This window comes from Humulus lupulus, chromosome 7 (assembly GCF_963169125.1).
Source record: "Humulus lupulus chromosome 7, drHumLupu1.1, whole genome shotgun sequence".
Classification (NCBI taxonomy): domain Eukaryota; kingdom Viridiplantae; phylum Streptophyta; class Magnoliopsida; order Rosales; family Cannabaceae; genus Humulus; species Humulus lupulus.
Genome location: NC_084799.1, coordinates 9,662,764 through 9,734,852, shown reverse-complemented (window position 1 = coordinate 9,734,852; position 72,089 = coordinate 9,662,764). Strand labels below are relative to the sequence as shown.

Below are 72,089 nucleotides of genomic sequence, written 5' to 3'. Positions count from 1 at the left end.
AATTCTATAAGGTGGATCTTGGATCTGGTTAGGACTAGTTAGAGATCAGAGAGAGGGAATTATATAAAGGATTGTGTTGGTGTCAGATTAGAGCACTGCGAGTGCTGAATATGTCTTGAGAATTAGTTAAATGCTAAGTGTTTGTGAATCAGATGAACGGTGCATTCAAAGGTTTATTTGAATGGGATTTGTAATTGTCTTTGACGATGATATTGTGGTATTTTCTCTGCGGAGAATTACCAAGGTTGAAGAGTGCCTTAGGGACAGGAGTGTCCATGGGTGGTAAAAATATTTGAGGTGCCTTGGGAAGTGTTCTGGGTCTTTTATAGACCAGGATCAGTTAGTGGATTGTTATGACATCCCAGTAATACAGGAAAGTGATTGCCTATGCAACATGTTGATTAAAGGATCTAACCACAACTAGAGTAGAGTTTCTGGTGGGCCAGGTGGCCAATTTATTGTTTGAGATTATTATCTCAAGGAAGATAAAAAGGGAAAGATGGTTAAGTGAGCAACAGATAAAAAAAATTGAATAGAAAGCTTTAGCTGGACTAGCTAAGAGTTGTACAGTAACAGATATGAATTTATGGTGGTAAAGAGATCAGATTTGGAATCCAATGGATATCGAGATTAATTGGGAAATTCTAGATGAATCCCATGTTACTCTTTTGTTCGCTTCATTCAGGCATCGTGGAAAGGTAACAGGATATGAAAGCTTTATAATGATGGCCTGAGATGAAGAGGAATATAATGAGACACGTGTAAAGTTCTTAACCTATTAGCAGGTCAAGACAGAGTATCAGGAATCAACAAGTCCATTACAGCCTTTGGGTATTTCATAATGGGAATAAGATAGCATCGCGATGAGTTTCGCGGTGGGATTCCCAGGTTGATGGATCAGCGTGAGTTGGCATTGAGTCATTGTGGACTGGTAGTCCAAGTGAGTTCATTTTATCAGTAAGGATAAATGAATGGTACAGCTGATTGGTATTCAAATCTCGTGTGAAAGGGATAAAGTGCCTTCATGAAATCCAAGGTCTATCTTATTAGATGAAGACTTTATCGTGACTTCCAAGTTTTGGAAGGGTTAGAAGGCCATGAGAATAGAGATAAAATTCAGTACAGATTATTACTCTCAGACTGGTGGTAAATCAGAGAGAGAGAGAGGGTTATCCAAGTATTATTGGAGGAACATCTTATAAGATGAATGCGTTAAGGTATATCTGGATCCTGAGGTGGTTCAGGGGATTAATGAGATTGCTGGAGATTGAAGCTTGGTTGCTTACTTCTAAGAATAAATGGAAAAGTTTTACTGAATTGAAAAAAAAAATGTGGAATTCCAGGTAAGAGAATGTATCTTCTTTAAAGTATCACCATGAAAAGGGGTGAGGAATTAAGGCAAGCTAAGCCCTAGTTCATTTTGGCAGTTGAATCCTGGATAGGTCTGGATAGGTTGATTCTGGATCAGCTATATCTTAGCACTGGCAGTTGTATACGGTAAGTTATGTACTTCCATGCACTGAACATGGGTTAAAGGAACTTATGGGCTGAGTTATGCGAATCTGAAAGTTGAGGTTAAGCATTCCGGTAAGGAATAGCCAGTTCAGATTGTGACATAAGTAATAAGGTTCCATTGAACAGAGTGTACTTTGGGTTAAGGTAATACTGTAGAGATAGTGAGGTCGAGGAAATGACCCGAGGAATTGGAATCAATTGTGCAGAATTGTTATTCCGAGTTGTTTGAGTAAATTTCGAGGACGAAATTTCTGTAAGGAGGGGATAGTTGTAATGCCCCGAATTTTCTAATAAAGGTGAGGACCATGATTAGGAGGCCGGGAGGGCCATAATTAAATTATGATGCTATTTAATGTTCATATGCATGTTTGTATGAATTATATTATTATATGATGGTAAATGCATGCATATGGGAGTATTTATAATTATAAGGGTATTTTGGTAATCTGACCGCTGTGGGCGTAATTTTGTATTTTGGGTGCATGTTTGTGATTAATTAATTCAGCCACATTGCAAGGTGGATTGGTTTGAGCTAGTCGGCATGAGACGATCATGGAATGCAAGTGCTCGGTTTAGTCATAATGGGTTTAAGTCCGGGGCTCGGGGTGAGTCTCGGGGTGTATTTAAAGATTAGAGCGTTACCAGGAATTATAGGGTAACGGGATATGAATTATTGGTGTTTGATAGTTTTGAGATTAGCGGGAATTGGAGAGCGTTAATTATAATTAACAGTATAGGTTGAAAAGGACAATTTTTCCCTTAGGAAGGCTTTAGAAACTTTTAATGACCTAGGGGCATTTAGGTCATTTGGTTTGGATTTATATTGACTTTGAAGGCAGTAGAAAATACAGTACAAAAGAAGAGCCCTTATATTTTTCTCACCCGTGCATCATCTCCTCTTCTTACCCTTGGAGGTTTTTTGCCCCAAATTGAATAAACAAGCTAGGGAATCAAAGGTTAGGGATTATAGACTTAGTTCAACCATTGGGAAGGATTCAAACCAGCTTAAGGTAAGGAATTGAACTTGAATTTTGAGCCATACCTTGTTTTTTTTTTAATTTTCAGCTTGTGATTGTGTTGAGGATAGTTTGGATTAATGGAAGTTTTGATTGATGTTCAACTTGGGTTTTGATGAGGGTTTGATATAGATGAAGTTTAGGGGTTCGATTGAGTGTTTGGATGAGGTTTGGGACTGGTTTGAATGTTTAGTTTCAAGGAAAAACGCAGGGCAAGAAAGCTTGTGGATTGCTGGTTTGTGTAAAGGGCCGCGGCATGGCTATGGTGAGCCGCGGCCTATGTTGGTTTCTGGGGTGGAAATGCCTCTGTTAGAGAGGTGAGCCACGGCATGGGTGTGGTGAGCCGTGGCCCATAGAGGCATTTTTTGCCATAAATGGGTTTTTAACTTAGGGATGCTAGCCTTAGGCCTCGGGGTTGATCCTACTACTCGACTTAGTTTGGATTGATGTCCCGGAGGCTAGATATTGGTTTAGGAACCTATGTTAATCATTTTTATTAATGGTGTCCCGTATTTGGTTATGACTAGGTGACCACTAAAGGACTAAAAGTTGATTGTTCTCAAGGGTCGCTCTTTTAATCATTCTAGCTCGAATCTGAGGTAAGAAAACTGCACCCTGTGTATATGTGACATGCATGGCCGCTCTTGATGCATGTTGGTTGACTATTAAAGGTGACATGTATGGCTATTATCGATGCATGTTGGATTGTAAATATAATGCATATGATGCACGAGAAACATGTGATTAGGACATGCTTTGTATACTGAGTATGATATCGTTCAGAGCTTGAGCCTCTGTATTCGTGCATGGTCCTAATTGTACTTGTACTAGTTGAGTAAGCATGCTGAATACCTTGTATATGAATATTGGACATGTGATATATGTTTGGTGGCATGGCTTACTTGTGTATGGCACTGGCTTATTAGTTAGAATCGGCAATGGTGTTAGATCCATCTGTGAAGCTGTGATTTATTAGTCAAGTTCATAATGAGTTGAACACTAGTCGTGTTTTACTGACCTAAGAGTCAGAAATGGCATAGCATTATGAACACCGAGCCAAATGAAGATTAGATCTAATCGATATCAGCGTTGAATGACTCATATGGGGTATTAATGTTGGACCGACCGGAAGGTTGATGAAAAGTATAAGCGCTTGGCTAGTCTGAGACTAGTTATTCAGAGCCAGGACATACGGCCTCGGTGACTGTTTGTCACATGGCTAGGGAACGATGTTCCAGAGTTATGACTCTAGAGTCAGGAGGAAGGTTATGTTGGTGATTAATCACCATGCACCTAACCTGTTAAAGCTAGTGAGATGCTCACTTATTTGTTAAGCCCTGGTGATCCTATCGTCACATGGATAAAGGGTGTTGTTCCCATATTAGTGACTTTTGATATCTGTTAAGCCCTGGTGATCCTATCATCACATGGCTAAAGGCTGCTGTCCCCATATTTGTGACTTTTGTGATAGTCACCTATTTGTTTGGACTGTTGATCCTGAGTAATTAATACAATCACTCACTACAACAAAATAGGCATTTAATGGCTATATGGGGGAGACATTGTAGACATTTGATGTCTCTCCCCAGGGGAGACGTTGTTGCAGGGGCCATCTAAAGTGGCCCTATGACGTCTCCCATGGGGAGACTTTGTAGACTTTCAACATCTCCCCATGGGAGACGTCATATGTTTTTGTATTTTTTTTTTAAAAAATTAAATAATTATTTTTAGTATATTAATTAATAGAATTAAATATATTAATTAAAAAATCTAAATTATATACAAAATTAAATTTTGAATTTTCATTAATAAAACCGAAATGTGTATATCTAATATGTTTTTGCTAGCTAAATATACAAAATTGTAATATTTGTTGTTAAACATACAAAATTAACAAATATTACACTAGCTAGCTAAACATATAATAAGAAAGAAAAAGTAAAAGTAAATGACAAAAACCTAATATGTTGGACGATGACTTTGAATTATCGGTAGCATATGGTTCGCCCAGTGTTGTCGCATTTCATTAATCTGTGCTTGTGTATATGGCGTAGTGTTTAGCTACAAAAAATACAAATTAAAATATATTAGTTAATCAATTATTTGATTATATATAATTTAATAATAAATAAATTGTTAATTTTGTATAAATTTATATACAATCCTCTTTCTTCAAGTAACGTCCAGGTCGTGAATGTTCAATGTAATCCTTGAACATTCTCATCACATAATATCCACATGCCACATTGTCTGGTTGGTGCAGACACTAATATTTAAATAAAATATCAAGCAATTAATATAAAAAATATCAGTAAAATTCAAGTATAATTAAAGTCGTAGTTACTTACTTTCGGTTGCACAATTTCTATATTATTTGGAATCTCGGGAGGTTTTGGTAGACTGGTCAGAAAAAGGTTGAAAGCATTGACTATTACTGCCACAATTTCTTCACGGTTTTCCAGTTCTGAGTTCACCGGATCACAACAACAAACGTAATATGCATATGGGGCCAATATAATCAACATCCAATGATCACTGCACAAGAAAAACAATATTTGGTATAAGTCTCCAACGCAAATGTTATAAGGACTAAGTATTTGGCAGTAACAAATTTTTGAACTTACCCATGGTTCCAGGGGACAATCATAAGTTGCTCACTTGATCTTAATTGACGACAGCGCTTGAACAGACCTTGAACACGCTCTTCAAATGAACTTCCTTTAGTGGCTACAACATTAGGATTGACAAATAAAAACTTATTTTGGCGCCCTTGTTCTACCAAAAAATTGTATAACAACCTATTAAAAAAAGAGTTGTAGTCAAAAATATAATTTAGGAAATTTGTTGTTAAAATAAATCAAATAAGAAATGTTAAGTAAAAAAATTGTGAGATACCTCATGTAGCAAACGACAACTCCTTGTCCAATCTTTTCCATTCGAATAAATTGAAGTATGTCCTCTTTGCATATGTAAAGACTTGAAATATCCTGACCGAATACATCCTCATCTATGCCTGGATTGACACAGTCATCGTCATTCCAGCGAGATATAATATTGTATATCTGTTCCAAAGGACTGGTGTCTTGTGTCAGAGGATCACTCAAACGTTGTATTCTTTCTCGGGGTCGTTGTGTTGAAGGAGCAATTGGTCGTTCTGATATGTTATTACTTCTAGAACAAGTCTGTAAAATAATATTAATAATTAGAAAATTTACAAACAAATTGAAATATATAATAACAAATATGATTATATGAACATGATACATCACCTGTTCATGTATATCATCAGATACGATGACCAATTCCTTAGGCCATGATATAGGATGCCCAATAGCCTGAATGACTATGTACATATGCTGATCAGGTTTTGCATAAGGAAGAGGTGTCGCCGGCTTAATAGCGTCAGTAATCACCACTTGGTAGTTGTTACCCAACTCTTTGTCAATGAGCTTGCCTGATGCAACAATATTGGATAGAGAACCAATGGCTAACTGACAACTAGGTACCTGCACATTATAATAAGTAGCATTATGTATATATGTGTGTATGCATGTACATACATAGTCATTTTCAACTATCAAATTGAAATAACCTCAGTCACAAATGGTACTGGTGGTTCAGGCTGATAGTAAGATGGTGCTGGTGGGTCGGGCACATAGCAAGATGGCCCTGGAGGGTCGGGCACATAGTAAGATGGTGCTTGTGGGTCGGGCACATAGTAAGATGGTCCCGGTGGGGTTGGAACTACTGGTGGGACTCCAATATTGGATCCTGAACCACTCTGTTGGGCCATGAAAGATCTCAACATTTCCTCTTGTTTACGAAAACGTTCTTCTAGACGCGCTTCTTGTTGACGATGTCGTTCTTCTTGTTGACGAAGTCTTTCCTCAAACTCATTTCTCATAGCGCTAGCCGAAACCGTGTCTTTCGATTTCCCTTTCATTTTGGTAGGTTTCGGAGTATCCCAAAATAATGCAGGGGACACACCGAAACCTTTAGCCCGAACACGCCCTCGTGGCTCGGGGGTGCCCAATGCCCTCGCCAACACATCATCAGGGCCTTGGGGTTCCCATTGACCCTCCTCAATGAGTTTTCGATAAGAGGCGACAAATATACGTCGATGTCATTGCCAGGTTGTTTAGGTCCAGATATCAACAATGTCAACAAGGTAAATTTTCTCTTCATGCACAACCATGGGGGTAGATTGTAAATGACAAGCATAACAGGCCAACAACTATACTTACTACTAAGAGAAGTGTGTGGATTAATCCCGTCAGTCGAAAGACCCAGACGAATATTACGAGATTCATTTCCAAAACAAGGCCACTTCAAATCAACCCTCTTCCAAGCTAGGGTGTCAGCTGGATGCCTTAATTTACCATCATTTATTCTCTCATTAGCATGCCACGATAAATTTTTAGCATGTTCAGCATTTCTAAACAACCGGATGAAATGAGGAATAGGAGGAAGGTACCACAAGACCTTGGCGGGTACTCCTTCCTTGACATCCTCACCATTTCTTTTCTTTTGCCATCGTGACTCACCACAAGTAGGACACATTTTTGCATCTGCAAAGTCATTCCGATATAACATGCAATCATTAGGACATGCATGAATTTTTTCATATTGCATGCCTAATGAGCATAATGTTTTCTTTGCTTCATAAAATGAAGTTGGCATTTCATTACACTCCGGCAACAAATCATTCAAAAAACAAAGTAGATCAGTCATTCCTTTATCACTCCAACCGTGTTTAGCTTTCAAATTGTACAACCTAAGGAGTGCGGATAACTTTGTAAATTTTTTACAACCGGGGTAAATCGGTTTCTCAGCATCACTAAGTAGTATCTCAAACTTATCTGGGTCTACTCCGGATCCATAATGTGCGTCATCAATCATATCATCTAATGCATCGCAATTCTCCTCTACTGTATTCCTCCTTACTTCATTGGGTCTACTTGGTGGAGTTGGCGCGACATGCATTCTCTCCCCATGCATATACCAAACCGTGTAACTTTTGTCGATTCCATTGAAAAATAAGTGTTGTTTGATCTTACTAAGATCCATTTTCCTTACATTTCCACACTTAATACATGGGCAACGAGTAAATTTTAGGTCTTTCACATTCTCCGAACAAAATCTTAAGAATAAATCGACCCCGTTTTTATATTCCACGGATAACCTATTCGCTGACATCCATTTTCTATCCATATCTTCTCCTATGTCTATGAAAAATTAAACAATAAAAACTACATAAGCACATGGTCGAGTGTATGAAAAATTGGGCAGCATTTCTTCTATATTAGCAACCTAGCCATCAGTCAATCTTATCAAATCCAATCAAATAAGCACAACACAATTCAAATATAATATTAGAATACATAATTCTAGACAAAATCGGACAGCATTTCCCCTATAATATTGATCTAACCATCTGTTAACAACAAGTCAAACAATTCAAACAGCACACAATAAGTTTCTTCCTTATAGCTCCACAGCACACAAACAAATTTTCCAGAACCTACTTCACTAAAACACACAGTTCTCAACCTTCTGTTATCACCGCAACACACAATTTTAATCTCAGAACCTACTTCACTATGGATGAATATTTAAGATATTCAAACTCCTCTAACAAAAATTTAATAATACTAAAACGAGAGATAAGATAATGTACGTACCTCTTGCAATTAATAGTCCTAGCTAGAAAATTTACTTCACTTTGCAATGCACTTTACTATTAAATTCACAACCAACAAAATTGAATTAATTAATAAATAAGAAATTACTAAAAAAATATCACTAAATAATTGGATTAACAATAACTTATTCTTGCAATTTTAGAAACTTAAAAACCTCAAATGTGTTATTGAAATAGAAATTTTGAGGCAAAAATCTCTCTAGTTAAAACCACAACCTACAAAATTAAATTAATTAATAAATAGAATATTACTAAATAAATAAAAAAACATAATATATATAATCAACCTACTTCAATGTTAATAAAATATTTAAAATATATTTATACAAATATATATAATTTTTTAATTAAATAATAATATAAATTAAAAAAATCATAAACATAAATATTTGAATTACTTATATCTATACATGCAATTTAGTATGTAAATTAAAATTAAATTATTTTCCTTATTTTAGATATATATATATATATTAATACTTAATCAACCTAAAAAATTAATTAAAAAATCTACAATTTTCGGATTAAATAGTAAAAAAAATTAAAAAACAGTAAATAATGTGGTATAATATCAATATCACAATTCTTAATGTCAAATTTTCACTAAAATTATTTTTCAAACTTTAAATAAATATTTCTAATATCCTAAAATTACCCAAAACCGCACTATTCACAAATACCCTAAAATCCCATCATTAACCCACTATATTTAAAGAAAATAAATAAAAAAAATTATTCTTACTATTATACAGTAATTAAATCTTAAAAACATACCTAAAAGTAATTTTTGTTGATGAAAATCAACCAAAAACGGAAGCCAAAATCGCCCAAAATCGCCTTGAAATCGCCTCTTTCTGCCTCTGGTTCGTGTGCTCGGGGAAGAAGAAGAGTGAAGAGGTTATATAAAAGGGAAGCCTCGAACGTCTCCCCTGGGAAGACGTGCACACTTCCAACGTCTCCCCTGGGAAGACGTGCCACATCGGACGTCTTCCCAGGGGAGACGTTGGAAGTGTGCACGTCTTCCCAGGGGAGACGTTAGAAGCCTAAAATTGTCAGATTTAATTATTTTATTTCGATTTTTAATTAATTATAAATAACGTCTCCCACTACTTTTAATGACTTACACACTTAGTCATAAACAATAACTTTTGATGACTTGCACACTTAGACTTTAAATATCCCTGATTAATTTTAATGTCTTACAAATTGGTGTAAGTCATCATAGATAGTCATTAAAAGTGAAAATTGTTGTAGTGAATGTTGATATTATATCATGTTATTTTGTGTTTTCTTACTGGGCTTCAGCTCACGGGTGCTATGTGGTGCAGGTAAAGGCAAAAGAAAGCTGGACCATCCTTGAGTTGGAGAGCTTAGGTGATGACGTGTACATATGTAGCTGCTCGTCCGCCACGGCCGAGGTTTAAAGGGGAACTAGGGTTAAACCCTGTTTTACCACATAGAACGGCCTGTTGTAAATATTTTCTTGTAATAGACTCTGAAATTATAATTTTGGGATCCCAGCATATATATTAAACGTGCTAATGAAACGTTACATCTTAACCAAAAATTTTAATCCCTAAATCGCTAATCATACTTAGTTACACGATTTTGGCCAAATGACTCGATTAGCGAGTTTAGCACTATTTACAAGGCACACCGTAATGGTCCCTGGAGCTAGGGCGTTACACACTCCTACTTTGAGATGAAGTGTTATTCTTCTTAGTCATGGAGGAGGCAGTCTTGGACTGTGCCCCTTCATCCTGTCTCTGAGAAAGTGGCTCTGAGAGCGTCCTTGGGGTTCATCTCCTCCCCTAGGACTCCCTGTTACTATTGTCTCGCATTCCTGCTGCTTTGGCCTGAGCCTCCCTCACCGCCTGAGCAACAGCTGCAGTGTTAACTCGGGCTAACTGAGTAGCCACCTCTGGGGCCACAGTAGCCTCCTAGTGACTTCGGTCAGCTTCTTGCTCCCTCTGGATCATCCTCTAGACCTACTCATCTATCTCATGTCGTTTCTGTTCCATAGTCGCCCTCTGGAGGGCAATTTCTACAGCAACGACCTCCTACCTCGCCAGAAATTGCGCCATCTCCTCCTGGTGAGCATCCTGTGGATCTTCTGCATCAAGTTGGTCTTCAACCTCCACCTGAGGTTCCTTAACGAGATCGATTTGGAATCCCTGGGAGTCGTCTTCTTTGTCTGACTGCGTTTCGGAGGCATCGTAAAACTGATGAAAGTGTGTTTCTTCATTTTGTGCTCTCAATGAAAGCACCAAAATGTTGACCTGTGAAATTGGCCAACAGTCGTATGTACAGTATACGACACCTTTTGAACAAAAAATATAAAATAAAAGATAGAGTAAGAATATCTTAAACAAACACACATAAATTTTATAGTGGTTCAGCCCTGTTCTGATGAACAGTAATAACTTAATCCACTTAACTTTTAGTATTGAATCACTCGACGATTACACTGATGAACAAAAGTATTCACTCGTTTCTAATTTGCCCAGAGTTTCTCCCCAAATGTTCTTCAGATTTCAAAAGTTCCAGAAAAAGTGATTCCCTAAAATGACGCCCCAGGTCCTTTATTTATAGTACTCAAGGGCTGTTACTTGATCAGTAATACTGGGATCGTGGTTTGGTACACGATTATTAGGTAGTGGAGTATTATGAGATCGTGGATTTCTCGTTGATTCTCTAAATCGTGGTAGATAATGCACAATTGAAACCTCTGGGAAAATGTTAAGTCTTGGTTGGTCTATGAGACCTAGGTGTTAGGCCCGATGACCCTCTGGCTGCTGGACATGTGATCTTCTGGGTGTTGGACCTATGTGACCTCAGTTTGAACGAGTGGGAGTATTTCTTAGTAGAGTGTACTTGGGAGTTTAGGCCGACCACCCTATGAAGGATAGGATAGGCCGGCCACCCAAGTGGTTCTTGAGCATGTCAGGTCGACCACTCCTGGGGTAGAGGTCAGGCCGACCACCCCTAGGGGCTCTTGGGCATACTGGGGCCGACCACCCCTGAGGTAGGGGTCAGGCCGACCACCCCTAGGAGCTTTTGGGCCTGCTTAAGTCGACCACCCCTACGGGGTCTTGGCCTAGTCGACTTCCCCATAGGTCCTGGACCTATCTTTTCTGCTCGTTGCTCTTTTCTTAATATTTCGTCGTTTTTCCCTGGTTTGTGATGTCATGTGCCACTTTCTCATTCACCATTCCATCCTCGTATTTTTTAGGGATAACACAGAGCATTGGGATTTGCTTAATGTTACTTTAACCTGAAGTAACATGAAAGATTAAAAAAATAAGAGAACATTCAGTTTTCTCTCTCTTTCTCTCTGTTGAACATTCAAATACGCTTGATGTGGACAAATATATTGAATTGAATGTGATGACGAAAACAATAAAAACACAGGAATTTATAGTGGTTCGGCCCCAAAGTATGGTAATGACCTACGTCCACTTGAATTGTTATTGATGTGAGATTCAAAGGAGTGATCAAAGAACTAGGGTCCAATGAGTTTCACTAACTTTTGAAGAAGAAAATACAATTATTCTAATGTAATCTCTCTAATCTCAAATAATTCGCTAGCCAAAAGAAAAAGGGTCCACCTCCCGTGAGCTCTCTTCCTCTATTTATAAGCTCAGGGAAGATTTACATTAATTTGTTATAGATATTCTTTCCTAAATAATCGGATACTCAGAAAATCATGGGAGATAATTTCGGATTCAATCATAATTGCCTAAAATTTCCTCCGTGTATAGCGTGTATATGACCAGACTGGTCGTATGTAGTGATTGATCGTTGCGTCAATAGATATATTCTTGGTCGATGGTCGATCATGAATTTTGCCAGATGTCAGCCACGTGTATTTAATGTCTGCCATGTCATCCATGTCTGATTTTTGGGATAACACTCTCCCATTCTCTTTTTGGCGTTCGTGAGCAAGGTTAGAATCATAAAGATTCTAGGGAAGATTATAAGCTTGATAGCCGGAGGATTTAGCTGTGAAACGACTTAATTAGAGGTATTCTAAGCTTTGATTGGATTTTACGTTTTGATGAGTTTTTTGAATTGTTTGGAAGTTGGGTTTTATTGGTTTTGGGCCATTTGGAGTTGATTGAGAACTTTGTTTTGGGGATTTGGATATGTTTGGATAGGTTTATGAAGGGTTTTGAAATGAGAAAAACAGAGGAAATGGATGGGTTCCAGGTCGGGTCTCGACCCTGTTCTTGGCCACCGCGGCTCAAGCTTGACGAAGGAGAAGCACCTGGCTGTTGGGAAATTTGGGCTGCGATGCCTTGTAGGTGCGTCGCGGTGCGGGGTGCAGGTAGAAAAGAGGGTGGGCCTCTATCTTGGGCGGATCGCAGCTTAGAGACTTAGGGTCGCGACGCTTAAGGGTATTTTTGGTCAAAATGGTTTTTTTGTGATGAGAATTTAAACCTAAGGGCTCGGGATCGATCCTACTACTCAATTTAGTAGGATTCGATGTCCCGAAGGCTAGGACTCGATCTAGAAGCCTGTGTTTACTCATAATTGACGGGATTCTATATTATGGTTGTGACTAGGTTATCGCTAGGGGCTCGGAATCGGGATCATGCTCGAGGTTCGATCATTGGTAACCTGTGCTTGGACTAAAGGTAAGAAAACTGCACCCAGTACGTGATGTACGTGATTAGGGCTTGGCCTGAATGTGGAATATAGAATTGATCAGAGCTTGGGTCTCTTTAAATGTGCATGATTATGATTATACTTGTGATTCCCGAATTATTGAACAGGAATATGAATAGGGCATGAATGCTTGAGAATGTGCATGATTATAATTATGCTTGGGATTGTTGATTAAGCTTGCTGAATGCTTTATATTTGGATATTTAACATATGGTATGTGTCTGTTTGCATTATCTTATTGAGAAAGGCTTGACTTATCAGTCAACGATGACAATTACGCTGAGCGTTGGTCATGAAGCATTGACTTATCAGTCAAGGGCGGCAATAATGCGCTGAGTGCTGGTCGATATGGTTATGCTTAACTAGGAGTGCATCATACGTTTGACCGACCTATTGGTAGGGAAAAACTCAACGCCGGGTACGGTGGGCCAACTCCATGGCTGGTTATATAGAGGATAGGGAAGTTGGCCCCGGGGTGATTATTAGTCCCATATCCTAGGGCTGGGCCCCAGTATTGGCTTATTAGTCAAGGACAGCCTTAGCACGCTGGGTGCTGGTCGTAAAGCACTGACTTATTACTCAAGGATGGCCTTAGCACACTGAGTGCTGGTCGTAAAGCATTGAATTATTAGTCAAGGATGGCAATAGTACGCTAAGCACTGATCCATATGGTTATTCCTAACCACGAGTGTGATATACGCTTGACAAACCTATTGGTCGTGGAAAACTCAGCACCAGGTACGTTGGGCCAGCTCCAAGGCTAGTTACATAGAAGATAGGGCAAAGGGCCCGGGGTGACTTATCAGTCCCTTATCCTAGGGCGTAGAACCTCAATATGATTTATTAATCATGTATTTTGGGCATTAGGCCCCAATATGATTCATTGATTGTTTATCTTGGGCTATTGGCCCATATGACACTATAGTAATTTATATGAATGGTATGCATGCATGAGTAGGGTTATTACTGGTAGGCATGCTTATTATGATTTGGATATATGTTATTAACTGCTTATGAGCATGTTTAAGTTTTCTTGATGAGCCTTGGCTCATAGGTGCTATATGGTGCAGGTAAGAGGAAAAGAAAATTAGACCATCCTTGAGTTGGAGAGCTTAGGTGACGATGTGTACATATGCGGCTGCTCGACCACTACGACCGAGGGTTTAAAGAGGAACTAGGGTCAAACCTTATTTTGTCGCTTAGGTCGGCAGGGTGTATATGAGGTAAACGTTTTAATGAAACGATGGTACCTTTGACCAAAGAATTTAACCCTAAACTGTTAATAACATTTAGTTACACGATTATGGCCAAATGACTCCTTTAGCGAGTTTATCACTATATAAAATATATGGTGTCACGGTCCTTGAGTAGTAGGGCGTTGCATTTATGGTTATGTTTTTTTTTGGTTTAATTTTTTTTTAAATACACTCAGTCGGGTTACCCGTGTATGTTAAAATTTAGAACCTGAACCCGACTTTATATCGGGTTAGGCTCGAAATGAAAGGGTTTTATTCGAAAATATAGGTTCTTGGGGTTCAGGTCGAGCGGGTTATGTACGTTTTCAGGTTTTGCGGGTCAAATGTTCACCCCTAATATAGATGACTTTTAATATAAATATGACTCTTTAAATGAAAAGAAAGAAAAATTAAAAAGATAAGAAGGACAATATTTATGAATATATATATATACTAGTGAATGGCTCGTGCCTAAGGCACGAGCAATCCGTTAACATTGTTATTCTTTCTCTAGTATTTTTCCTATTGTCAGAAGACTAAAAGTGATTTAAAAATAAATAAGTAGATAAATATATTTTTGTTTTGAATTCTTGTAAGTGAAGAAAGTAAATAATAATATAAACAAATAGTTCATAATTAATAAATTTATTCTCTTGGGTTTGAAAATTGAATTGACTGTGTTACTTATTGAATTTAAGATATTATTATTATTATGTATTTTTCCACTCCTCTGATTTTATAATACACATACAATAACATGTATATCCAGCAAAAGTTAATACACATACATAGTTTTAATAATATAAAAATAATTAAATTAAAAAGAAAAAGAAAACAATAACAGGTACATAAAATGAATGATCACATTTGTCTTAAAAAAATAATCATAAAATACTATTTCTTCTTTATTATTTTCAAAATAATTCTATAAAGTTGTAATATATTTGTTTATAATTAATATGAAACTAATATAATTTTTTTACAAATAGTATGATTTTAATTAAAATTACGCTTTATGATATCTTTTTATAACTTTGCTAGATATTGTAATATGATATTTTAAAAAATATAAAATATTATAGTAAATAATTAAATAATATATATCATTTCATAATGTTAATTTAAAAAAAAATTATGACATATAGAGTACAAATTTTATTTATTAAATTTAAAAAGAAAATATTATAAAAACATAATATGATATTTTTTAAAATATATAATATGATATTAAATAATATATATCATATTATAATAATCTTAATATTTATTTAAATGATGAAAATAGAACACATTTTAATTACTTAATTTTAAAAAAATACTATTAAAAAATAAATCTCAATACAAAATAATAGAAGAAAGGGAATAAAAATAATAATGAAAAATAGAAATATTCGAATAAATTTTACTGAGTAATTAATTTAAGAAAAATCAAAGTATACAATGATAGTATAAAAAATTTACATGATGGATGATGGTTCTCTAGAAAAAAAAAACTTAGACAAAACAAAAAAAGGTAACAAAAAATATAACAAGTAAATAATATTAATAATAAAATATAAGTGTCAAATTTTTATTTATTTATTTTGATCAAGAAGAATATTACTTCAATTTTTATTTATTTAGTAAAAGATAAAATAATGTAATACATAGTGTCTATGCGTGTGATAATTTTATGATTAAAGAAATATAAAAAGAAATTGAAAGGAAAAAAGAAAATAAGAAAATAAGAAAAAAATAAATAAGAAGGATGACCGTATATGTTATCCACACACCAGCATAGTATGACTCGAGCAACAAGCCTATCAATACGTGTAACTTTCACATGCATTAAACCACGTTGCCTTCATATATATTAATATTTAATAAATGATGATAGCCTTTTATTATATTACTATATAAATGCAATGGACTTAATACAATATAAGCATACATATTAAATTTATATATATATATAGATACTATATTGTGTATTGTGCATATAGAACTACCAATGAACATCATATAATTAGTGTATATTATATATATTGTTTAATAGAAAAAATAAATTAAGAAAAAAACAAAAAAGAAAAATGACCCCGTATACTTAATACAATATAATGTATATTGTGCATATACAATTACGAATAACATGATATATAATCAATTTATATTTTATATATATATACTATTTAACAGAAAAAACAAATTAAGAAAAAAAAAAAAAAAAAGAATGACTCAATACAGGATTCACGCATATATATAGTATAGATATATAAAGGCAATGGACTTAATACAATATAATCATATATATTAAATTTATATATATAGATATTGTATTGTATATTGTGCATATACAACTACGAATGAACATCATATAATTAGTGTATATTATATATATTGTTTAATAAAAAAAATTAAGAAAAAAACAAAAAAGAAAAATAACCCCATATACTTAATACAATATAATGTATATTGTGCATATACAATTACGAAAAACATGATATATATTTTATATATATATACTATTTAACAGAAAAAACAAATTAAAAAAAAAACAAAATAGAAGAATGACTCGATACTAGATCTATGCATATATATATATATATATATAGATATATATGAATATGTATGTGAGTACAGTATATATATATATATTTAATATATTTTTTTATAAATTTGTCTTCCATATATTTAGATATCAAAATCTGTGCAAGTGGGGGTTTTTTTTTTTCTAGAACCGTAAATTAAGGTGACGAATTTCATCACAAATGTGTAATTGTTGAGATTAGCTGTATTTTGAATACTTTTTTAGAAATGTCGTTTGTTTTGCAATTTTTCCAAAAAAAAGTATTGATGATAAAAGGCTAATTATACAAAGACTTAAAAGAAAGGATCACAAAACGACATTACCCTTAAATGAGACAGAAAAGTGAAAACGCAACATTAAATGGAAAAACGACATTAAAGTGAAATAACATATTAAAATATAAAAATGGCATTAAATACATAAAATGCCAATTAGGTGGACAACAAAGGACATCACCAGGAAAACAACATTAAATATATAAAACAATAATAAATAAACGACATCATTCAAAAACAGTAATGAAAATAAATGAATGATTCAAAATGTATAATTATGTTATTTTAAATTCTTGAACCAAAATTTCATTTTTACTCCTAAAATTTAGTGTCTCGAACTTCAACCCTGGGTTATATAATTGTATCAGGTTTTAGTCACTAAAACTAAATTAATTATTACACTATTACATTGAACTTGATTATTTTTCCTTAATTCAAAATTATTTCTTCTATCACATGCACCCAAAATATCAAGAGATTGGAGGAGGAGGAGAGATAGATTGATCAGTAAATAATTAGAGAGAAACCTCATTTATATTTCATTTGTTATGAACCATATAACTAATAACGTTCAATTGAATTTTGGTGCATTAATAATTATATAACATAAAGTAATAATTTGAACGTATACGTACTTAAGTTGAATAACTCTAGTCTTGGTTCCCATCAGAGACTATAATTAGAGAGAAACCTCATTTATATTTCATTTGTTATGAACCATATAACTAATAACGTTCAATTGAATTTTGGTGCATTAATAATTATATAACATAAAGTAATAATTTGAACGTATACGTACTTAAGTTGAATAACTCTAGTCTTGGTTCCCATCAGAGACTATGTCTTGGGTTTCATCATTTGAAAATATCGATCAGGCCTTTAATAATAATAAATCCTTCTGATTTAACAATCCCCAGATAAATCACCCAAAGCCAAGTCTATATGAGTGGTTGAAGTATATACCCAAAGCATATATATATAACTTTATCAATATTATCATATTATTATAAAAAGAATATTAGGTTGAACCAAAATTTACCAAGTCTTTTATCAGGCAAAAGCGCCCTAAGAAAACAACCAAGTCTTTTGTCCATTTCTTGTAATATGATTGACTAAATCAGACTCCTATCTGTATATAAATAGATATGTGATCTAGTGCTAAATCCTCAACTCTAGCTTACTCAAATAACAATCTGAAGAACATTTAGCATATATACTACTCAAGCATATTCATCAAACATGAAAGCTGTCTATTTTCTTCTCCCACTAGCTGTTTTGGCTTTGGCAACTTCCATTGCCACTGCCTATGACCCAAGCCCTCTCCAGGACTTTTGTGTGGCTGTTGATGAACCCCACAAAGCTTGTAAGTTTTTATATATTTTTCCTATTTTTATTTGATTCTTTATTATTCTGTACTTGTATTGGCACTAACAAAAACATTATTTTGATCATCAGTGTTTGTGAATGGAAAGTTTTGCAAGGATCCCAAACTTGTCAAAGCCAAAGATTTCTTCTTTTCTGGCCTCAACACTCCAAGAGACACAAATAACCCAGTTGGATCTAATGTGACACAATTGAACGTGGACAAGATTCCAGGACTCAACACTCTTGGAATATCATTGGCTCGCATTGACTATGCTCCATATGGCCAAAACCCACCTCACATTCACCCTCGCGGCTCTGAAATCCTAGTGGTCGTTAAGGGAACTCTCTACGTGGGTTTTGTTTCATCCAACCAAGATGGAAACCGTCTGTTTACAAAGGTTCTAAAAGAGGGAGATGTGTTTGTATTCCCGATAGGTATGATTCACTTCCAATTCAATCCAGAACACACTCCAGCAGTTGCTTTTGCTGGTCTCAGTAGCCAAAACGCAGGAGTAATCACGATTGCAAATGCTGTATTTGGATCAAATCCTAGCATCAACCCTGATATTCTTGCTAGAGCCTTCCAAGTGGACAAGAATGTCATCAACTATCTCCAGAAGCAATTCTGGTATGACAACAACTAATGATTGATAATGTGATAGCGAAGAAGTCAAGATCAACTTATTATAGCCTATTTGTTTCAACTACAATATTTTATATTATTTGTTTTCACCATGTAATAAACTTACAGATTGGTTTTGCATTAATGTTACCATTCTGTCGTTGACATCATTGCGATATAGAGTTGCTGAAATAAAAGAATTACGTTTGTGCTCATTCTTTCCCATAAATTGTATAATTATATATGTTTTTTTTCTGGTTCCATCAGTCCATTAGAAACGACAACATATCTGAAAAAAAATATATGATACATATTTTCATTTTAATTCTTATCTAATTCAAGTTAATTCACTAACTAATAAAAATTTATATTTATGTAGTACATGGCATACAATTATTAGATGCCGGATATGATTAGATTTCAAATATTAAATGAATTTAGTTTATTATGATTGTTTACAGAACTCCAAAACTCTATAACTGTTTGCATTATGAGTGATTGGATCTTATTATTAAGGTAATGTGCGTTCAAATAAAAGTTAAATCAAATAAATATTGATCAAATGTCCAATATGGTAGCCTTCCCCATTTACCAAGAGTTAAATCTCCTGAATAAATAATAATTAGATCACCATTAAATCAACTAAACATTTTTATATTTTCCGGAAGATCATCTTGCTACTCACTACATAAAAGAAGGGTTTAAGCACAATTGTAATTGCTATAGCCAAAAATGAAGATCATCTCTTCATTTTTATAGCAACAATTCCTTTTTCTATTTTTATATTTTAACTCCTTACGAGTTCTTTAAAAAATAAAACTTAATTAAGATTTGGTGTACGTTTGTTAGATTAAACCGTGCCTTTGTCTTGCACAAACCAAGATTGTCTATTTTTGAAAAAAAGAAAACATTTGCAATGTACAATAATTAGAAGGGACATTAAACTAGAAAACGACAACATTATATAGAAACGACATAAAAGCTTACGAAGGGATTAAAAACGACAATATCCTTCAAAGAAAAAAATATGAAAGCAAAAAAAAACTGAGAAATTTACAAAAATGCACTAAAAGTTAAAAAAATATGAAAAATGGGTAAGGTGAATTACAAAATATAATACCATACATAATAATAATAATAATAAACATAAAAAAATTCATATTATACTAAAATAACTTAGGGGTGTACACGGGTCAGATTTTCGGGTGTATCAGGTTCAGATTTTGTGGGTTTCAGGGTAAGAAAAGTGGTACCGAATTCGATCTGAATTTTTCGGATTTTTGTTCAAATTCGAGTTTCGGGTTTGGTCAGGTCTAGTTTTGGGTTGGGCTGGGCCAATTGGGCTTTGGGCCAAAAATGGGCATTGGTAGCAAATTTTTCAAAAATACCATTGTTTTACACTTTTTCATTTTTAAAGTTTGTTGTTAGTTTGGTTTGATTAATTATTTTACAAATTGGACCTTGGTAAAAATTTTGAAAAAAAATATAATCATGAAACATAAGTTTATAGAAAATTAGAAATTAATTAGAAAAGAAATGTGATTTTAATGCATTTCAAGAAACAAACTACAAAAGTAATATACTCAAACACTTAAACATAAAGCTAGGGATGCCAATTTAACCCGCGGGGAAGGATCCTCGTGGGAACCCGCCCCTAATGGGGCGGGGAACATGACCCCCGTCCCGAACCTGTCCCGTTTTCATTGTAATTTATATTTTTAATATAAATATTATTAAAAATATATAATATAATAATATATATAAAAATATAGGGAGCGACTACAATGCATCCCTTTTTTTGCAACACTGGTGCATCCTTTTTCTATTTCGGCACCTGAATAGTTATAATCCAAAAAAAAAAAATTATATGATGGTGTACATTATAGCTATCTAGAATATCGTACAAATTTTCAAGAAATTCTGAATAAATTATGGTACTGAAACAGAGTCTAAACTGTCTGTTGCACACGTGCCCGATTTTTTGTGTACGCGTGTAAAATTTGACAGTTTGAACTCTGTTTTTGGCTTCGTAAACTATTCATAATTTCTTGAAAATTTGCAAGATATTCTAAATATCTACAATGTACACCGTCATATAAAAAAATTTAGGATTATATCTATCCAGGCACCGAAATAGAAAAAGAATACACTGGTGTTGCAAAAAAAAAAAGGAATGCGTTGTAGTCGTTCCCTAAAAATATATATTTATTAATGGTATAATTTATTTTATCAATTTTAGAAATAAAAATTAAACATTTTTATTAAACGGGTACCCGATGGGGCCCCGACCGCGAGACGGGGCGGGGACGGGGGAGCCATCCCCGACCCTGCCCCGCCCCGTTAGGATGATAGTCAAAATCATCACTCTCAAAATCATCTACACGTTGCCTACCTAATTGATATGGGTCGTCATTTAATAATTCTCCATGCCAATACCGTCTACTATAACTTATACCAAATCCCTGACAAAATACATGATCATTTATCATGGTAATATTCCCTTTACTCCATTATAACAATCGATACAGAGACAACGAATTTTTTGTGGATCACTACAATTCTTTAGGAAAAACTCTAGAAATTTGTTGAACCCATCTTGAAATTGTGATGTTTCTCTCCTCTCAAGTATCCATGATTTATCCATACTAATAACAATATTAAATTCCTAATAAATTAGAAAAAAACTTATATTAGGTTCTAGTCTTATAAATTTTTTAAAAAAATCGACAGAGTTTCCTCTATTTCTACAGCATACCCAATTTTATAATTACCTATAAAATCAATACAAACAAACACAATAATCAACCATAGATGAATCCATCAATATTAGGTTCTAGTCTTATAAAATTTATAAAAAATTCGACAGAGTATCATCTGTTTTTATAGCATACCGCAATTCCATAATTTCCTATAAAAACAACATAAACAAACACAATAATCAAGCATAAATGAATCCATCCTTATATCACCACAACACGCAAATTTCTCAGAGCCTATTTCACTAATTTTCAAACATAACTTTCACTAATTAAATCCAATATGCATGATTTAATTAACCTCATCTTTATACATAAATCTTGTAGTAATATAAATAAAAATAAAAAATAACTAACCTTCAATATTACTCTTCAATTCACCCGAAATGAACAACAAAGTCACCACTCAATCGACGACCCTACTAAAACATTACTTACATAATTAGTAAACTACATAATTAATCATCAAACCAATAAATAGAAAGAAAAAAAAACAAATCAAACTAGTTATAAAAACTAATGAACAACACTTTGATCATCTTCAAGCTATTTATTTTTTCAAATATTTAAAAAGCAAATTCATCTTGTCACAATTTCTAAAATTTACTAATATACATATATATATATATTTATAATAAACCAAATTTTATCACATTATTTAAAATAACAAAATAAACAAATAATTAGAAAATTTAACAAAATATTAATAAATCTAATTATAAAATTTGGAATAATATAAAAAAACATAGAAAAAAAAAAATTATCATCAAAACAATGTTTTAGTAATCCATACATGTTTTGAAGCTCAAAAACACCATACAATGACAAAAATTCGGTCAAAATCTAGCAAGAAACACCAAGAAACCATGATAAATAATACCCATGGCCAAATGTATTTTTTCCTCTAAAAAAACATAAGGATTTTAGGGCTATATTTCGGTTTATAATGAAGGAAAGTTGTAAGAAATAATGAAAAAAAAAAGGTTTGATTCAAGAAAATGGTGTTGCCATACAGTTACATCAATGGAGGTTTTGGGGTTTCAACAGAGGAGAGAAGAGGTATTATGGCTGTTCGGGTTGAAGAAGGGGGTTTTAAGGGTGTTGGGCTGTGTACTTTCTTCTGCGGTTTTTATGTAAAAACCGAAGTGGAAAGTAAAAAGCGCAGTAGAAAGTGCACAACCACTAATAAGGGACGCGTTTGGCTTGGCCATTTTTTTACATCTTTATTCTCTCTAAACAGAAGTCACAGGCCTGTGCAACCAAACATGACCCTCTTTCAATTGAATTTTTAACTTCGTTTTTATAATAAAGCGAAGTAGTATCTAATTTTTTTTAAGCATCAAATTCAAAAGCAAAGTAAAAGAGTTTAAAAAGGCTTTTGCTTTAGTTTTTTTGTATGCTGAGTATAAAAACCGAAGTAAAAAACTATAATTCTAGTAGTGAGAGAAAGATAATTTAATATATATATCTTCTATATAGAGAGTGTGTAGATAATAGAAATTCTTGGTTTTAACGGTTTTTTATTTTTTTCTGTCAACTTTAACGAAATAGTCTTATATTTAATAGAATATTCTTATATTTAATGGTAGATTGTAAACATGATTTAAACTTAAATAAATAATTAATTAAACAAATTAAAATAAGATATTTTACAATGATAATTATTTAAAAATGTTATCCCCAAAATTTGAGAATGATGATGTGGCAATAGAAATGACAAGTGGCAAGGAATGGATCGGTGACTTGGCTTAGGAGTAGCTCAGTAGGCCATTGAAGAATTTTGACTGGCTTGAGAAGTGTCATGACCGACCAGGCATGACCTTGTCCGACCAGTCATGTGCCCAGGAGTGATCTTGTCTGCCCAGGAGTGACCTTTTCTGCCCAGGCATGACTTTGTCCGACCAGGGCATGAACTTGGCCGATCGGTCATGACCATGTCCGACCAGCTAAGTGTATGTCTGCCCAGCTAAGTGCATGTCTGCTCAGTCAAGTGCATGACTGCCCAGTAGAGGTGTGGCCGACCAGACTGAAGGTGATATTCATCAACCAGATAGAACAGGACTACGTCAAGATTCCCATAAACGGCTTCAACAAGAATCGGTCTTGGCATACACGGGAATCTCTCATTCTTCCCACAAATTTGGTGTTGTGTTACATTTTGAATATTTTTGTAATTTAAATATAATGAGAATAATAAAATATCCCGATTATGGGGATATCTTCTGTACGATCCTAAGCCTATAAATATAAGGCTTATGGGATCAGAAAATAACTTTTTGGAAGTTTGAACTTTGATCTGAATTTTCTAGAGAGAGAGAGTACTTTTTCCTGAGAGAATTCTTGTATTCTAAGAATCTACACTGAAGAAACTCAGTTGACTCAGGTTCATCTGATCTTGAGTGTAGATAAATAATCATATCTCTAAGTGGATTAGGCTATTACCAACATATTGGGGTTGAACCACTATAAAAATTACGTGTGTTATTTACTTTCTGTTCAAAATTGTCTGTGTCGTTTAATTTCTCTTGAAGGCTTTATAATTTTTTACGTTCTCACGTCGTTGGCCAAAAACGCGGTCAACAAAAAATAATAAAACTATATATTTTATAACATAAATAAAATTTAGTTAAACTTAAACTTAATATTATATTAAACATATAATATATAATCTTTTGTTTTCACTATCAAATTCAAAAACTAGAACAAACATAAACAAAATTAATTAATTAATTAATTAAAATATGATATTTTTAAGATATTTTATGATAATTTAAAAAATTAAATCATATTTATTTAAAAATAATAAATATGCATACATATCATTTTTTATCAAGTGATTGTAACTCTTTTTCTTCATCAAATTAACCAAAGGACATTGTGATATATTAGAAACTAAAAATAATTTATGCATGTATACTACTGTCTAAACTATTATTTTTCTATTATTATTTTATTTCTATTATTAATTTTTTTAAAAATATTATTGTATTTTATATATTTGTCATGTAGTGATGTAAATATATATATATGTTAACAACGTTGTGTTTAGATGTCACATATATAGATATTATTGTTGACTCAGATTTTGGTCAACTGACACGGAGTCAGAATATGCTTGATATGAATGAATGTGTTGAAAAGAATCGAATGACAAAAAGCAATAAGAACACGATGTTTTATAGTGGTTCGGCCCCAGGATCTGGTAATGGCCTACGTGACTTAGATTGTTATTGATGTGTGAATCAAAGGAGTGATCAAAGAACAAGGGTTCAATGAGTTTCACCAACCTCTGAAGAACAGTACGATGTTTCAGATAGAATTACACTAGTATCAAGTAATGCGAAAGCAAAAGTCCCCTCCCTTGAGCTATCCTTTTCTATTTATAGGCTCAAGGGGGATTACATGATTTAGTTGCCGATATTCTCTCCTAAATAATCGAATACTCAGGAGATTGTGTGAGTTAAATTCGGGATTTACAAAGATCTTTACAGTAATATTACATTGTATGCGGAACCATCGACCAGACTGGTCGCAGGTCAGATTAGGCAGCTTACTGCTTCTAAGACGTCTTCTGGTCGATACACTAGCAGAGCTCTTCCAGGTGTCGGTCACGTGTCCAGGGATCACTTGCCACGTCATCAATGCCAATTTTTTGGATAACATTTGCCCCCCAAGTTTATTTATTATGAGCAATAAATAAACTTTTGAGCGAATGACCCTTCGATAACCCCACCATGCGTGTCAGAACCCCTCGTGTGTTCTTGGAAAAAGTAACCTACTTCTGTCTAATCATGACTTTTTGGTTCCCCAGTAATAATTCGACGGCCATTCCGCTTCCCCATACTTCGAAAAAGGGAAACTAATTATTACACATTTTTAATGCCACAGACAAACTTATATAATATCTCCGAAATCTTCTTTTTCTTTTTACGCACACCACTACTCACTCCAGAAACCCTAAAACCAGAGCTTTCGTCTTCTCCCAGAAACCGTTCTTCTGCACTTTCCAAGTTCATCTTGAAAGCACCTCGACTTCCGACGACTCTTTACCCTTCTCAACGATCTTTTTTTTGGTAAGCCTTCGAATTTTTATGTTTTATATTTTCGCAATGCATGCTTCTGTATGTCGACTGTTTGAGTTCATCTGTTTCTGGTTTAAGACGCTTGTGAGTAGAATGTCTTGTAGGCGAAAAAAGGGTTACGAGTTAGTTTAATAGTCAGGATCATACTTTTAGGACGTAAAGTCGAAGTAAAAATTCGATCTTTAGGCTAGTTGGAAAATAGGTTTTTCCCGCCCTAAGGGGAGTTGAAAAAGCTTTTTTGAAAAACTTTTTACTTTCACCCTTTGATCCGTTTCTCAAACTGTTCATGTGGAAAAATTTAGCTTTTAGTTAGAATGTTGTTGTATAAAAGCTCGACTTTTATACTCGACCAGCGCCATTCTAAAAAGCCTTTAAAAATTCTTTATCCTCACCTCCCCATTCTTCTGTTTGCAGACCTTGATGCCAGATTTGTGGGGAGGTGAACGACCCATCGACGACGATCTTCTCGCTCAGCTGCTCGAAGGCGAAGAACAACCGGCTGACCGAATCCACGAGATTCCTTTCGCACGATCCTCTTTCAGACCTCATCCTTCTCCATCACAAATGGCTCGTTTCAAATCTATAGGCAAGAAAAGACTTGAATCTGACAATAGTCCAAACCTTCCTACCCAGCCTGATTCGCAGGCTAGGGCTCCCTCGACCAGCGGTCGAGACAATCCTGTTCCTGACCCTAACATCCAAATTAGAGCCCGCCCTCACCATCAGAATCTGCCTGATGTCGAGTGGTATACCTCCCCGACCAGCGTAGTGACCCTTCGGATGGTTGCTAACTATTTCAGGAAGTACCGTCTCACAGGGGTTTCCATTAAAATTCCTGCCGCAGACCAAAGGGCTAACCTCCCCGGAGGTATATATAGCACCTGGTCTCGGTATCACATAGAGGCGGGGGCTTTCCTCCCTCTACATCCTTTTTATCAGGGGGTGGCTAATTATTTCAACGTCGCCCCTTTCCAAATTACTCCAAACGGATATAGAATGCTGGTCGCACTCTATATCCTGTACAAACTTAAAAAATGGCCAGAACCTACCCCCCACGAGGTCAATTATCTTTTTGACCTTAAATCTAACCCGCAACAATATGGGATGGGTTTCTTCCATCTTTGTCACCAGGAGAAAAACCGGACGTTCTTGAGTGACACTACGCACATATCCAACGTAGGGCAGTACAATAAGGAGTACTTCCTTACTCCGAACATAACCAGCAACAACCTGGCCTTCGCTCGAGGAGGTAAGTGCTGTCTTTTACTGGTCGATACTTTTAATCAAAGAGTCTCCCTTCATTCTTCTCAAACTATACTTTGTCTTTCAGTCCCATGGTTACGTCCGACCCCAACACCAGACATGGTGTTGAGGTCCAATGCATTGGCCAGGATGACAGACGCAGAAAAAAGCGTCAAGTCCCTGGTTACTGATGAAAACCTGAGGCTGTCTGGCCTCCTGGCTCCTCGCCATGAAACAAGAAGACCCGTGGTAGCCAATGCCACTGCCGAGGGGGTTCCCGAGCAGCAATCCCCTGCGTCCCCTCCTCGAAGGAGGCCAACGAGGGTTACAATCAGGGAGCCCACAGGCAATCCTTCCGCAGAAAGGCCTTCTGCTCCCCAAGGCAAGGGGAAACAAAAGGCCAAAGAGCCGGTTGTGGACTTGGGGGAATCCTCTGATGAGAACAGTAAAGTTATTTTGCTTTTAAATAGCTTGCCAATTCCCTGTCACTTGTTTGACGGGGAGGGAAACTTTACATATACTCCAAATCTAGGGCCAGACTTCTTCGTGCCAGATAGTGAGTGTGTGACTAATAGAGTCAATAGTATAGCGACCAGTAGTTGTAGCTCGGGTATTAACTTGGTGACCTTCTTTTCCGTTGAATAAAGAGTTTTCATCTGCCTTTATCTTTACCCTTTGAATGTTTTTACTTGTGTGCAGATATGGCCACTCCCAATATCTTCGACTTATACCAGGCTGAGGAGGAAGAGGAAGTTCCTCAGCTTCGGCGAAAGTCGTCACGGAGACACAACGGCGAGACGAGCCAGGGACCTGCCAAAAAGAGTTGAACAGAAGACCCTCCTAGGGGCGTGCCAACTGGGCAAACTTTTGCCCATCCCCCAGCCCCTGTTGAGAAGGAGACTCCCCCTGCTCCAATGAACCCTCCTCTGGCTGCGTCCAGCAGGGAACAAGACAAGCGGGAAGAAACTCTTGGGGCCAAACTCTCGAGCCGTGTCATACGAGCAGCCAAAGACCGTATTGCGCACATCGGGAAGAACGACCGCGTCAAGGATGCAATGGTTGAGGCAGAGAGTATGACGATCGACCTAATTCTGAACAGGACCCTGAACGAAATAGCCAGCGTAAGTGCTTCTTTATCTTTTTGGCCTTAGTCTTTTAGTCTTTGCCACAGGTTCTAACTTTATCCTCTGTCCTCAGGCTTTGCTGTCTGCCACTACTGCTCGTACCCGCACCCAAGCCACCATCGAATAGGCTCGGGCAAAGGCTATCGAGAGGCACTAGGTGAAAGCAGCCGAGAAACTTTCGGCTGCAGAGGCCAGGCATGCAAAGGAGTTGGAGGCGATGGCTCAGCAGAGGGATGTCGCGGTGACAAAGCTATCGGAGGCTGAAGCTTCAAAGGCTATTATAAGGAAGCAGAGGGAGGAGTATCAGGAGGCCAGCCGAGTCCAATATCGCGAACGCAAGAGACTGGAAGAGGAGCATAAGTCCAAGGACAAGGCCATTGCTACTCTTGAGGGCAAAGTAAAGTAGCTGGAGCTTGACAACTCCAAGAATCTGGAAAGATATAAGAGGAAGACGCTCTGATGTTTTTATAACTTCTGGAAACACAATCAGGGTGTCGACTTCAGCTATCTTTCAGAAGATGTTAGGACTGCTGAGCTGGCTCGCTGCACTGCTCAACTGGCTGAAGAGGAGGCAAGAGCAAGGATCCCTGCTTCCCCAAGCCTTGCTGGTGCAGAAGAAGAAAGAGCCGTTGAGGACGCGACCAATCCGAATGCTGATAAAGATCCTCCTGCTCCCAATGCCTCTTGAGCTTTTTTATTATTTTTCCTTTCTTTTGATTATACGACCCACAGGTCGTGATGTAAAGACAATACCTTTTTTGAATTTGTTGCACAGGCAGCAAACCTTTTCTTTTATTTGAACAGTTACATCCACGCAATGATGCTTGCGGTGTAAAAGATTACATCATGATGCTATAACATTTTCATTTATTATAACATTTGTCCGTATGACCGAACTTAGCATAGTACTTTGACTTGATTTAACAAAATATAAAATTTGAAAAATACTCTAAGTACCTTAGCATGCTTTCACTCATTTTGTTCATGTGTTTACATACCTCACGGTACGCTTTGCTATCGATGTGCCTTATATGCCCCCCAAGTGATCGAGGAGCTTTAGGTCCTTGGTCACTTGCCTTGACCACGACCTGTTCGAACATTTCTGCTCGGGTGAAAAAATAATACTTGTAATACAGCAAAACAACACACGTAATGAAAAATACTTGTAAATATAAATTTACAAAAGTTGGCAAGAATGACTGGCTGCGCACAGTCCCTTATAATCTCGTATTAAAAATGGACTAAATATGTCTTTACGAGTGATTCTAAAATATAATCTTACATATACGAGCGATTAGCCATACAGTGTGGCTAACCCTCTTTGCTAAACTTGTAAAAAGAAAAAAAATTAATACAAGCCAGTTCTTTAAAAAGGACTATTCACTGACAGTACTTGCGCAGGTGTTCTCCATTCCAATAACCTGGAACAAGATCTCCGTTTAAGCGTGCAAGTTTGTAGGTGCCCGGATGAAGGACTTCTTCAATCTGGTAAGGTCCTTCCCAATTAGGTCCGAGTACTCCAGCAGTGGGGTCGCGGGTGTTTAAGAAAACTCGTCGCAGCACCAAGTCTCCGACGTTGAATTTTCTTTCTTTAACTTTGGAGTTAAAGTACCGAGCGACTTTTTTCTGGTATGCAGCAACTCGGAGTTGGGCTTTCTCCCGTATCTCGTCAATCGAGTCTAGGGATTCCATCATCAGTTGGCTGTTCTGGTCCTGGTCGTATGTTAGGCGTCGATATGAGGGGGGATCTAATTCGACAGGCAACATCGCCTCATATCCATAGGCTAAGGAAAATGGGGTATGTCCTATCGCTGTTCGGTGAGACGTTCTATACGACCAGAGGACTTCAGGCAGCTGGTCTGGCCACGCTCCCTTAGCTTCTTCAAGCCTTTTCTTCAGGGTATCTTTAAGAGTTTTATTCATGGCTTCGACCTGCCCATTCGCTTGGGGGTGTGCAACTGAAGAAAAGCTTTTAATAACTCCATGTCTTTCGCAGAAATCGGTGAATAAGTCGCTGTCAAATTAGGTTCCGTTGTCTGAAACTATCTTTCTAGGCAAACCATATCGACAGAAAATGTTCTTGATAACAAAGTCAAGAACTTTCTTGGTCGTGATGGTAGCGAGCGGTTCAGCTTCGGCCCATTTGGTGAAGTAATCGACTGCCACGACTGCGTACTTTACTCCGCCTTTCCCTGTAGGTAGGGATCCAATCAAATCTATCCCCCATACTGCAAAAGGCCACGGGCTTTGCATCTGTTTTAATTCGTTGGGAGCTGCTCGTGGAATCTTGGAGAACCTTTGACACTTATCGCATCTTCGTACAAACTCCATTGAATCCTCGTTCATAGTTGGCCAGAAGTAGCCTTGCCTTAGAATCTTCTTTGCCAAACTCTGCCCTCCAGCGTGATCCCCACAGAAGCCTTCATGCACCTCTTTCATGAGTTCCTTAGCTTTTTTCTGGTGTAACGCATCTGAGTAGTGGCAAGGAATATCCTCTCCGGTACATAACACCATCGACCAGTATGTACCTAGCAGCTTGCCTTTGTAGAGTTCTGGCTTTGTTTCTATCTGTTGGTAGCACACCGTTTGTCAGATACTCCAAATAAGGTGCCATCCATGTATCCTCCATTCGAATCTCCATACTGGATTTGACCGCTTGTATGCTTCGCTTACTCAGTCTTTCCACTGGCACAATGTTCAAAGTGTCAGCATCCTTTGCGCTCGCAAGTTTGGCTAAGGCATCTGCGTTTGAATTCTAATCTCGCGGAATTTGCTGGAGGGTGTACTTCGCGAACTGGGGTAGCAGGTCCTTTGTTTTATTTAAGTAGGCCACCATTTTAAACCTCACGCTTGATATTCTCCTAGAACTTGATTCACCACCAGCTGTGAATCACTGTAGATATCAAGCGTTTTTATGCTCATATCTTTCGCCATTCTCAATCCAGAAAGGAGTGCTTCGTATTCTGCTTCATTATTTGACGCGGTGAAGTCGAACCTGATGGCGCAGTGAAATCGATGCCCTTCTGGCGTTATCAATATCACTCCCGCTCCAGAGTGGGATTCGTTGGATGACCCATCCGTGAATAACTTCCACGACGGAGCTTTTTCTTGAGGCTCAGGCGCTTTAGGTTGTACGCACTGTTCGCTGTCTGGGAGTTCGGTGAATTCTGCAATAAGATCGGCCAAGACTTGTCCCTTTACTGCTGCTCGTGGTGAATAAGTTATGTCAAACTGCCCTAATTCGACTGCCCATTTTAATAATCGCCCAGCCGCCTCTGGTTTTTGGAGGACTTGCCGCAGGGGCTGGTCAGTTAGAACTGTGATAGGATGGGCTTGAAAGTAGGGGCGTAACTTTCTAGAGGCCAGGATTAGGCAATATGCTAACCTCTCGATTGGTGGATATCTCAATTCTGCCCTGATCAGTCTCTTGCTGACATAGTAGACTGCTTTTGGTACGCCTTTTTCCTCTCGCACTAGTACCGCGCTAGCAGCAACTTCAGTAATCGCCAGGTAAATAAACAAAGTTTCTCCTTCGATCGGCTTTGATAAGATGGGAGGTTGTGCCATATGGGCTTTCAAGGCCTGGAATGCTTGCTCACAGTCTCCTGTCCATTCAAACTTCTTATTTCCCCTAAGTAGATTGAAAAAAGGGACGCACTTGTCTGTTGATTTTGAAATAAATCTGCTTAGGGCTGCGATTCTCCCAGTTAAACTTTGTACATCTTTGATCCTTTCTGGTGATTTCATGTCGATCATGGCTTTTATCTTGTCGGGGTTGGCCTCGATTCCTCTTGAATTTACAATGAACCCCAAAAACTTCCCTGATCCAACTCCGAAGGAACATTTGAGGGGATTTAACTTCATTTGGTATTTGTTCAATACATCAAAGCACTCTTGTAAATCCCTTACATGTCCTTCTCCCTTTTTAGACTTTACCAGCATGTCGTCCACGTATACCTCCATGTTTACTCCGATCAGCTCCTTAAACATGTGGTTGACTAGCCGTTGGTAAGTCGCACCTGCGTTTTTCAGTCCGAAGGGCATTACTTTGTAACAGTATAAGCCCGTATCGGTCCGAAAGCTGGTGTGATCCTTGTCGGGGGGATGCATGCTAATCTGGTTGTAGCCCGAATACGCATCCATGAACGAGAGGATCTCGTGCCCTGCAGTTGCATCGACCAGCTGGTCGATTCTTGGGAGTGGGAAGCAGTCCTTTGGGCAGGCTTTATTGAGGTCTGTAAAATCCACGCAGGCTCGCCATTTGCCGTTTGGCTTGGGAACTAGCACTGGATTGGAGACCCATGATGGATAAAATTCCACCCTGATGAACCCATTCTCCTTTAACCTTTCAACTTCTTCTTTTAAGGCTCTCGATCTATCCTTATCGAGCAGCCTTCTCTTTTGTTGCACGGGTGAAAAGGTCTTGTCTATATTCAGGACATGGCTGATAACTGCAGGATCTATCCCAGCCATATCTTTATGCGACCAGGTGAAAACCTCCTGGTTCTTTCGCAAAAATTCCACCAGTGCGTGCTTCGTGGTAGGCTCTAAGTTTTTCCCAACCTTCACGACTCTGGTCGGGTCTTTTTCGTCGAGTTGGACCTCCTCCAGGTCCTCGACGGGTCTAACGTTTTCTTCAAAATCCCCAAAGCGAGGATCTAAGTCTTTGTCCTCACTTTGGGCAACACCCTATTTGGTGACTTCATCACCAGATTGGGCTTGTGTATCAACTGCCATCTGCAACCTATCTGAGGTAGTGCTCTTCGGCGTTCCATTCTTCGCCTTTGTGATTGAGGCGTTGTAGCACTCCCTGGCTTCCTTCTGGTTCCCCAACACGCGTCCTACCCCCGCGTCTGTTGGGAACTTCATGGCCAAGTGCCACATAGAGATGACGGCCCGTAAATCAACCAGTATAGGCCTTCCAATGACGGCATTGTACGTCGAAGGACAATCGACCACTACAAAAGTGGCGAGTAATGTCCTTGTTGCAGGCGCTGTACCCGTCGTCACTGGTAGTTTGATCAATCCGACGGGGGCGAGTCCTTCTCCAGAGAAGCCATATATCGTTTGATTGCAGGGCTCCAAGTCCTTAACGGACAATTTCATGCGTTCCAGTGTAAAATTATACAGGATATTGACTGAACTTCCTGTATCGACCAACACTCTCTTCACCATCATGTTGGCCATCTGGATGTCCACGACCAGTGGATCGGAATGCGGGAAACGGACATGTTGGGCATCGTTGTCAGAGAAGGTTATTTCACCTTCCTCTGCCCGAGCCTTTTTTGGTGCACGGTCCTCCACAGTCATCATCTTGATGTCCTGGTCGTGGCGCAGAGTCCGATCATATCGTTCCCTGGCCTTTCCGCTATTTCCTGCGAGGTGCGGTCCTCCACAGATGGTTAAGAGTGTGCCAGTCACAGGGGCAGGCTGTAAGGGTGGCGAGCGTTGGCGCGTGGGCGCTTGCTCGTTGCTACCCGGAGCTTCTCGTTGGGAATTTCCCGAGGCCCATACGTATCTTCTCAAGTGTCCTTGTCTAATAAGGAACTCGATTTCGTCTTTCAACTGGTTGCATTCATTGGTGTCATGTCCGTAGTCGTTATGATAACGACAGAACTTGGTAGTGTCTCTCTTCGAAATATCCTTTCGAATAGGGCCAAGTTTTTTGTAAGGCACACTAGAACTTGTGGCCTGATAAACCTCTCCCCGAGACTCAACGAGGGCAATGTAGTTAGTGAACCGAGGTTCATAATGATTACCCTTGGCTCGTTTATTTTCGGAGGTGGAAGGCTCGTTATACGGCCGTTTTCCACCATTCTTGCCATTGCCGTTGCCGTTCCCATTGCCTTTGTCGTTGCCATTAGGTTTGGACCCATTGGCGGCTTTGGCGAGTTCGGAAGCCTTCTTATCCTTGCCTGAGGGCTTTCCATCGTCGGCAATGGCTTCTTCGAGCTTGATGTAGCGATCAGCCCGATCCAAAAATTCCTGGGTAGTTCTCACTCCTTCCTTTCAGAGACTTTTCCAGAGGGGAGAACGACGTTTAACCCCTGCGGTTATGGCCATCATTTTGCCTTCGTCCCCCACCGTTTTCGCTCCAGCCGCCGCTTGCATAAAGCGCTGGATGTAGTGCTTCACTGATTCTCCATCCTGCTGGCGAATTTCAACCAGCTGGTTTGCTTCGGTCGGATGCACACGACCTGCATAGAACTGTCCGTAAAACTCCCTTACAAACATTTCCCAGGAAACTATGCTTGCGGGAGGGAACTTAAAAAACCACTCATGCGCGGCTTCAGAAAGTGTTGCAGGGAAGATCCTGCACCGAGCGTCTTCGGACACTTTCTGAATGTCCATTTGTATCTCAAATTTATTGACATGAGATACTGGGTCTCCGTACCCGTCAACATTTGGAAGTGTAGGCATTTTGAACTTGCTTGGAGTTTCTGCATTAGCTAACCTCTGTACGAAAGGAGTGCCTTTCCTCCTATCGTGGTCGATATACGACGTCCTTCCCCCGACCAGCTGCTGCACTGCTTGGTTGAGGGCATCTATTTGGGCCTGTACAGCGACAAGAATCGTTGTGGCCTCTGTTGCTGGGGGGACGTTCTCGCCATGCCGCTCGCGGAGATCGTTGAGTACGTCACGCAAATCCTCGTCTCTTCTCCGCTGCTCGCTACCCCCGAGCCGGTTGAAGACATTATTTTGCTTGGGCTGCCCCCCAGCGTCCCGTATATTGGGTTGGTCATCTTGATGTACCTGGCTCCTGCCTTTACCTCTTTCTTCATTCCTTCGGCCAGCGTTTCCCTTGCCTGAGTCGGCCTCATTATATCCATGGCCATCTCTGAACCTTGATTGGCTATGGTGGGATTGACTGTTCCCTCGATTTCCGTCCCTGGCTGAAACGTCCCGAACGTTAGAGGGCGGCCTGCGCTGGTCGTGGTGTCCCCGTGCATTATCATGCCGTGGGGGACCCCGGACCGCAGGGCCTAACTCTGAGTCCTTCCTGTTACCAGGGGGATACTGACCTCTGTTCGGTAGGTTTGGCTCATCGCCCCTACGGCGTCTAGGACTATGAGGCTGATGCTCGGCCCTATTCTGCCTCTGTTGCGGGGGATTTCCGCGACCAGCTTGGGATGGTGGCTGTGCCTCAGGGTCCAGTGGGACATCGTCATGGGGCACCTGAGGCTGCTCGGGCCTTTGCGGACTCGAAGGCTGGATTGGTGGGCTAGGATTAGGACCCCTCTGGGGTGGCCCATTGACAGGTTAGTCAGGCTGCGAAACAGGTGCGACCTGATTCCTTGCCAGTTGCAAGGCTGCCTCGAGGGCTGCCATGGCTTCGCTCCGGAGGCGGTCCATCTCCGCCTGCCTTTCGCTTAATTCCGCGCGCTGTCGTTCAATCTCCTGCTGCTGCCGCGCCACAACTTCGGCAGCAGTCTCTTGATTGGCTTTCAGACTAGCCAGCTCTTCCTGCAACGCCCCCAGGGTACTCTTCAGCATTGCATCATCCATCTGTTCCTCCTCAAAGTACAGATGTGGCTCATCCTCCGCCACGCTCGCAGGGGGAGGAGGAGGTGGGTTTGATGGCACAGTAGCGACCGCCTGTCCAGCTTTCCTTCCAGTTTTCGCCATTAGTTTTCTCAACAATGATAAATCAAGCTTTCAATGAAAGCACCAGAATGTTGACCCAGATTTTGGTCAACTGACACGAAGTCAGAATATGCTTGATATGAATGAATGTGTTGAAAAGAATCGAATGACAAAAAGCAATAAGAACACGATGTTTTATAGTGGTTCGGCCCCAGGATCTGGTAATGACCTACGTCCACTTAGATTGTTATTGATGTGTGAACCAAAGGAGTGATCAAAGAACAAGGGTTCAATGAGTTTCACCAACCTCTGAAGAACAGTACGATCTTTCAGATAGAATTACACTAGTATCAAGTAATGCGAAAGCAAAAGTCCCCTCCCTTGAGCTATCCTTTTCTATTTATAGGCTCAAGGGGGATTACATGATTTAGTTGCCGATATTCTCTCCTAAATAATCGGGTACTCAGGAGATTGTGTGAGTTAAATTCGGGATTTACAAAGATCTTTACAGTAATATTACATTGTATGCGGAACCATCGACCAGACTGGTCGCAGGTCAGACCGGGCAGCTTACTGCTTCTAATACGTCTTATGGTCGATACACTAGCAAAGCTCTTCCAGGTGTTGGCCACGTGTCCAGGGATCACTTGCCACGTCATCAATGCCAATTTTTTGGATAACAATTATTAATATATAAATATTTATATATTGTATAGAACTATAATTCATTCTATTATATATATATATTTGAAAATAGTGAACCAAATTTTATTAAAATTATAGACAATATTTATAACTTTGAAATTAAGTAAACGTGTATTGCACATTACTTCTACCTAGTATATAAATATGTATGTGAGTACAGTATATATATTTAATATTTTTTTTATAAATTTGTCTTGCATATATTTAGATATCAAAATCTGTGCAAGTGTTTTTTTTTTTTTTTTTTTTGTCTAGAACCGTAAATAAAGGTGAAGAATTTCATCACAAATGTGTAATTGTTGAGATTAGCTGTATTTTAAATACTTTTTTAAGAAATGCCGTTTGTTTTGTAATTTTTCCAAAACAAATATTGATGATAAAAGACTAATTATACAAAGACTTGAAAGAAAGACTACAAAACGACATTACTTTTAATTGAGATAGAAAAGTGAAAACACAGCGTTAAATGGGAAAACGACATTAAAGTGAAACAACATATTAAAATTAAAAAACGGCATTAAATACACAAAACACCAATTAGGTGGACAACAAAGGACACCACCAGGAAAACGACATTAAATATATAAAACAACAATAAATAAATAAACGACATTATTCAAAAACAGTAATGAAAATAAATGGAAGATTCAAAATGTATAATTATGTTATTTTAAATTCTTGAACCAAAATTTCATTTTTACTCCTAAAATTTAGTGTCTTGAACTTCAACCCTGGTTATATAATTGTATCAGGTTTTAGTCCTAAAACTAAATTAATTATTACACTATTACATTGAACTTGATTATTTTTCCTTAATTCAAAATTATTTCTTCTATCACATGCACCCAAAATATCAAGAGATTGGAGGAGGAGGAGATAGATTGATCAGTAAATAATTAGAGAGACACCTCATTTATATTTCATTTGTTATGAACCATATAACAAATGACGTTCAATTGAATTTTGGTGCATTAATAATTATATTACATAAAGTAATAATTTGAAGATATACGTACTTAAGTTGAATAACTCTAGTCTTGATTCCCATCAGAGACTATGTCTTGGGTTTCATCATTTGAAAATAATATATCCTTCTGATTTAACAATCCCCAGATAAATCACCCAAAGCCAAGTCTATATGAGTGGTTGAAGTATATACCCAAAGCATATATATATAACTTTATCAATATTATCATATTATTATAAAAAGAATATTAGGTTGAACCAAAATTTACCAAGTCTTTTATCAGGCAAAAGCGCCCTAAGAAAACAACCCTTTTGTCCTTTTCTTGTAATATGATTGACTAAATCAGACTCCTATCTGTATATAAATAGATATGTGATCTAGTGCTAAATCCTCAACTCTAGCTTACTCAAATAACAATCTGAAGAACATTTAGCATATATACTACTCAAGCATATTCATCAAACATGAAAGCTGTCTATTTTCTTCTCCCACTAGCTGTTTTGGCTTTGGCAACTTCCATTGCCACTGCCTATGACCCAAGCCCTCTCCAGGACTTTTGTGTGGCTGTTGATGAACCCCACAAAGCTTGTAAGTTTTTATATATTTTTCCTATTTTTATTTGATTCTTTATTATTCTGTACTTGTATTGGCACTAACAAAAACATTATTTTGATCATCAGTGTTTGTGAATGGAAAGTTTTGCAAGGATCCCAAACTTGTCAAAGCCAAAGATTTCTTCTTTTCTGGCCTCAACACTCCAAGAGACACAAATAACCCAGTTGGATCTAATGTGACACAATTGAACGTGGACAAGATTCCAGGACTCAACACTCTTGGAATATCATTGGCTCGCATTGACTATGCTCCATATGGCCAAAACCCACCTCACATTCACCCTCGCGGCTCTGAAATCCTAGTGGTCGTTAAGGGAACTCTCTACGTGGGTTTTGTTTCATCCAACCAAGATGGAAACCGTCTGTTTACAAAGGTTCTAAAAGAGGGAGATGTGTTTGTATTCCCGATAGGTATGATTCACTTCCAATTCAATCCAGAACACACTCCAGCAGTTGCTTTTGCTGGTCTCAGTAGCCAAAACGCAGGAGTAATCACGATTGCAAATGCTGTATTTGGATCAAATCCTAGCATCAACCCTGATATTCTTGCTAGAGCCTTCCAAGTGGACAAGAATGTCATCAACTATCTCCAGAAGCAATTCTGGTATGACAACAACTAATGATTGATAATGTGATAGCGAAGAAGTCAAGATCAACTTATTATAGCCTATTTGTTTCAACTACAATATTTTATATGATTTGTTTTCACCATGTAATAAACTTACAGATTGGTCTTGCATTAATGTTACCATTCTGTCGTTGACATCATTGCGATATAGAGTTGCTGAAATAAAAGAATTACGTTTGTGTCTCATTCTCTCCCTTAAATTGTATAATTATATATGTTTTTTTTTTGTTCCATTTTCCATATACATGTAGTGCATACATATAATTGTTTGATTATATGTACATATAATTGTTTGATGATGCATGATTGAACTCATTCAATCTAGCTATCTATATATTATGCAGAGACAAAATTTGCTCTAGCAAATAAATCCGAATATCATAATTTACTAAACAGATTTTGAAAGTTAACGTCGACCAAATTGATATGACTATTATTTTTTGTATTCTCTACACTGATCTGATGGACTGTGTATATATATATATATATATATATATATGTATACCAATCTCCAATTCTTTTTCAAATCTCAACTTCAATTGCATGATTTTGCTAAATTTCAATGTTAGACTAATAAATGCTTATTACACAAGGACTTGGAGAAAAAGAAAAACAATAGTTCATTGAAATGACAGCCTAATAAGAAAAACGACAATCAATTGAAAAAAAATACATTAAATTCAAAACACGACAATCAATTGGGAAAACAGTATAAAATTAGAAAAACGACAATAAATAAATAAAATGACATTATTATTCAAAAAAAACCATCAGTTCATTAGAAACGACAACATATCTAAAAAAATTATCATAAATATTTTCATTTTAATTCTTATCTAATCCAAGTTAATTCAAAAAACCATCAGTCCATTAGAAACGACAACATATCTAACTAATAAATATTTATATTTATGCAAAATTACATGACATACAGTTATTAGATGCCGGATATGATTAGATTTCAAATATTAAATGAATTTAGTTTATTATGATTGTTTACATAACTCCAAAACTCTATAACTACTTGCATTATGAGTGATTGGATCTTATTATTAAGGTAGTGTGCGTTCAAATAAAAGTTAAATGAAATAAATATTGATCAAATCTCCAATATTGTAGCCTTTCCCATTTACCAAGAGTTAAATCTTCTGAATAAATAGTAATTAGATCACCATTAAATCAACTAAACATTTTCATATTTTCCAGAAGATCATCTTGCTACTCACTACATAAAAGAGGGGTTTAAGCGACGATAATTGTAATTGCTATTGCCAAAAAAGTTGTCGCTATATCTAGATGATTTACAACTTCTACTTCATTTTTTATAAGTAGTATTGTTAGAAAATATAATTATTGCCTTTTTGTATACTTTTCATATAACCTGCTGTACAGGTGTCATACGGGCATTTTTAATTCTTTGATATAAATTCTCATGTAATGGTTCATTTGCTCTTTTGAGCTGATCTTAATACAACAACATTTACTCTCTTTTCTCTTTACTCTCTCTCTACTTTACATGGTATCAGAGCTATGGCTCACACTCCCGACTCTTCTCGAACCTCTACTGGCCAAAATGAACCCTCCCCACAAACCCTGAATACCGATACAGCTCCTCTCCAAAATACCCACACTAATCTTCCCATTTCTTCAATGAACCAAACCTTTACAGTAAAACTTGATGAAAACAATTACCTCATATGGAAGAACCAATTGCTGAATGTGATCATGGCTCATGGTCTTGATGCATTTCTTGATGGCACCCATCCGTGTCCTCCCAAATTCATTTCAGATGAACACACACAGGTCAATCCCGACTATACTTCTTGGAATCGGTATAACCGATTGCTTATGTCCTGGCTCTATTTCTCTCTCACCGAACCCATGCTTGGGGAAATCGTGAACCACAAAACTGCTCATGAAATCTGGGCTGCTTTGGAAGAGATCTACTCATCCTCCTCTATGGCTCGCATCACTGAAATTCGTGGAAAACTTCAGACAATCCGGAAAGCTGGACTCACGGCAGCTCAGTATATTCAACGTCTCAAGAGTTATTGCAACCGTTTGGCAGCAATTGGTGAGACAGTTTCCCCCAAAGACCAGCTCGTGTACTTTCTTGGTGGATTGGGGCCAGCGTACGATGCCTTTGTCACAAGTATACTTAACAGAGCAGACAAGCCCTCCATGGAAACTGTATATAGTCTGTTACTCAGCTTTGACTACAGAATGGAAAGAAATGCTTCTGATGATATATCGAGCTCCCTTCAAGCTAATTTCTCTCAGCTCAACACTGGGAAAAAGTTTTCCAAACACCCATACCCAAATTCCAACAACCCGAACCCGCGCCCTTACTCTCCTGCCTCACCTTCACCAAATTTACCGAATCCCTATTTTCCTGGTGTTTTGGGTCCTCGTCCCAATCGTTCCTCTCCTCTGCCTAACCATAATTCCCATAAATCGCCCCATCCACGACCCTCTTGTCAGATCTGCGGGAAACCAGGGCACACAGCAAATGTTTGCTACCATCGGACTAATCTGGCTTACACCCCTCAGCCTCCTCGTACATTTAACACTATGCTTGCCTCCTCTCAAATGCCCACTCCATCTTTTTCTAGTTTTCATGGCTGCGATGGTTCTTCTGTTTATTCCTCTGCTCCCTGGTTCATGGATTCTGGAGCTACCCATCATTTCACACCGGATTCAAAACTCATGGATCGCCTAACGCCCTATCATGGGTCTGAGTAGGTTCAGGTTGGTGATGGTAAGTCCCTTGCTATTTCTCACATTGGTCATGTTACTTTACCGGCTCAGTTTGTTCCTCTGTCTCTCTCTCATGTCTATCATACTCCTGGTCTCACCAATAATCTGATTAGTGTTTCCAAATTCTGTCGTGATAATAATGTTCTCATTGAGTTTCATTCCACTAAATGCTTTGTCAAGGATCAGGTCACCAAGCGCACTCTTCTAACGGGAGTGCTTGACAAGGGTCTCTACCGTGTCAGTTCCTCTACCTCTCCATAGTCGTCTAGTTCCTCTTCTTCCTGCTTTGCCCATCTCACTCGTGTTCGTGATTCTTCCCTTTGGCATAATCGGCTTGGTCACCTGTCTCCTCGCGTTCTTTCGAAAGTTTTTGCTGCCTGTAATTTGTCTGTAGATGCTAGTTCAGTTTCTGAATTTTGTAATGCCTGTCAATTGGCCAAGTCTCATCGACTGCCATTTTCTTTGTCGGATTCTAGAGCTTCGGCTCCTTTTGATTTAATTCATAGCGATGTATGGGGTCCTGCCCCTGAACCTTCTATTACAGGCGCACGTTTCTTTGTACTGTTTATTGACGATTTTAGTCAATTTACATGGATTTATCATTTACAGTCTAAATCTGAAGTGTTTTCCACTTTTCTGAAATTTCAACTTATGATTGAACGTCAATTTGATACTAAAATTAAACGCTTCCAAAGTGATTGGGGGGGTGAATTTCGTGTTTTCAAACATCATTTTGAATCACTTGGCATTTTACATCAACTCTCCTGCCCATATACAGCTGAGCAAAACGGTCGGGTCGAACGAAAAAATCGTCATGTGGTCGAAGTTGGCCTATCTCTCCTCGCTCAATCTCATGTTCCCTTGGCCTACTGGCCTTATGCTTTTTCTACTGCTATTATATCTTATTAATCGTCTTCCCTCTTCTGTCCTTGATTTTCATAGTCCTTATTTTACTCTTTATCACAAACTACCACAGTATGATCTTTTCTGTGTTTTTGGCTGCTCATGCTTTCCATATCTTCGCCCATACAACACTCATAAGTTACAATTTCGGTCTCATGAATGTGTTTTCCTGGGTTATAGTTCACATCACAAAGGCTATCTTTGCCTCTCTCCTTCCTCTGGCCGAGTCTATATTTCTCGTCACGTCACCTTCAATGAGCAGTCCTTTCCTTTTCTGCCCTCCCCTCCTTCCTCTTTGTCCTCCCAGCCTTCTTCTCCGTTGTTCACTCCTTTATTATCTCCCACTGTTGCATCTCACCCATCACCGTGTGTCCCTCTTTCCTCACAAACGTCTCCTTCGTCAGTTTTCCCTCCTATTTCCTCCTCTAACTCCTCCACTGCGTCTTCTAGCCGGTCCCCTTCTCTTCCTCTTCCTGAGCCGGTTGAGTCTCCTGCCCCATGTGAGAATGCCACTGCACCCTCTTGTAATGTTCATCCTATGATCACTAGGGCGAAGGCCGGTATACATAAACCGAAGGTTCTTCAACATACTTTATCTGATGCTTATTATGAACCTTCTACTTATAAGCAGGCTGCTCCATTTTCTCATTGGCAAGACGCGATGTTGGCTGAGATTTCTGCTTTAAAAGCCAACAACACTTGGCATTTAGTTCCACCCCCTCCTTCAGCCAAGATTATTGGATGCAAATGGGTCTATCGAGTGAAACTTACTGCTGATGGGGCCATTGAACGGTATAAGGCGCGCTTGGTTGCCAAGGGTTATCACCAAACAGAAGGTATTGATTATTTTGAGACGTTTAGTCCAGTTGTTAAGCCTACAACGATCCGCACTGTGTTGACTCTTGCTCTGTCCGAGGGCTGGCCTTTAAAACAACTGGATGTGCAAAATGCATTTCTTCATGGCGATTTATCTGAAACAGTTTTTATGGCCCAATCCGAAGGCTTCAAAGACAGCCTGTTTCCCGATCATGTTTGCTGTCTTGATAAAGCCCTCTACGGTTTGAAGCAGTCTCCACGGGCTTGGTTCAATAAACTTAGCTCATTCTTGCTCTCTTGGGGGTTCGTTAACTCTACAGCAGATTCCTCCATGTTTACCTTTCACTCTGATTCGGCTTTTCTGGTTCTCTTGGTTTATGTCGACGACATAATTCTTACTGGCAGCGATACCTCTGCTCTGTCATCTCTGCTCACTGCCTTACGACATCAGTTTGCTATTAAGGACTTGGGTGCTTTGCATTTCTTCTTGGGTATTCAAGTAGCTCGAACCTCTGCTGGTCTTCACCTCTCTCAGTATAAATATATACAGGATCTTCTCCATCGTGCTGACATGCTTGATTCAAAAGTTTACAATACTCCTATGTCCACTGCCTCTGTTCTCTCGGCTTCTACTGGTACTTTGCTTCCTGACGGTACTCAATATCGTCGTCTTGTTGGCGCCCTTCAATACTGTACCATTACTCGACCCGATGTCTCCTTTGCAGTCAACCGTGTTTGTCAATACATGCACTCTCCCTCGGACGCTCATTGGCAAGCCGTAAAGCGGATTCTTCGTTACTTGAAGGGCTCGGCTCATCATGGTCTGTTTCTCCAGCCTTGTTCGGATTACAACTTAACCTGCTATACCGATGTCGACTGGGCATCGTGCCCTGATGATCGCCGTAGTACTGGTGCTTACTGTGTTTTCTTGGGTCATAATTTGGTTTCCTGGCATTCCTCCAAACAGAAGGTTGTCTCGCGTTCCAGCACGGAATCTGAATTTCGTGCTCTTGCCGATGGTGTTGCTGAGATATCTTGGCTACAATTTCTTCTTCGTGATCTTCATATGCAGCAGCGCCTGGCTCCTCTTTTACTATGCGACAATATTAGCACCACCTATCTCACGGCCAATCCAGTCCTCCACACCCGTACAAAGCATGTCAACATTGATTTTCACTTTATTCGTGAGCGGGTTGCCAACCACCAGTTGACTGATCGATTCACTCCCTCTGAAGACCAGCTTGCTGATTGCTTGACGAAAGCTCTTCCTTCCGCTCGTTTCCTGCTGTTACGATCCAAACTCACTGTGCTTGATCGCCCCATGAGTTTGCGGGGGGATGATAAGTAGTATTGTTAGAAAATATAATTATTTCCTTTTTGTATACTTTTCATATAACCTGCTGTACAGGTGTCATACAGACATTCTTTATTCTTTGATATAAATTCTCATGTAATGGTTCATTTGCTCTTTTGAGCAGATCTTAATACAACAACATTTACTCTCTTTTCTCTCTGCTCTCTCTCTACTTTACAATTTTTATAGCAACAATAATTCCTTTTTCTATTTTTATATTTTAACTCCTTACGAGTTCTTTAAAAAATAAAATTAAAATAAAACTTAATTAAGATTTGGTGTACGTTTGTTAGATTAAACCGTGCCCTTGTCTTGCACAAACCCAGATTGTCTATTTCTTAAAAAAGACAACATTTGCAATGCACAATAATTAGAAGGGACATTAAACTAGAAAACGACAACATTATATAGAAACGACATAAAAGCTTACTAAGAGATTAAAAACGACAATATCCTTCAAAGAAAACAATATGAAGGCAAAAAAAAAATAACTGAGAAATCTACAAAAAAATGCAGTAAAAGTTAAAAAAATATAAAAAATACGTACGGTGAATTTTAAAAATACCGTACATAATAATAATAATAATAATGAACATAAAAAAAATCATATTATACTAGAATAACTGAGATTGACTAGAGTCCGATTCAAAAACAACAAGTCATAGTAATTATATAATTCCAATCAACCTAACTTTAGTAGAGAAGGCAAAAAGATCACAACATTTACAAATTTGTAAATAATTATTTTATATTGGTAAACACTTTTTACGATTTTATAAACAACACTTACAGACTATAATTCATAATTAAAAACTCTGCTTTTGTGACAAAAGTTTATAGAATTAATTTCCTAACTAATAAAAATATACATATTTTTGTAACTAATATTTACAAAAATAATTTATAAATTTACTTAAGATGATTGTGATAAATATTTACAAAAATATTTTTAAAACATTAAAATATATGTTAAAGAAATACAATAAATTACTGATAAAAATCGTACAAAAAAATCATTTTATTTAAAATTGTGAAGAGATGACAAAGTGATTTTATATATATAGATATATATATATATCAATTAAAAGCACTTTGTACCTGTTTCGTTAGACATATATAATTAATTATGAATTTATATATAAATATATATAAAAGTGTACTATATAGATTAAGGGTGCACACGGGTTGGATTTTCGGGTGTATCGGGTTCAGGTTTTGTGGGTTTCAGGGTGAGAAAAGTGGTATCGAATTCAATTTGAATTTTTCAGATTTTTGTTCAAATTCGAGTTTCGGGTTTGGTCGGGTCGGGTCAGGTCGGGTTTCGGTTTGGGCTGGGCCAATTGGGCTTTGAGCCAAAAATGGGTCTTTGTACCAAATTTTTCAAAAATAGCATTGCTTTACACTTTTTCATTTTTAAAATTTGTTGTTAGTTTGGTTCGAATGATTTTTTTACAAATTGGGCCTTGGTAAAATTTTTAAAAAATATATATAATCATGGAACATAAGTTTATAGAAAATTAGAAATTAGAAAAGAAATGTGATTTTAATGCATTTCAAGAAACAAACTACAAAAGTAATATACTCAAACACTTAAACATAAAGTTAGGGATGCCAATTTAACCCGCGGGGTAGGGTCTCCGTGGGGACCTGCCCCTAATGGGGTGGGGAACATGACCCCGTCCCGAACCTGTCCCGTTTTCATTATAATTTATATTTTCAATATAAATATTATTAAAAATATAGGGAGCGACTACAATGCATCCCCTTTTTTTGCAACACTGGTGCATCCTTTTTCTATTTCGGCACCAGAATAGTCATAATCCCAAAAAAATTTATATGATGGTGTACATTATAGCTATCTAGAACATCTTACAAATTTTCAAGAAATTCTGAATAAATTATGGTACCGAAACAGGGTCTAAACTATTTGTTGCACACGTGCCTGTTTTTTTGTGTACGTGTGTAAAATTTGACAGTTTGAACTCTGTTTTTGGCTTCGTAAACTATTCAGAATTTCTTGAAAATTTGCAGGATTTTCTAAATACTTACAATGTACACCGTCATATAAAATTTTTTGGGATTATATCTATCCAGGCGCCGAAATAGAAAAATGATGCACTGGTGTTGCAAAAAAAAAAGGGATGTATTGTAGTCATTCCCTAAAAATATATATTTATTAATGGTATAATTTATTTTATCAATTTTAGAAAAAAAAATTAAACATTTTTATTAAACGGGTACCCGATGGGGCCCCGACCGCGAGACGAGGCAGGGACGGGAGAGCCCCGCCCCGCCCCGTTAGGATTATAGTCAAAATCATTACTCTCAAAATCATCTACACCTCGCCTACCTAATGGATATGAGTCGTCATTTAATAATTCTCCATGCCAATACCACTACTATAACTTATACCAAATCCCCGACAAAATACATGATCATTTATCATGGTAATATTCCCTTTACTCCATTATAACAATCGATACAAGGACAACGAATTTTTTGTGGATCACTACAATTCTTTAGGCAAAACTCTAAAAATTTGTTGAATCCATCTTGAAATTGTGATGTTTATCTCCTCTCAAGCATCCATGATTTATCCATACTAATAACAATATTAAATTCCTAATAAGTTAGAAAACAATTTATATTAGGTTCTAGTTTTATAAATTTTTTAAAAAACTCAACAGAGTTTCCTCTGTTTCTATAGCATACCGTAATTTCATAATTACCTATAAAATCAATACAAACAAACACAATAATCAAGCATAGATGAATCTATCATTATTAGGTTCTAGTCTTATAAAATTTATAAAAAATTCAGCAGCGTGTCCTCTGTTTCTATAGCATACCGCAATTTCATAATTTCCTATAAAAACAACACAAACAAACACAATAATCAAACATAAATGAATCCATCCTTATATCACCACAACACACAAATTTCTCAGAGCCTACTTCACTAATTTTCAAACATAACTTTCACTAAATCCAATATGCATGATTTAATTAACCTTATCTTTATACATAAATCTTGTAGTAATATAAATAAAAATAAAAAAGAACTAATATTCAATATTACTCTTCAATTCACCCGAAATGAACAACAAAGCCACCACTCAATCGACGACTAAAAAATTACTTACATAATTAGTAAATTACATAATTAATTATCAAACCAATAAATAAAAAAAAAAACAAATCAAACTAGTTATAGAAACTAATGAACAACACTTTGATCATCTTCAAGCTTTTTATTTTTTCAAATATTTAAAAAGAAAATTCATCTTGTCACAATTTCTAAAATTTACTAATATACATATATATATTTATAATAAACCAAATTTTTATCACATTATTTAAAATAACAAAATAAACAAATAATTAGAAAATTTAACAAAATATTAATAAATCTAATTATAAAATTTGGAATAATATAAAAAAAAAACATAGAAAAATAAAAAAAATTATCATCAAAATAATGTTTTAGTAATTCATACCTATTTTGAAGCACAAAAACACCTTACAATGACAAAAATCCGGTCAAAATCTGACAAGAAACACCAAGAAACCATGAGAAATAATACCCACGGCCAAATGTATTTTTTTCCTCTAAAAAACAAAAAAAAATAAGGATTTTGAGGCTATATTTCGGTTTATAATGAAGGAAAGTTGTAAGAAATAATGAAAAAAAGGGGTTTGATTCAAGAAAATGGTGTTGCCATACGGTTACGTCAATGGAGGTTTTGGGGTTTCAACAGAGGAGAGAAGAGGTATTATGGCCATTCGGGTCAAAGAAGGGGGTTTTAAGGGTGCTGGGCTGTGCACTTTCTATTGCGGTTTTTATGTAAAAACCGAAGTAGAAAGTGTACTTTTCACTTCGGTTTTTACATAAAAAGCGTGTAGAAAGTGCACAACCACTAATAAGGGACGTGTTTGGCATGACCATTTTTTTTACATCTTTATTCTCTCTAAACAGAAGTCACAGGCCTGTGCAACCAAACATGACCCTATTTCAATTGAATTTTTAACTCCGTTTTTTTAAAAAAGCGAAGTAGTATCTAATTTTTTTTAAGTGCCAAATTCAAAAGCGAAGTAAAAGAGAGTATAAAAAGGCTTTTACTTCAGTTTTTTTGTATGCTGAGTATAAAAACTGAAGTAAAAAACTATGTTTCTAGTAATGAGAGAAAGATAATTTAATATATATATATTTTCTATATAGAAAGTGTGTAGATAATAAAAAATTTTGGTTTTAACGGTTTTTTATTTTTTTCTGTTAACTTTAACGGAATATTCTTATATTTAATAGAATATTCTTATATTTAACGGTAGATTGTAAACATGATTTAAACTTAAATAAATAATTAATTAAACACATTAAAATAAGATATTTTTCAGATATTTTATAATGATAATTATTTAAAAATAATAAAATTATATATTTTATAACATAAATAAAATTTAGTTAAACTTAAACTTAATATTATATTAAACATATAATATATAATCTTTTGTTGTCACTGTCAAATTCAAAAACTAGAACAAACATAAACAAAATAAATAAATAAATTAACAAATTAATTAAAATATGATATTTTTAAGATATTTTATGATAATTTAAAAAATTAAATCATATTTATTTAAAAATAATAAATGCATACATATCATTTTTTATCTTATAAATTTGTGTGATAGTTTATTTTTTATCAAGTGATTGTAACTCTTTTTCTTTATCAAATTAACCAAAAACATTGTGATACATTAGAAACTAAAAATAATTTATGCATGTACACTACTATCTAAACTATTATTTTTCTATTATTATTTTATTTCTATTATTAATTTCTTTTTAAATATTATTGTATTTTACATATATATGTCATGTAGTTATGTAAATATATATATATATCTATGTTAACAACATTGTGTTTAGATGTCATATATATAGAAATTATTAATATAAATATTTATATATAGTATAGAACTATAATTCATTCTAATATATATATATTTGAAAACAGTAAACCAGTTTTTATTAAAATTATAGACAATATTTATAACTTTGAAACTAAATAAACGTGCTTTGCACGTTATTTCTACCCTAGTATATAAATATGTATGTGAGTACAATTTGTGTATATATATATAATATTTTTTTTATAAATTTGTCTTCCATATATTTAGATATCAAAATTTGTGCAAGTGTTTTTTTTTTTTTTTTGTCTAGAACCGTAAATAAAGGTGAAGAATTTCATCACAAATGTGTAATTGTTGAGATTAGCTGTATTTTAAATACTTTTTAAGAAATGCCGTTTGTTTTGTAATTTTTCCAAAAAAAAATATTGATGATAAAAGACTAATTATACAAAGACTTAAAAGAAAGACCACAAAACGACATTACTTTTAATTGAGATAGAAAAGTGAAAACACAGCGTTAAATGGAAAAACGACATTAAAGTGAAACAACATATTAAAATGTAAAAACGGCATTAAATACACAAAATACCAATTAGGTGGACAACAAAGGACATCACCAGGAAAACGACATTAAATATATAAAACAACAATAAATAAATAAACGACATCATTCAAAAACAGTAATGAAAATAAATGAAAGATTCAAAATGTATAATTATGTTATTTTAAATTCTTGAACCAAAATTTCATTTTTACTCCTAAAATTTAGTGTCTCGACCTTCAACCTTGAGTTATATAATTGTATCAGGTTAGTCCCTAAAACTAAATTAATTATTACACTATTACATTGAACTTGATTATTTTTCCTTAATTCAAAATTATTTCTTCTATCACATGCACCCAAAATATCAAGAGATTGGAGAAGGAGGAGATAGATTGATCAATAAATAATTAGAGAGACACCTCACTACAAGAAATAACATTTACGATAACTCTCGAAAAGTGTTATCAAATGCAATTTATAATACTTTAGCAAGTGTTAAGTCTGCCCATGTTATTAAAAGTCTTGCCATTTGATTATATTTTTTTTTTCATGTTATTAAATAGACTATTATAACGTTGTTTTGGTGTTATATATTGTCAATAGTAACATTATCTAGATGTTATGATTCTTTATGTTAAGTATATATTTTTTTCATTTAATTACATTTTCAAGATGTAATCTAATTATCTTTAATTACATTTTCAAAATGTAATCTTATTATCTTTAATGTAATCTAATTATCTTTAATTACATTTTAAAGATGTAATCTAATTATCTTGGATTACATTTTCAAGATGTAATCTTATTATCTTTAATTACATTTTCAAAATATAATCAAATTATTTTTAATTACATTTATTTGATAAAGCAATTTATTATTTAATAATGTAATTAGAATTTGATAAAATCTAATGTATTTATTTTTATCAACCAAAATATACAATACATGTGTCCCAAATGAAAAAAAATTTAAGTGCAAAATACCATAATAAAATTTTATGCTTAGAAATAATGTCTAATGAGTCTAATAAAAGGAAAATTGTAACATTTGTCCAATATTATCTCATTATTAATTGCAAGCATCCAATTCTCGTGTCGCTATCTTCATCACCTAAATAATATAGAGAAAAAAACGCAATAAGAAAACAAAACTCATGTTATTATCATAAGCAATACGCATATCAGTTGGTTGTTATTTTTCTAAAAACAAATCAGCAGCATAACATTTATTTTTCAATAAATCCTAAATTTTGAAACCTGCAATTAAATATCAGATTTTCACATAACAGTTCCAGAAACAATATGATACAACTCATTATTATAGGTAAGATCAATCTTTACCTCATCATAACTTTGTCGGCGAGCCAAGCAGTAACACTTCCAACACTATCTTCGATACTAGTTATCCCTAAAAAATGCAATAAGAAAACAAAACTCACATGTTATCTTCTTAACCAATAAGCATAATGGTCAGTTGTTATGTAAAAAAATCAGTAGCATAACAACTATTTTTCAATAAATCCTAAATTTTGAAATCTGCAATTAAATCTTAGATATTCCCATAACAGTTCCAAAATTTTTTTGACACAACTCATTATAATATGTAAAATAAATATTTACCTCATTATGACTTTGTCGGCTGGCCAAGCAATAACACTTCCTACACTTTCTTCAATACAAGTTATCCGTGAAGTAGGCCTCCACAAAAATGCATCAGGCTCTCTTGCAAAATCAACACCAACCTTCATGGAAAATGGTCCAATAGGGACATCAAGAACTAAATCTTTTGGATCATTTGAAATGAAATATCCATAAGCAACAATATTCCCAGAACCATTCCAATCCAAAAGTTTGCATCTTTGGCCTTGAGTTCCAACACTTCCACTCTATACTCATTTTCATCATACTTCTCTAACTCATAAAATCCTCTCGGAGGTTCTCTCAACACCACATACCAATTAGATGAATCATGTTCTCTTGAGTAGAATACTTGTTTAGCTTGGGAAGCTAAAATAAAAGGATCTCTCACAAATGGGTTTTGGCTTTGGTGTAGGTTAACTAAAGTAAATCCATCTTCCACCCTAACATCATTTTGAGCATTAGTCCAATCACATTTGAATACTGGAATTTGAACTATGTGATAATCTAACAATATTATTTGTTTTAGAACCCCATAATATGAAACTACATTGGCAACTTGTGAAACATCCTTTGCACTTGATCTACATAGTCGTTGCTTCAATTGAAACACCATTATTCTGTGTTGATCTCTCAATTTCCTTTGCGTGAAATCTCTGACCGTTGATGATGTATCCAGTATAAGAAACTGCGTCTTTTCTTGGACCATATGATAGCCATTTTAACAAATCTGATTCACTTGAGGAAAGTATAGGAACCTGTAAGTAATATAATAATATTTATAAAATATTAGTGTATAAAGTAAACAGTTTTGTTACAAATTAATGGCCACTTTGTAGGAGTACCTTTTCCTTAAGCCATTCTAAAAAGTGCTCTGTATGTCTCTTCCAAAGTAAACTATTATTCTTCTAATAACTTTTGTTTGTTTTCCTTAGTTCATCAATATGCATCCTAATAGTTCGAAGACACTAAAATAACTCCAATAATTTATCAAGAAGCATCCTCATAGTTTGAATATTATAATAATTAAGTAGCGATATTAACAACTTACTGCAAAAAAAGGTTCCACAATAGTCGTATTCATCCGAACGCAACGATGAGCACTTTCTAATAACTCATCAGTCAAGATAATTGGTTTCTTCCCAGAAATTGGACGACCTCCAAGTATTACAGAATCTACCGGATGGCGCATCTTCCCATCCTTGCTTCTATTATTATGATGTCATCTTAAATTTTCAACCATCTCTTTAGACCTAAACATCCGTTTAAACCTCAGTATTATTGGAAAATACCTCAACACTTTAGCAGGGACACTTTTTTTAACCTTGTCAGTATGTTTGTCTGACATCCAACGAGAAGTTCCACATTTTGGGTAGTTTTCCAAATTCTCTTTATCCTTTCTAAACAAACAACAATCATTGATGAAGGCATGAATCTTTTCATATCCTAAGTCAAATGTTTGAAGAAATTTTTTAACAGAATACATTGACTTGAGAATCACATTACCTACTGGAAACATATCATGTAGAAGTTCTACAAGTTTGTCAAAACTATTATTCGACCAACCATTGGTAGTTTTTAGCTTGTACAAAGCAACTATGACCGGTAATTTTGTGTATTTTGTGCACCCCAGGTATAATAAAGTTTCTGCATCTTCCAATATTTTGGCAAAACATTCTTCTTGAGCACTTTCTTCTTGTTCATTATAATCATCATCTCCAATATTTGTTGCTCTAAACAAATTGTAGACATCATCATTGTCCCTTTGTGCTATATCTTCACTTCTAGATAATTCCTCCCCATGATGATACCAAACAGTATATGTTGGATCAATTCCATTGATAACCAGGTGATCATTAACAACACTAACATACTGGTGACTTAAATTTCGACAATCTTTGCAAGGACAAATCAACTTTGTTGGATAACCAACTTCCTTTTCTACAGTCTCTACAAAATACTTTGCACCTTCTTTATACTCTAGCTTATATTTATATTTCATTTGTTATGAACCATATAACTAATAACGTTCAATTGAATTTTGGTGCATTAATAATTATATAACATAAAGTAATAATTTGAAGATATACGTACTTAAGTTGAATAACTCTAGTCTTGATTCCCATTGGAGACTATGTCTTGGGTTTTCATTTGAATATATCGATTAGGCCTTTAATAATAATATATATATATCATTCTGATTTAACAATCCCCAGATAAATCACCCAAAGCCAAGTCTATATGAGTGGTTGAAGTGTATACCAAAAGCATATATGAATTTATCAATATTATCATATTATTATAAAAAGAATATTAGGTTGAACCAAAATTTACCAAGTCTTTTATCAGGCAAAAGCGCCCTAATTAGAAAACAACCAAGTCTTTTGTCCATTTCTTGTAATATGATGACTAATTCAGACTCCTATCTGTATATAAATAGATATGTCATCTAGTGCTAAATCCTCAACTCTAGCTTATTCAAATAACAATCTGAAGAACATTTACTACTCAAGCATATTCATCAAACATGAAAGCTGTCTATTTTCTTCTCCCACTAGCAGTTTTGGTTTTGGCAACGTCCATTGCCACTGCCTATGACCCAAGCCCTCTCCAGGACTTTTGTGTGGCTGTTGATGAACCCCACAAAGCTTGTACGTTCATATTTTTCTTAGTATTTTTTTAATTATATGGATCTTTATATTGTTATGTATACTTTAATTGGCACTAACAAAATTTACTTTTATCATCAGTATTTGTGAATGGGAAGTTTTGCAAGGATCCCAAACTTGTCAAGGCCGAAGATTTCTTCTTTTCTGGCCTCAACACTCCAAGAGACACAAACAATCCAGTTGGATCTAATGTGACACAACTGAACGTGGACAAGATTCCGGGACTCAACACTCTTGGAATATCACTGGCTCGCATTGACTATGCTCCATATGGCCAGAACCCACCTCACACTCATCCTCGTGGCTCTGAAATCCTAGTGGTCATTAAGGGAACTCTCTACGTGGGTTTTGTGTCATCCAACCAAGATGGAAACCGTCTGTTTACAAAGGTTCTAAAAGAGGGAGATGTGTTCGTATTCCCAATAGGTATGATTCACTTCCAGTTCAATCCAGAACACACCCCAGCAGTCGCCTTTGCCGGTCTCAGTAGCCAAAACGCAGGAGTGATCACCATTGCGAACACTGTATTTGGATCAAATCCTTCCATCAACCCTGATATTCTTGCTAGAGCCTTCCAAGTGGACAAGAATGTTATCAACTATCTCCAGAAGCAATTCTGGTATGACAACAACTAATAACAATGTAATAGCGAAGAAGCTACACGATCAACTAATTATAGGCTATTTGTTTCAACAGTATTTTATATAATTTGTTTTCAACATGTAATAAATAGAATGGTCATACATTTTTACCATTCTTTCATTGAATTATTTGCGATATACAATGCTACTACATTAAAAAAAATTACATTTATGTCTCATTCTCAGAAATAGTACAATTAATTATATGTGTGAATTGTTTTTAGTTCCATGAATTAACTAACTTCGACTATCACTACAAAAAACCTTAGCTTTAGTCACAATAAATTTTGTGACTAAAACAAAAACTTTGTGACTAAAAAAAAATTATTTTCCTTATGCCATCACTAAAAAGTCCGTGGTTAAAAGTATTAGTCACAAAAATCACAATTTGTTGTCACTAAATATATTTTTAGTCACAACAAACTTTATCACTAAAAATAATAGGTTGTGACTAAAACTACATTAGTGACAACTTGTGATTAAGTATGACTTTTTAGTCACAAATTATTTTTTGTTGTTACTAAAAGTGACATTTAGTCACACAAAATATATGTTGTAACTAAAACGTTGTCACTAAAAATTACATTTTTTTGTAGTGTATACCAAAACCAACTTGTCAAAAATTATGTACTTCTGTGATTATGATCGACCTCTACATTTTTAACACTGAATTTCTCTAGCGTATAGATATATTTATACATATGTAGTTTGTAGTATCATAATTAATTTACTTATCGAATTGGAAAAACAACGTTAAATAAGGTAACCGGCAAAATAATAATTACAAAATCTGACATTAAATTCTAAGAGCGACAATCATTTCGAAAAAGGACAATCCATTGGACAAACGACATTAAATATTAAAGAAACGACATGAATGGATAAGCGACAAAACATTACAAACGACATGAAATAGCAACAGAACATTAAATTGAAAAGAAAAAAACGACCATAAATAAGAAGCATGACAACTGTCACAGCAAATTAAAAGAAATAAGTTAGGAAAATTTACAAAAATATATGCAATTCATAAAAATAGAAATAAAAATTGAAAAATATGGCTGCAAAAAATAATTACAAATATAGGAGCGACAAAATCATGATATTCACACAAATTTTTTTTACCGAAAAGACATTTATATAAACTAATTCGTAGTTAAAAAACACATATATTGTCACAAAGATTTACATAAATAATTTTGTAACTAATTCAAAAGAAAAACATTTTGGTAATTAATATTTATAGAAGTATTTTGTAAATTTAGTTAAATATGTTTGTAGCCAGTGTTTAAAAAGCACTAGATTGCATAAAATAACTAGATCTCTGTAATAAAATTTTAAGCCTAATCTCTTATCTTCTTCATCGATGGCGATCAATATAGTGAGTAGGGTGAAAGAGCTTGGAGGCTAGGTTTCGGCAACTGACAAATATATTTGAGTGTGGCGCATGCATGTCGACATTGGCAATGCATGGCTGGTGGTGGTCAACCATTGTGGAAAAACTTAGGAAGAAGAAGAAGAAATAGAGTGTTGTGTGAAAGAAGACAAAGAAGAAGAAGAAGGAAATCGTAAAATATTTTACAAACAGAATATTTAAAAAAAATTAAAATCATTTTGGGGTCGGCTTTGTATATTTTCCATCAAACTATCCAAATGGTTAATATATTTTTAATTGCTTCTTGAACATAATTAATTCTATTTTGTTCCTAAAATTTAGTGTCTCAAACTTGGCTTTAAATTATATGTTTCTGTATTAAAATCTCAATTAATTATTACGTTAACATATTGAGCTTGAATTATTTGTGTTTTACAAATAAATTGTCATCAATCCCTAATTTATATAGTAGAATTTTTTTAACTAAAAAAATGTAAGGGGAAAAAACATCTAAGGGATAGGAATGGGACAAGGCTTGCAACCTACCATGCCTGCTCTTTCAAGTATTTCCTCGGCATATTTTTTCTGTGAGAGAAAAAGACCACGGGCAGTCCGGGTTACTGCAGTACCCAGAAAATAACTTAACTGACCCAAATCCTTCATTGCAAACTCGGAACTGAGAAGAGACATGATAGATAATTGAAGAGCATCAGAGGAGGTCGTGAGAATTATATCATCAACATATAATAAAATATAAGCAATGTCAGAACCATTTTTGTAAATGAACAATGAATGATCAGATACACTGTGAGAGAAACCAATAGTGGCCACATAATCTGTAAAACGTTGATACCAGGCACGAGGGGCTTGCTTAAGACCATAGAGTGATTTCTTCAACAAGCAGACATAGTCAGGATGAACTGCATCCTTGAAACCCAAAGGCTTATGCATATAAACAGTTTCAGATAGATTACCATGAAGAAATGCATTTTTGACATCCAACTAATGAATGACCCAAGATTTTGATAAGGCAATGTTCAAAACAGTACGAATAGTGGTCGGTTTAACAACTGAGCTGAAAGTCTCATCACAGTCCACTCCAGCTTGCTGAGACCTGCCATCACCTACAATACGAGCTTTATGCCTCTCAAAAGAACCATCAGATTTCTTTTTATGTCTAAAAATCCACATTGAATGAATGTTATATTATTTTAATAATATAATGTTAGATTAAATAATGTGACATAATGTGATTTGTCACACAAATGTGATTTGTCACACAAATGTGATTTGTCACATCTTGTAACATATTATTGAGAGTCACAAAATTGGACACATGTGTGTGTCCAAATGTGACATATTTTGGAGTTACAAAATCAGTTACAAATTTGTAACTCCCAAATATTACTCATTATTGTGTAGATTTGTTGTTACACAATATTGAGATGAATTTCTTAAAGCCATATGAGAAATGGCTGATAGAGATGTGATTTTAACTCTCATATTGTGTATGGAAGTTACAAAATCAAGTGGGAATAAATTTGAACGTTTTGGAAAAAACTTAAAAAAAAATAGTTGCTAAAATTGACCAAGGGCCGCGGCGCTAGTGGCTGGCAGATTCATACTAATTTGGTTTTTATCTAATTTTGAACGTTTCCAACAGCCAAGTAACTCCAAAATCTCTATTTTAATTCCATAAAACACCAAATTAATCATTGGTAACAGCCACGGGGGTTGGTGGAATTTGAAATTCAAAGGGTGTCTCTAAACTCTATAAATAGGAGCCTAATGCTCACTTGTAAGACACACCATTTTTCATCCACAAAGCACTTGGCTGAAAAATACACCAAAGGGCTTGATAATTCCAGAGAGCTATTTCCTAGAGAGATCCCTTAGTGCTTAGAGAATAGGGGGAAATAAGCTTTTGGACAAAGGTCTTGAACCTTGTTCAAGTTGGTGATCCCCACTACTCTACACTTTGGTTGTGTGAGAGTTTGTTTGTGTTTTCTTCTTTTGTCCCTCTTGTTCTTCTTATTTACTTGTATTATTATAGTATTGAGTTTGTAATCTTCTTCTTCTACATCTTTCTAGTTACTTGTATTTTGAGCAATTGAGTTGTAAAATTTATTTAATCAATTACCTTGTCTATTGTATTTTTGCATAGAGTTGTATTTTTGGTTTTTCCACCTTTTCCATTGAGCAATAAAATAATATTCTCTAACAATGAATAACATTAACATCAGATGGACGAGGTACTAATTCCCACGTCTTATTTTTAATAAGAGCATCATATTCATCCTGCATGGAAAATTTCCAATTCGGGTCATGAAGTGCACTTACGGGGTTGCGGGGTATGGGAGAGATAGAGGTAGTGGTCGAGAGGGCACTTAAGTTATGGTATTTACAGTTGGACTTGTGGATACCATGCTAACTCCTAGTTCCCATTCGGTGGACTGGCGGAGGTCGAATGGAGTTGGAGGAAATCAGACTAGGTGGAACGGATGCTGTGGTGGGTGTGGCAGTAGGAACAAAGGAGCGAGTGGGCTGGGAAGTGGGCTGGGGGGTTTGCTGTGGTACAGCACGGGCTGGGGAGGAAGGGGGGGAGGTGTGTGTGGGCGAGGAGGCTGAAGAAGGGGGAGGCCCAGTAGGTGATGTGGGTGGCTGAGTCTGCAGATCTAATGGAGTAGGTGCATGCAATTGGTGAAGGATTTGGGGATGCAAAACATCATCTAAAAATTCATAGGATGTATGAGAGGGAGTATGAAATGTCGAAAAAAGAAATTTAGATTCATAAAAAATAACATGTCGGGAAATAATAATTTTTCGATTCGAAATATCAAAGCATTTATAACCCCGATGGTTTGACGGATAGTCTAAAAAGACACAGGGAGTGGAATGGGCTTGTAATTTGTTGATGGTGGTGGAAGGAAATAAAGGGTAACACAAACATCCAAAAACTCGAAGATGGGTATAATCTGGAGTTTTTCCATAAATAATTTGAGTAGGAAAGTTGAAGCATAATGTCTTTGAAGGAAGAATATTCAAGAGGTACATTGCCATTTCGAGAGCATGAGGCCAAAAGGAGGGTGGCATGGAAGCATGAGCAAGTAAAGTACAAACTATGTTATTTATAGTTTTTATTTTTCGTTCGGCTTTACCATTTTGAGGAGAGGTATGTGGACAGGAGAAGCGAAAATACATACCATTCAATTCACAAAATTTCTGAAAGGGACCATTGTCATACTCACGGCCATTATCACATTGAAATTGTTTAATTTCTCATTCAAATTGAGTTTTGATATATGTTCTAAAGGATAAAAAGATAGAATAAACTTGAGATTTTCTAGATATAGGAAAAGTCCACAAAAAATTACTATAATTATCAAGAAAAAGAGCATAGTAACGATGACCAGATGAGCTTAATATAGGAGATGTCCACAAGTCATTGTGAATTATATCAAATGGCATAATAGTAAAAGAACGAGAATCATTAAATGGCAACTTAATGTGTTTTCCAAGAGGACAAGATTCAGAAAAAAAATTGCAAGCCTTATTATATTTAATCAAATTGCTACTACGAAGATAATTCAAAATGGCATTTCCAAGGTGCCTTAAACGAGAATGCCACAAATCAAAAGAAAAAACAGGAAAAGCAGAAGGCGAAGCGGAAGGTGGTGGGGCCCGAAGGTTGGTGAAGGGATAGAGATAGCCCGAGCTATTACATCTCATTAGGTGCTGCCCCGTTTGTAAATCCTTCACAGAAAATCCAAATGGATTGAATTCAACAGACACCATATTGTCATTAGTAAATTTGGGAACTGAGATGAGATTTTTAATAAGTTTAGGGGAGTGCAACACATTTTAAAGGTTCAAACTTGGATTTTTTTGGGTTAGTAAGGCACTTCCATAACCAAGAATCAGAATTGTATGACCATTACCAACGATAATGCCATCATGTTTGCTCAAATTAAAATAAGACGAGAGAGTACCTTGATTGGCAGTCATGTGTGAGGTGGCACCGGTATCCATGTACCAATTTTTATCCGGTTGATGGAGTGAAAGAGTGTGCATAGCAACATCAATGTCTGTAGGTGCATAGTTTTCACTTGGGGTTGCTGCTGTGTAGTGAGCCTGGGAAGGTTGAGGCCCAAGAACTCCTTTTGTAGATGGTTGATGAATCTGCCAGTTTGTAGTTGGAAATGGGCAAGGTGGGCTAGCCCAAGTGTGAGGTAACCAGGGAGCCCAAGGGGACATGGAAGACCATTGTTGCGGCCATGACTGTGCTGAAGGTCGCTGCTGTCCCTTGGCATGAGATCCACCACGATTGTTGCTACGACCACCGCGGTAGTTGTTGCGTCGCCCACCACAACCACTATAATTTCGACTGCCGGAATTATTATGCCCATTTGTATTTTCTTGCTGCTGTTTAGAATTATTGCCACCAGAAATATTATCATTAGTTGAATTCATAAGCAAAGCGGAATCCGAACATGATTCAAGAGAGACACGTTGTTTCATGCTTTCCTCTTCTAATGAAAGCATCGAACGGGCTTGTGCAAAAGTCGGAAGAGGATTGCGGTGTTGAATGATGGTGACGAACCCCGTGAAAGCCTCTGTCAAGCCTCAAATCATTTTGAGAACCATGCACTATAAAAAATTTGATATACAATGACTCCCTACAATGTTTTACACCGTTGGGAGACATTGTAGACTTTCAATGTCTCCCAAATAAAGTCATAAAACCCCTATTTTGTTGTAGTGATGCGATCGTCGGAGACTTTGGCTCCCACGTTTGCCAATTGATTAGCCAACACTTTAAGTCGCTGGCAATATGCAGCAACATTGGGGAAGTCTCGAAGGTGAGTGTTGGTGAATTGGGTTTCAAGGTGAACGACCCTCGTATTCTTGTTGTCTTGGAACAAATCCGCTACACGGTTCCAAGCATCTTTTGCTTCATCATCCGGAGCAATGATAGTGTTGAGAATATCCAAAGAAACTGTGCTATAAATCCATTTCATGACAATGGCATCAATCCTCTTCCAAGTCACTGTTTCGGCATCCGTCATCGCGCCGGCAACTTCCGTAGGAGGGATGATGTGGTCAAGTACGAGGGGGGCGCGGGCATGGAGCTTGAAGAGAGTTGGCCAGTTGTTGTATTGGCCGCTTTCGAGATTGAGTGATGGGGATGGCTATTTTGATATTCGTGACAGTGGTGGCTGAATGAATTTTTGAGTCAGCCATTGATACAGAGAAGAAGATTGCAGAAAGTATTGAGGAGGAAGAATAACCTAAGCGACTGATACCATGAAAGAATACGATCCCTGCCTTTTGTCTTCATTAGTTGATAATATATACAGAGGATATACAACTGTTATGCCTACAAGTTAGGCTAAGAAAGAGGAAATTGTTTGATTTTACAACCGAATGATCTTGTAAATTAAATATACAATATTTACAATAATAAAAATAATAATTACATATATTCTATCAAGAAAAGTGCAACATTTAAATGCATATGATCAATGAGACAAAACACAATTCATCAATCAATATGGTACAATTAGAAAGTAAGGGATCAAAATGAATGAAATATATATTAATTGTTAGACCACTAGAATAATCTCACACGATGAAGTAAAGTGTTGGGAGGTTTGGAGACTCTTCTACAGCCAATTTGATTTTTTTTTTTTGCTAAAGTGAGCCATGCGTAAAGTAAATGCCAGATCTACCAATAAACAAAAGTCACAATACAGTAAAGAACAAAATTGCATAAATAAAAAAGCACAAAGAAAGATGTGAGGAAAAACACCCAGACCGAAGCACCTGCACACACAAGAATAGATAATACCCATACACACCAACAATAGCTTTTGAATAAGAAGATAAACTTTAATGAAAAACAGAAAGAAATAAAATCGATGAACACCACAGTTTACTTGGTTCAGACCACTTAATGGTCCTACATCCAAGGTTGGGAGTAAAACTCCCTAGTCTTTTCACTATGTAGAAAGTTCAAGTACAACTTAGTCTTCTCTAAGATCTCTCAAGTACACCCCAGAACTTTTCCTCTTGGTACTACTCTGTTTCTCTCTTCTCAGCTTACACAATTTTTTTTACTAATTACAATAAGAACAAAAGCCTTTATATATAGGCTTGGAACAGAGAAAATAAAGAAAGAGTAAAACAATAAGACTAACTAACTTTTAAAACGGTAATAACTAACTTATGTCTTTAGTGAATCAAGACACAAACTCCACAAATTCTACCTTTTGTGTCATGATGAGCGGTGAGTGAAAAAGACTAGGGACTCCCAAACAAATCAACTTACTATTTAGGGGCAATGTTGAGTAAGTTCAGAGTGTTTTTGAACTTACCAACCGGAATAACTTTAGTGAGCATATCAGCAGGATTATCTTCAGATAAGATCTTCTTTATCTCGATATCTCCTTCTTCAATGATGTCACGAAAAAAATGTAATCTGATATCAATGTGCTTTGTGCGTTCATGATACATATTGTTCTTGGTGAGATGAATCGCACTTTGTGAATCACAATAAAGGACTGCCTTGTCTTCATTATATTGCCCAGCTCATTTATGAATCTTTTGATCCATAACCCTTCTTTTATAGCTTTTGTAATGGCCATGTATTCTGCCTCTGTAGTTGATAAAGCCATAACTTGTTGTAAGGACGATTTCCAACTTATAGTGTTATCTCCAATGGGAAATACATAACCTGATATTGAACTTCTTTTATCCAAGTCTGCTACATAATCTGAATCACAAAACCCTTTTATAAAGTTGCCTGAACTTTGATTTTAGTATTTGAGCTTCAAACTTGCTGCCCCTTTGAGATATTTAATTAGCCATTTAGTTGCATTCCAATGATCTCTACTGGGATTACTCATAAATCTGCTTACTAAGCCAACTCCATAAGCAATGTCAGGCCTAGTGCTAACCATTGCATACATCACACTCCCTACTGCATTTGAGTAAGGAATAGCCTTCATGTCATTTTCATCTTCGACTTTGCTCAGTGAAGACAATTTAAAATGAGCTCCAATTGGTGTCAAGATTGATTTTGCCTCTTCAAGATTAAAATTTTTAACAATTTTGTCTATGTAAGCTTGTTGAGATAGAGTAAGAATACCTTGAGATCTGTCTCTTGAGATTTCAATTCCCAAAATGTTTCTAGCTGGGCCAAGATCCTTCATTTCGAATTCCATTGCAAGAGCAGTTTTCAGCTTTTGTATTTCAGCAAGGTCTTTACATGCTATGAGCATGTCATCAACATAGATCAAAAGGTATATGTAATCTTATGTAATCTTTTGAGTTGTATTTTTGAAAATACACACAGTGATCATATTAGCTTTTCATGAATTTCCTTTTAAGCATAAACTCATTGAAAGATTAATTCCATTGCCTTGGGGATTGTTTCAATCCATACAATGATCTTTGTAGTAGACACACCATATCAACATTCCTCCTTTCTTCAAATCCTTATGGTTGTTGCATAAAAATCTTTTCATCAAGTGTACCATGTAGGAAAGCTGTTTTAACGTCTAGTTGTTCTATTTCCATGTCTTCCTTTGCGACCAGAGCTAAAATAATTCTAATGGAGGTCATCTTAACAACAGGTGAAAAAATGTCATGATAGTCAATCCCTTCCAATTGAGCATACCCCTTTGCAACGAGTATAGCCTTGTATCTAGACTTCTCAACCCCTGAAATCCCTGGTTTTCTTATGAAAGTCCACCTACACCCAATGACTCTCTGAGTTTGTCCTCTAGGAACTAATTTCCAAGTCTGATTCCTTTTCAAAGAATTTAATTCTTCTTTCATGGCTGTTTCCCAATGTGTCCAGTTGGGGCTATTTCTGGCTTCTTCATAGGTCTTTGGCTCTTCTTCACTGACAATTTCAGCGACTGTGAATGCAAATGCAAGCAGATCAGCCCGAGCATATCTTGATGGTAATTTGATCTGCCTTCTCTCTCGATCTCTTGCTAAAAGATAATCATCAAGAATTTGTTGGTCAGTCACTTCTTCAGGTTCACTTTCAGGATCTGTATCATATTTTGGTTCATCTTGTGTTGATGAAGAGGCTCCACCTTGAGCTGGAATGTCCATAGAAACCTGCATATCTTTTAATATTTCATGAGACTTGTTTCGAGTCTCGGAGTCACTGTTAGAATCAATAGTTTTTCCCTGCATGTTAGTGTTAAATAATACATCTTCATTGAAATATACATCTCTACTAACAACACATTTATGTTCACTAGGAAGCCATACTTTATAACCCTTAACTCCATATGGATATCCAATGAAATAACATTTCTTTGCTCTATGATTTAATTTTCCTTGAATAGTATGCACATAAGCAACAAAACCAAATATTCTGAGATGATTATATCCTGGTTTTTGTCCCGACCATATTTCATTAGGGACTTTAAGATTTAAAGCAGCATTAAGAGATCTATTAATTATATAAGTAGCTGTATTTGCAGGTTCTGCCCAAAACATTTTTGAAAGCCCAGATTCTCCTAGCATACATCTAACTTTATCCATTATTGTTCTATTCATTCTTTTAGCCAAACTATTTTGTTGAGGAGTATTTATGCAAGTCCTATGTCTAGCTATGCCATTTTTAGAGCAATAATTGTCAAACAACTTATTACAAAATTCAAGACCATTATCAGTCCTAAGTCTTTTAATTTTCTTACCTGTTTGTATTTCCATAAGTGTTTTCCATTCTATAAATTTTTCAAAAGCCTCATCTTTTGTTTTGAGAAAATATAACCAGACTTTCCTAGAGAAGTCATCAATAAATGAGACAAAATATTGGCAGTTAGAAAGAGAAAAAGGTGTGTTTGGTGATCCCCACAAATATGAATGTATGTAATCAAGTGTACCTTTTGTCTTGTGTATATCTCGGGTGAACTTTAGTCTGTGAGCCTTTCCTAGTATGCAATGCTCACAAAAATCAATTCTTCAGCTTGCTTTTGTCGATTAGACTCTGTTTTCCAAGCTCCAATATGCCTTTGATGCTCATATGGGTTAATCTGCTATGGCATAGTTTGGTTTGATCTTCTTTGTATATAGAAATTGCAGCTGTTCCCTCATCACCAGTTCCTTGCAAAATATACAGCCCTTGTTGTAAGCTTCCCTTCATTATGACCATAGATCCCTTGGAGACTTTCAATACTCCACCTTGAGCCTTATATGTACATCCTAAACGTTCCATGGCACCCAAAGAAATTTTGTTTCTTTTTAGGTTTCGAATATGCTTCACTTCATCAAGAATCTGAGTTGAACCATCATTTAATCTGATTTTCACTCTTCCAATACCTGCAACATCACAAGAATGGTTATCTCCCCTGAAAACTTTATTGTTAGATATATGTTTATAATCATTAAAAAATTCCTTTCTTGGGGTCATATGGAAAGTGCATCCAGAATCCATAATCCATTCCATTTCTAGATTTTCAGAACTTATGTTAAGTAGGGGTGAGCATCGGTCGGTTTGGGCGGTTTTTTCACCAAAAAAATTCCAGAATTCGGTTTTCGGTTCGGATTGGTGCAATCCAAAAACCGACCGAACCAAACCAGTTTAAAAAAAACCGACCGTTTTGGACTGCGGTTTGGTCGGTTAAACCGACCAAACCGAATTGATTATTTTTTTAATTTTTTTTTTGAAAGTTTTAGTTAAAAAATTAAAAATTTTGGATTGTTAGAATCCATTTTTGTATGTTTTTAAAACATAAATATATAGAACATAATTACATTTACAAGTGCCTTAAGTTTTTTTTTTTATTAAAAATTTTAATAATTAATAATTATATAATATTATATTATTATTTTATTGTGTTCGGTCGGTTTCGGTTTTTTTGGTCGGTTCACCCAAAATTTCCAAACCGACCGAACAGTGGCGGTTTGCACCGTCGACGGTTTTTTCGGTTTTCGGTTTAAACGGTTTTGGTTTTTTCAGTGTTCGGTAGGTCGGTGTACACGGTTTTTTCGGTTTTTCGGATTTTATGCTCAGCCCTAATGTTAAGTACATCAGCACTTTCATAACCATCTGAAAAATTCAGATCTGCGTTGTTGTCTAAATTCTCTGATTTATTGTTGTAGTTGTCTAATCTATGTCCTTTGTTGAAACTGAATCTTTGAGGTCAATTTCTCTATATATATGACCACTTTTATTACATGCCCAACATACTCGTTTCTCTCTAGATTTAGAACGAGTTTTGCTAAATCTACAGTTCCCACTCTTTGAGCTTTGATTTCTGAATTGGTGATGTTCTCTTCTTTCAGGTCTTCCACGAGCAAGTAACCCTTCACCAGTACTCCTATGAGTCTTTCCACTTGCTTTCAAGTCCATCTATTTTGAGTAGGCTGCACTAATAACATCATCCACGGTGAAAACTTCTTTGCTGAATTTGATAGTATCTTTAAGTTGATCATAAGCATTGGGTAATGAATTCAAAAAATAGATGGCTTGATCTTCTTCTTCAATGGTGATCTTCATCATTTCAAGATCAGCAATCATCTTGACAAACACATCATAATTTTCATCAATCGATTTTGATTCCTCCATCTTGAAACCACACACTTTTTGTTTCAAGTTAATCATATTAGGAAGAGCTTTGGTCATGTAGAGCTATTCAAGCTTTTCCCACATTTCCCTTGCTGTCTTTTCTTTTATCAACTTCCTTAGGACAGAATCACTCAAGATTTCTTCCTTATCTTCTTGTTTGACTGACATTTTGTCATTTTCTTTTAAAGCTATCTTCTCCTGCCATAAGACAAAATCATTTTTACCATCAAATTTCTCAATATCAACCTTTGCTGATGGCATTGTAATCGAATCTAGTGACCAGTTAAATTCGAATAAAAAATAAAAGAGAAATAAGGAAAGGATGAGAAAATCTTGAAGAATCAAGAAGATGGCTGGAGAAACAGAAAGATTGTTGAAGTAGTCTTTGATCTTGGCGTGGGAATTTCCCTTCGGCAGCTTGGCTTCTGATACCAATCTGTAAGGAAAAACAACCAGACCGAAGCACTTGCACACACAAGATTAGATAATACCCATACACACGAGCAATAACTTTTGAATAAGAAGATAAACTTTAATGAAAAACAAAAAGAAATAAAAGAGATGAACACCACCGTTTACTTGGTTCAGACCAATTAATGGTCCTACATCCAAGGTTGGGAGTAAAACTCCCTAGTCTTTTCACTATGTAGAAAGTTCAAGTACAACTTAGTTGTAACGCCCCCAAACTCCAGGGACCGTTACGGTGTGCCTTGTAAACAGTGCTAAACTCGCTAATCGAGTCATTTGGCCAAAATCGTGAAACTAAGTAAGATTAGCGGTTTAGGGATTAAAAATTTGGTTAGGATGTAACGTTTCACTAGAACGTTTAATATATACATTGGGATCCCTAAAATATAATTTCAGAGTTTATTACAGAAAATATTTACAACAGGCCGTTCTAAGCGGCAAAACAGGGTTCAACCCTAGTTCCATTTTAAACCTCGGCCGTGGCGGACGAGCAGCTGCATATGTACACGTCATCACCTAAGCTCTCCAACTCAAGGATGGTCCAGCTTCCTCTTTCCTTTACCTGCACCACGTAGCACCCGTGAGCCAAAGCCCAGCAAGAAAACACAATAAAACATGATATAATATCAACAACGATCATAATAACCATTCAGGACTATCAGTCCAGGCAAATAGGTGACAATAGCCAAAAGTCACAATAATGAGCATCGCTCCTTCTATCCATGTGACGATAGGGTCACCAGGGCTTAACCGATAAGTGATTCTTTCTTAAGTTTGATTAGGACAGGTGCAAGGTGATTAGTCACCAACATAACCTTCCTCACGACTCGAGAGTCGAAACTATGGACAACGTCCCTTAGCCATGTGACAAACGGTCACCGGGGTCATATACCTTGGCTATAGTCATCTGGTCGTAGACCAGGCAAGCGCTTATAAGTTCTTCGACTTTAGGGTCGGTCTAGCATTAATGCCATAGAGCCATTCAATGCGTGATTCTCGACTTTAGAGTCGGTCCCTGACTAGTCAGTGTCTTTCACTAGTAAGACATGCCACCAATCACATATCACATATTCCATATCCATAAATGAGGTATTTAGCATGCTTACTAAACAGGTATTAGTACTATTAGGGCCATGCATCAACACATAGACTCAAGCTCTGAACGATATCATACTCAGTATATAAGGCATGTCCCAATCACATGTTTCTCATGCATCATATGCAATAAATCCAACAATCTAACATGCACCAATAATAGCCATGCATGTCACGTTTAATAGTCAACCAGCAAGCGTCAAGAATAGCCATGCATGTCATACATAGTAATCAATCGACATGCTTCAATAATAACCACGCATGTCATACTCATTAATCAACCAACATGCATCATAATAACCACGCATGTCATACATAACAATCAACCGACATGCATCAATAATAACCATGCATGTCTCATACATAATAACCAACCGACATGCATCAATAATAACCATGCATGTCTCATACATAATAATCAACCGACATGCATCAATAATAACCATGCATGTCTCATATACACAGGGTGCAGTTTTCTTACCTCAGATTCGAGCTAGTACCGATATAAGAACGATCCTTGAGAACGATCAACCTTTAAACCCTTAGCGGTCACCTAATCATAACCAAATATGGAACACCATTAATAACATGATAATCAAAGGTTCCACACCAATATCTAGCCCCCAAGAGATCAATCCAAACTAATCCAAGTAGTAAGGACACTCCCGAGGCCCATAGCTAAGTTCCCGGGGTCAAAACGAGCAAACGGGGTGAAAACAGGGCAAGGGCTGCAGCCCTAGCACCTTGGGCCGCGGCCCCCAGGGTTCTCTGAGGCTAGGGCCGCAGCCCCCTCCATCAAGGGCCGCGGCGCCCAGCAAGGCCAATTTCCTAACACCTGCTTCATCGAACTAGGGCCGCGGCGCACAAGAACAGGGCCGCGGCCCCCAACCCTGGGCCATTCCCAAACGCGTTTTAAACACTCCAAATCTTCCAGAAACATTCCCAAACATTCCACAATCATCAAATCAAAGTTCCCAAACTCCCCAATGGTCCAAAACCACCAAAACCCAAGGCTCAAACCAACTAAAAACTCAACAATTAACAAAGTCCAATTCTAAGCTTTAAAACTTTAAAAACTTAAAACTTCAAACTTAGATTACCTTTGATTGGGTTGTTTTCCCTCAAATCCTTCGGTTAAGAAGCTCCTAATCTTTCCTAGGATCGCTATGCCTCGACCCTCGCTTGATTTCGACTCCTAGAACTCAAGATTTCCTCAAAAAGGCTCAAACGGTAAAACAGACTGTCTGAGAGAGAACGAGAAGTTTCTAACGTATGTTCTTATCTGTCAAGCTACTTCAAGCTTAAGTAACCTCAAATAAAACCTAGTGCTTGGGGTCCCGAAAACACCCCCGGGGACACTATAGTCAAAACTTCCAGAATTTCACCATGATCTCAAATATTCCCAATCTATCACCAAATAAACATTTCTATTACCCCGAAATTGACCCCATTATGACGAAACCGCTAATCCATTACATATGACCGTCTCATGTTGAATAGCTCGAATATATCTCCATAATAATGAAATCTCATTCACAAATTACAATATGCACCCAATTTTCAAATATGCCCTCAACAGGCCAAATTACCAAAATGCCCTTATCATTATAAATACACCATATGCATGCATTTACCATCATATAATAATATAATTCACGTAAACATGCATATAATCATTAAATACAATAATAAATCAATTATGGCCCTCCCGGCCTCCTAATCAAGGTCCTAAACCTTATTAGGAAATTTGGGGCATTACATTAGTCTTCTCTAAGAACTCTTAAGTACATCCCAGGACTTTTCCTCTCGGTACTACTCTGTTTCTGTAACGCCCTGGATAGCCAAGACCGCTACACTGTGTATTTATAAATGTGCAGGACTTGCTAATCATGTCATTTAGTTAAAAACATGTCACTGACACCATTAATGAGCTAGGGTTAAAATGTTTTGGTTTCAAAAGATACATTCCATATAATCAAATATTTACACACGGGATCCCAAAAGAACAACGTTTAAAAGTTAGTTTACAAAATTTCCAGTGCACGAACAACCACTAGCCACTCTAAGGGAAAAACATGCATTTATGGTTCTTCTATTCCTGTCTTTTCCTCAACCATGGTGGTCGAGCAGCTGATCATGTACATTCTGCCTTTAGAGCTCTCCGATTCAGGGCTGATCATGCTTGCCCTTGCCTTTACCTGCACCACGTAACACCCGTGAGCCAAGGCCCAGCAAGAAAACATAACATTATAGTACAAACAATGACAACAAGAGAATAATCCCTAAAGCATGTTCATACACTTAGCATGCCATATTAATCATATAGTCCGTAGACATAACCATAGAATCAACAAATCAACACTCAACTATTCAACATAACAAATTCATCAATCCATAATAACAATCAAGTCACGTGGCAATCAAGGTTGACGCCCTTAGGTCACACCCTTTGAATACTCCATTGACTCCAGTCCGCTTAAACCGAGCTCAGTGCATATCAAGTTGTCCTCAGCTACTAGTGGCTTAGTCGCGCCCTGTGCGCCAATGTAAACTCCGGCACTCTTAGGTCATTTGTTTATTATTCTCATGGCATAATACCACCCTTCGATAAGCATACAAAATAGGGAGCCCTTAGTCCCATTATCAATTCACAATCGGGTGCAGTTTTCTTACCTTTAGTTTCCAAACGCTCTAAGTACGAGAGATTCCCCTTGAACACGATCCGTTTCCCGAGCCCTAGCTTTTACCTAGTCACAGCCAAGATAATGGATTCCATTAATATTCGTATTAAGATTTTCGGATGAAGTTCTAGCTTCCGGGACATCAAATTCCACCAAACACGGTGGTGGAATTGATCCCGGGCACCCTAGGTTAGGTTCCCGCGCTTAAAACTTCCAAAAGGCCAAAAATACTCTTAAGGCTCGCGACCCTTGAGAGCCATGCTGCGGTCCGCCCCTGAAACAGAGGCTAGGCCTCCCTGAATACAGACACATGCTGTGGCCCTGCTCTTGTGGCGCCGCGGTGCTCCCTCACCTCAGAGCTTTCCTGGCTCTTCCTTGCTCCATAGGGCCGCTACACTCTAGAACAAAGTCGCGGCCCAACCCGTTGAACCCAGAAAATCCACCATTTTTTACCTTTAAACCTCACTCAAAACCACCCAAATCCATCCTAATTTCATAACTCAATTATCACAAAACTTATAACATGATTCCAGCAACATAATCCAGCAAAAACCTAGCCTAGAAACTCATCAAGATCCCACTTCAATCTCTGAAACCCAAAAGCTCAAGAACACTAAAACCAGCCAAGAAAACACCAGAATTCAAACATTAAATTATAGATTCGAGCTTACCTTCACTGCAGAACCAATTCTCTAAGCAATTTTTGAGCTAACTCCCAAGTTCCTAGCTTCAATTCAGTCTTCCATTTCAAAACCCAAAAATCTCTTAGAACTCAACCAAAATCACAGAAGTCTAATGACCAAAAATGTAATTCAATTCTTACCTCAGTATTGGTTGAATCCCTTAGCTAAAACTGAGCTAATCCTTCAAAACTTCAGCCCAAATCACAGAGTTTCCAGCTTAATTCTCCTAGTTTTTAGAAGTTCCCTTGAGAAAGATAAGAGAAGGAAGAAGAGAGAGAGAGAAAGTCGGTTTGGG

At 36.4% G+C, this 72,089-nt stretch overlaps 4 protein-coding genes across 4 annotated transcripts; 3 read left to right on the top strand and 1 right to left on the bottom strand.

Annotated features, from left to right (window-relative positions):
• Nucleotides 1-18,162: 18,162 nt before the first annotated feature.
• LOC133789437 (germin-like protein subfamily 1 member 20) lies at nt 18,163-19,165 on the top strand. The gene is made up of 2 exons (XM_062227283.1): nt 18,163-18,339; nt 18,432-19,165. Exons 1-2 carry the CDS (start codon nt 18,216-18,218, stop codon nt 18,983-18,985), a joined length of 678 nt encoding a protein of 225 aa, XP_062083267.1. The 5' UTR covers nt 18,163-18,215; the 3' UTR covers nt 18,986-19,165.
• An 18,694-nt stretch (nt 19,166-37,859) lies between these two features.
• Nucleotides 37,860-38,657, top strand: LOC133789436 (germin-like protein subfamily 1 member 20). Its single transcript, XM_062227281.1, has 2 exons — nt 37,860-38,011; nt 38,104-38,657. Exons 1-2 carry the CDS (start codon nt 37,888-37,890, stop codon nt 38,655-38,657), a joined length of 678 nt encoding a protein of 225 aa, XP_062083265.1. The 5' UTR covers nt 37,860-37,887.
• A 15,461-nt stretch (nt 38,658-54,118) lies between these two features.
• LOC133789435 (germin-like protein subfamily 1 member 20) lies at nt 54,119-54,895 on the top strand. The gene is made up of 2 exons (XM_062227280.1): nt 54,119-54,242; nt 54,342-54,895. Exons 1-2 carry the CDS (start codon nt 54,119-54,121, stop codon nt 54,893-54,895), a joined length of 678 nt encoding a protein of 225 aa, XP_062083264.1.
• A 6,126-nt stretch (nt 54,896-61,021) lies between these two features.
• Nucleotides 61,022-61,342, bottom strand: LOC133791342 (uncharacterized). The gene has a single exon (XM_062229269.1). The coding sequence runs from the start codon at nt 61,340-61,342 to the stop codon at nt 61,022-61,024; it is 321 nt and encodes a 106-aa protein (XP_062085253.1).
• Between the last annotated feature and the right edge of the window lie 10,747 nt (nt 61,343-72,089).

Excerpts from the sequence above, each read along its gene's own strand:
- LOC133789435 (XM_062227280.1), top strand. The coding sequence starts at position 54,119 with ATGAAAGCTGTCTATTTTCTTCTCCCACTAGCAGTTTTGGTTTTGGCA. Across the intron at positions 54,243-54,341 it reads TGATGAACCCCACAAAGCTT|TATTTGTGAATGGGAAGTTT; the intron begins GTACGTTCATAT and ends TTTTATCATCAG.
- LOC133789437 (XM_062227283.1), top strand. The coding sequence starts at position 18,216 with ATGAAAGCTGTCTATTTTCTTCTCCCACTAGCTGTTTTGGCTTTGGCA. Across the intron at positions 18,340-18,431 it reads TGATGAACCCCACAAAGCTT|TGTTTGTGAATGGAAAGTTT; the intron begins GTAAGTTTTTAT and ends TTTGATCATCAG.
- LOC133789436 (XM_062227281.1), top strand. The coding sequence starts at position 37,888 with ATGAAAGCTGTCTATTTTCTTCTCCCACTAGCTGTTTTGGCTTTGGCA. Across the intron at positions 38,012-38,103 it reads TGATGAACCCCACAAAGCTT|TGTTTGTGAATGGAAAGTTT; the intron begins GTAAGTTTTTAT and ends TTTGATCATCAG.
- LOC133791342 (XM_062229269.1), bottom strand. The coding sequence starts at position 61,342 with ATGACGGATGCCGAAACAGTGACTTGGAAGAGGATTGATGCCATTGTC.